This window comes from Dermacentor albipictus, chromosome 5, assembly GCF_038994185.2.
Source record: "Dermacentor albipictus isolate Rhodes 1998 colony chromosome 5, USDA_Dalb.pri_finalv2, whole genome shotgun sequence".
Classification (NCBI taxonomy): Eukaryota; Metazoa; Arthropoda; class Arachnida; order Ixodida; family Ixodidae; genus Dermacentor; species Dermacentor albipictus.
This window is the reverse complement of record NC_091825.1, coordinates 98,437,633-98,509,721: the sequence shown is the minus strand read 5'-3', so window position 1 is coordinate 98,509,721 and position 72,089 is coordinate 98,437,633. Positions and strand designations below refer to the sequence as shown.

At 44.4% G+C, this 72,089-nt stretch overlaps 1 long non-coding RNA gene across 2 annotated transcripts; it reads left to right on the top strand.

Annotated features, from left to right (window-relative positions):
• The first annotated feature begins 23,362 nt into the window (after positions 1-23,362).
• Positions 23,363-57,449, top strand: LOC135917258 (uncharacterized). 2 transcript variants are annotated; one of them, XR_010569239.1, is made up of 5 exons: positions 23,363-23,557; positions 29,473-29,539; positions 30,321-30,373; positions 32,193-32,436; positions 57,305-57,449. It is a non-coding gene; the product is annotated as an uncharacterized lncRNA (long non-coding RNA). The 2 variants fall into 2 exon arrangements; XR_010569238.1 differs by lacking the exon at positions 32,193-32,436.
• The last annotated feature ends 14,640 nt before the right edge of the window (positions 57,450-72,089 follow it).

Sequence of the window (72,089 nt, the reverse complement as noted above, 5' to 3'; positions counted from 1 at the left end):
ATTGGGATGGAATCGAAATTTCTTTCAAGCCGTACTGAGAATTGATAATGGGAACTATTGCTAGGTACCGCATCAAACAAACTGGGAAGTTCAGCCACGCTGCCGCCGTTAATATGTAATAACGCTGACAGCGAAATTCTCGTTATACAAATTTGTGCTACTTTCTCTTGAGTGAAACCAGAGTTCAAATTGCTGAAGTACTCATCTTTTCTTAAAAACAAATAATAGGGATATAATCAGCAACCAGACACTCAAAAACGGTGTGTGCCCAGGGCAACTGAAAAATCGAATGATATGGGCTCATTTAACGCATGGTGGACAAGTAAGAGTAGAAAAAATATGTCATGAAGCGTGACAAGACAACCTGTCTGTCGGTTCCTAATTTTCTTTATTAGTTATCCATGACAATTTATCGTATTTTCCTTGGAGGATTTTCGTTGCGACACCAAAACTGAATAAAATGTGGCAGTTACACCAATGCACTTCTTAGGGGCTACGTTAAGCGAACGTCCTTGAATCGTTTCATTTAACGGTTTTGCAAAAAACAGTCATGTGCACATCCTTTCAAACTTGTGCAGGTGTCTATAGCTACAGCTTAAATGCAAATCCATGTTCACAAGGCGTCATTGCATGCGGAATGAGTGCCTCCCCCTTTCTTTTACTATTGAAATCAAAATAAAATAGAAAGAAATATATCCACCCTAAAATAGTCACAGTTACTGCACTTCGCATAGCAAAAACATCAATATAAAGAATATATGTAGCCTGATAAGGAAAAGAAACAACGTGACGGGGTCACATATCCGCAGCACACCGTCGTTTAAGCACACCAAACACATAGATATAAAAGGCATTACTTTTTTAATTGTTCATTTGTCAGAAGGTGGGACTGTAGAAAAAAGCTGTCCTTCAACGGCTTGACGTGTCCTCCAAGCTAATGCGACATTTTCCGAGCAGTGAAGCGAAGTATTGTTACTCCTACTTTCCGGTGATATAGAAACTAACCCCGGTCCGGATAATGCAGCTATCCTCGCAGAGCTAAAGAAGATATCTACTGGCCAGTCCAAGCTTATTTCTGAAGTTCAAGATCTGAAATCTCAGTTATTAGCGACAGACAGAAATGTATCTGACCTCGGCAAACGAATGGCCATACTTGAGAGCCATTACGAAAGCCTTAAAACACTTAAAACAGACACAGAAGTTCTCCGCGCCGACGCAACTAAAGCTACTCGCTTAATTTCAAAACTAGAGGCACGTTTTGATGATGCGGAAAACCGAACGCGACGGAACAACTTGGTATTTTACGGTATCCCTGAAAATACACCTGAATCGTACGCACAATCAGAACAACTTATCATTAAACATTGCCGCGAGCATTTAGATATACACATCGGCACAAAAGAGATAGAGCGCGCCCATCGTCTCGGACGTCATTCGAACGACAAACCCCGTCCAATAATAACAAAATTCACATTTTTCAAAACAAAAGAAACTGTCCTGTCGAGCGCCCGGAAACTAAAAGGTACCAATTATAGTATTGGCGAAGATTTTTCTCGTGCAGTTCGAATTGCTCGCAGCCAGCTCGTTGCATTTGCCAGAAAGCAATCTGCCCCATTTAATCTGCGCTACAAAACATTGCACATCGGACCGAAGCGCTACGTGTTTGATAGCGTATCTGAATCTGTAAGAGAAGTGCTATAGCAATCGTCCACCCGGAAAAATGTGATTACCCGCCCCCAAACCATGCCAAGGAATAACCTTTCATTGTCTGTCATATTCACAAATATTCGCAGTTTCCTACCTAAGCGTGAACTCGTGTCTAACATCATGATTTCTTCAAACAGCAGCATACTTATACTAACCGAAACGTGGCTTACCCCTGATGTCACTGATACAGAAGTACTTGCCGACTTGGCAGGTTTCCAAGTTTTCAGAAATGACCGCAGATGCACTCGAGGGGGCGGTGTCTTGATTGCTGTGGGCCCCAATTTATCGTGCACACCATTAGACATCGTCTCTGATCTAGAAATGTTATGGTTAATTTTCCGCTCATCAGCGCAATCCGTTTTGCTTGGTGTTTGCTACAGGGCTCCGCATACTTCACCTAACTTTGCAAGTGAGCTGAACAATATTCTGAGTGATCTCGGTACTGCTCATCCAAATTCACATATATTGCTGTTCGGAGATTTCAATTATCCCGGTATCGACTGGCAGAAACTAGTTCGCTCAGGTGCGAACCACAGAGAATTAAAGGATTTTATAGAAGTATGTTTGAATGCCAATCTCACTCAGTTAGTAGGGGAACCAACACGTGTTGCTGGCGTCAGTGCTAATATCTTGGACCTTATACTAACTACGAATCCAGAGAGCTTATCACATATAACTTACCTGCAAGAAATTAGTGATCACAAAGTTATCCACGCCGAGTTTTCGTTCTGCCTTGAACAGCATGAAAAACGTAAGAAAACAATCCTTCTATATGAAAAAGGTAACTATGACGCAATTAACAACGAGCTTAGAAATTTTTTCCCTTCATTTGAAGCCCAATTTTACAGCATGCCTATCCAGGAGAGCTGGGAGGTATTCAAATACAAAATGCAGGACTTGACCAACAAATTCATTCCTAAAATTACTTTCCGTGAAAATCGCCAAAAGCCATGGTACACCAAGACACTTAAAACATTAGAAGGCAGAAAAAAGCGCTTCTTTCGTGCTGCTAAGGTAAGAGCATCGGCTAATGCGTGGCAGCGGTACTATACTGCCGAGAATGCCTACCTGATCGCTGTGAGAAATGCTAAGTTCAAATTTTTCAACAACGATTTGACAAAATTGCTAAATGATAACCCGAGAAAATTTTGGAAGGTCATCAACCCTATCGAATCGCGCGCTATCACTCTGACCAACGAATTGGGTGAAACCATCGGGGACCTCGAATGCGCTAACACCTTCAACATTGCTTTTAGCACAGTTTTCACAAAAGAACCCAGCACACCTCTGCTTACGACACCAGCTAAAACTCTGTCTACTATGCCTGCTATAACAATAACTCATGACGGAATTTTATCCTTGTTAGATAACATTAAGCTTTCTTCATCGACAGGTGTCGATGAAATCAATTCCAAGCTGTTAAAGAACACCAGACATACCATTACTGCGTATCTGTGCATTTTGTTTTCTCATTCACTCTCTGTAGGTCACTTGCCAAATGATTGGAAAGTGGGGAAGGTTGTTCCTTTCTACAAATCTGGTAAAAAAGATTCGCCACTAAATTACCGCCCCATATCATTAACGAGCGTCCCGTGCAAAATCATGGAGCATGTCATTTATTCTAATATCATGGCATTTCTCGATAAAAATAACTTTTTTCATCCATCTCAGCATGGCTTTCGAAAGGGCTTTTCATGCGAGACCCAACTGGCCATTTTCATTCATGACTTGCATGTTAACCTCGACACCAACATACTAACTGATGCCATTTTCTTAGATTACGCAAAAGCGTTTGATAAAGTGCCGCATCAACGATTACTTTTTAAACTAAACCAGTTAAACCTGGACCACAACATTCTGATTTGGATCAAAGAATTCTTGTCTAACCGGTCCCAACACGTACTTGTTAATAATCATACCTCCGACCCTGTTCCTGTAACATCTGGTGTACCCCAAGGTTCTGTTCTCGGTCCTCTCCTATTTCTAATATATATTAACGACTTGCCTCAACACTTGTCTTGCCAAATCCGAATGTTCGCTGACGACTGTGTAATTTACCGATCAATTTCTAATCATTGCGACGCAGCAAAACTTCAGCATGATCTAGACCTTGTCCAGGAATGGTGCGACCGCTGGCTAATGACCCTTAATCCGACTAAATGTAAACTTCTTTCCATTACTCGCCAAAAGCACCCCGTTACATTCCCGTACATAATTGCTAACGAACCTATACAAGCAATAACATCGTTCAAATACTTAGGCGTTACTTTGTCCAATGATCTCTCATGGCATGCACATACTACAAACATCATATCATCGGCAAATAGAACTCTCGGTTTTCTGAAACGTCACCTTCGCAACGCTCCCCAACACGTTAAATTACTAGCCTATAAGTCACTTATCCGTTCAAAACTAGAGTATGCGTCACCCATATGGTCCCCACATCAAGCATGCCTCGTAGATGACCTTGAAGCGGTACAAAATCGTGCCGCCAGATTCATTCACTCATCTTATTCTCACAAAATCAGTGTTACCGCCCTCAAAGCGGAATCTGGGCTGCAAGCTTTATCCCTCCGCCGACGCATAGCAACACTTTGTCTATTTTATAAGCTTTACCATTCATCACTTAACAGTGCCCCTTACATAACACCACCCGCATACATATCTCCTCGCACTGGTCACCAACTGCAAGTTTCCCGTACACGTACAAGAACTGTTAATTTTTCAGCATCTTTTTTTCCTCGTGCAGCCAAAGACTGGAACAGCCTTCCTCGCAATATCGTCGTTCTCACCTGTCCATCATCTTTTTCTACCAATGTGACTGAGTACCTGTTGTCACAAATTTGAGTGTTATATTTTTATGTACACCCACCCCTTATGTAATACCCCCTAGTGGGGTCTTTAAGGTAAATAAATGAAATGAAATGAAATGAAACGTATCCGGTGAAGCATAGTGATGCATGTTGAACGCTTGAACCCCTTTGACCAAACACGGAATGGATCAACCACTCCCACCACGCGACCCATGCCACCGCGGAGACCTCTCACTAAATCTGTGCAGCGTGAAGTCATTTGTGAGAAGTAAACGTAATTTGTCCTGGAGATTTTATTCGTGCTTGCCCTCTCCGCCCCAAGGCTGTGTGGGAGAACCCCCGGTAAATTTCCGTGGCGTGACATTCATGCCAAACCCGGAGGAAAAGGCACAGAAGATATAAGTTGACATGTCACACCTGGGCGACTGTAATGCGACAGAATTATCAGGATTATCAGGATTGCGGTGCCTACAGGATCGGCTGGCGTTACAAACCCCATCAAAATCACGAAACATATCATGCACTAGCGTAAGGATCGGTACAGGATCACCTATTTCTTGGTTACACCATCCCTAGAACCGGTCCACTTGGCAGGAAATCAACAAATGGATAGACAGAAATCCAGTAGTAGACCGGGGAGACAATATGATCGTCAAAGAAAGTCGCGATTTAATAAAAAGAAGAGAGGCCTTCTGTGTTTGAGGAACTGGTCAGCTTTCCTGGTACGTTGTAACAATACTACGCCATTTTATGGGTCCTAGTGCCAATTTAATCGTTATAGACAAATATTTAACATTTAAGTCTAAAGGTTTCCTCTATCACGTGCAACATGCAAGATCAATGATGGAACCTTCGCAATGCCAGTCATTGTTCTGTGGAAAACAAGTCACTTTCCTGGTTTTAGTTATTGCTTCACTTGTTGCCAGGACGGCTCATTAGCCAAATATGGAAGAGAATGGCAGGAGCATAAAAAAAATAATTGTGTGCAACTGTCTTGATTTCTTAAGAAATGTGCGCAGATGCTTATGTAAAATTTCCATCCTTCCCTTCTTTATGTATACGAGTGTGTCTACAGTTTTCAAAAAAACTGGTTTTGTGAGGGCAAGCCAGCCATTCTAACACACTGACATAAGTGATTTGTCGTTGCTACACTTCTACCTACGCTTCGCGTGCGATAAAATCTGCCACAAAAAGCACATTGCATCCCTTACGAGCACTGTATTAGTATTCACCTGTCTGCTTGTCTACATCAATCAATTGACCTTGGATGCAGGTATTTGTAATGCGGCTATGGCTTCGATGCCAGGAGTACCACAATGCCACACTGAATGACGGTCACTCAGGACCAAAATTCACATACTCGAATATATTTATAGCATGGCAAGTCTGGGAGTTTCTTCCGACAATGGCAGTTCTTTAACACGAATTAATAAACGTGATTCACGCAAGTGTTAGCAATTAAAGTGCTGCGGAGGCTCAGGAGCCGCAAAAAGAAACAGCAGCGCTGTGTTCAATCAAACCACACAAAATATTCATTACAATCACCTATGTATTCCACTGTTACGCCTGCGTGAAGGTGTTGCAAACGGCATAATCACCGTTGTCGTTATTTTGGCTCTGTAGTTTATTTTTCTACATACCACGTGGGAGCGGCCCGCTTCGTGATGACTCATGATCTGTAGGACCTCAATAAAGTTTTACCGTACCATATCATACGATACCATACCATACGATTCAAAAGTGGAACGCACTGTTGATACTACTGCTTCCGCCCTTCGCGAAATGTTTGTGGCTGCGCTCTGGCAGCACTTGCGCCACATGCTCGAAATGATTTGTAGTTCTGTAAATTGAGTATTTGCATGCCGCTGTAATCGCATTATGCGTTTTATGTGTATTTTACTGCTCCCGCATGCCCCATTCTCGTTGCCATCGCACGCGTTATTCTGGCTGCATTTTTTTACCGCCTCGTGCGTTGCTCATGGCTTTTTTTAAAAATTATGGGGTTTTACGTGCCAAAACCACTTTCTGATTATGAGGCACGCCGTAGTGGGGGCTCCGGAAATTTCGACCACCTGGGGTTCTTTAACGTGCCTGGCTTTTTTTTAAGATGTTGCTTCGTTTTGTGCTCTTTCCTGTCTAACACCCTCGTACAAGAATGTCTCACGGATAATGTAGGAATGTAAATAAATAAAGCATAATGAAAGAATATTTCTAAAGGGTTGTAGTTCTGCCCTCTGTCTCCAGGCGTCATCACCCTCACTGTTACTGTCAAAATGACTTCAAGCTAGGCAGACGCTTCATTTCAGGCAGATGCTTCAGCCAATTGATTTTAGAATTCTGGAGAACTTAAGTATGATCTACCTGTATAGGGATAAACGGGGGCGAATTGTATGGGAAGGCCCGAAATGCAACAAGTTGCGGAAATTCACTGGCGGCTGAAACAAGAATATCCTGTGTCTCCACAATATTCACGCGTTATGTTAAGACGACTAGAAAACAGCTAATTAGGTTTCGATTGATCTATCATCCGTAGTGGACCAAGGGTACAAGAGAGGGTCCCTGGGCTGATGTAGAGCCTATTCATTTTAAAATTCGGGAGAACTTAAATATGATCTCTCCGTATAGGGACAGCCAAATTGTATGGGAAGGCCCCAAATGCAATGAAGTTGCCTAAATCCTCGGTCTTCACAATATCCACGCTTTATGGTAAGACGACTGGAAAACAGCTAATTAGGATTGAATTTATCTTACATCGATAATAGACCGAGGGGCAACATGGGGTCCCTGGGCTGATGTAGGCGGACGAAATAGCACTACCAGGGTAGCAAACCGGAATTGAGCCGAAAATTAAAAACCAGAAAAAAAACGTTATTTTTCTCAAGCCGGTAGTGAACCAGAACGTTGCCATTTGTTTCCCTTCGAAGCGAAACCTAAAGGAAAAAAAACGGTTCTAGATTCAGGTTGGCCACTTCTGGCTATTTTCACCCCTGCCTTGCCTGCACTTGTGTGACTCGGCGATGGTGCCTCAGTTGTAAATGCGCACCATCTTCGCGTGATTTTATAAGTAGAAAGAGTGTTAGTACGGTTTTCAGCGTATTGCCTCAAGGGCAGACTAGGCGTTGGGTTAACACGACAATATTCAAATCACATCCGACGCACGGATTCACCAGACTGTGATACGTGCAAAGCGCCAGAGCCCTCTCGGTAAGACCGAATGGCAGGCATTGATCTTTCCGTTAGAGTTGATTGTCAAAGGATGCTGAGTTAAAAAGTGTTACAGGAGAATTTACCGGACATATCAAATGAGCGAGACATCAAGGTGCTCTTAGAATATTTAGTTAACACAAGCCTAGATTCAAGGCTGGTAACAGACCCTTCGAACTCGACTGTGTATAGAATGGCTTCCTGCTGCCAGTCTTAATTAATCTGAAGCTTTCCTTGCCTCTTCCTTCGACTGTTCCACTGCTGCTGCAACTGCTGGTGCTGCTGTGGCTGTCGTTATCTTGCACACCGCATCGGGAGGGGATTCAGAGTGTGAATATGCATGGCAGGTGCATTAGAGAAAAAAAGGCCACGCGAGAACCTCGTTTGGACCTTTCCATCGCGTCGCATGTACACAGCGCCTTCTGAAGCTTCATGGGCGCCATCACAATGGCCTCTTGAGAGCTGTAATTATACGCGAACCCCGCAAAAGCATTGCCGAAACTGCAGTGCTTAGCTTTCGACTAACGTGCAACAGTCCAGAGGGGATGCAAGGTAGGGAGAGGAAGCAGAGAATCGTTCAGCGGACGCAGTCAGTAAACGAGTGAATGACCGCCTTGCCCCTCTTCGCTCGCATATCCCACGCATGGTGGGAGGGTGGGAGAGAGAAACGGGCTGCTAGACACAACAGCGGTTGTGGAAAAACCGGATAAATTTTATTTCAAAGTACGGTACGCTACGTTACAGCTATTTCTGAAAAATAAACATCATACAAGTCTGTAAAGCGGACAACAGACGCACGGCGTGCTGATGCAAAGCCGCATTATAGCACCGTGGCATCTAGGGGACACTACGGAAGCGGTCGCACGTCAACACTTCTGTGCCCGCCGCGGTAGCTTTGCGGTTATGACGTTGTTCGAGGTTCTGGCTTCGATCCTTACCACGGCAGCGGCGGTTTGATGGGGAGAAATACCAAAACACTCGTGTACTTAGATTTAAGTGCATGTTAAGGAACCCCAGGGATCAAAATTATTCTGGACTCTGCCAATACGGCGTGCTTCATAGTCCAATTGTGGTTTTGGCACGTACAGCCCCATAATTCAAGTAAAGTTTACCACTTCTGCCGCGGCGCGATGTGCCGTGTGAGGCCGTGACAGTGCTAACCTTTCTCAGAGGTTATGAACAATGGCACACAACAACGCCTCATGCAAACGTGTCTCCCTGCCTGTTCTGTGGACTACGGAGACGAACAGTAGTGGTGCACGCAAGGTAACGTTTAACATTAACTCACCACTAAAGTATTAAACTAAACGCGGAAGAAATTAAACATCCGTTGTCAACATAACCGCTAATTATCGTCAATCAACGCAAACAGCGCAGAAAACTTCGCTTGCATCGATTCTCACAGCGCGTGGCATCCGCATAACTTTATTACTCCTCAGTGCCCTACTTTTCTTCTCTAACCCGAATTATTAAAAATGCTAATTTCTTCATTAAGATCCTCAAAAGTAACGAATACGTGGCGACATTTAAATACACTTAAGCTTCCACTATTTGTGTGTTTATTTCTTGAAAACTGGGCAATGTTTTCTTTCTTTTTTACATTTTTTGGAAATACCAACATTTCCGTTTGTAGTCCTATGAAGGAATAAGTTATTCGTAGTGTAAAAGCAAAAAAAAAGACATGTGGAAAACAGAAAGACTGCCACAGCTTTTTCAGGAGTTAGCGCACATTTTACATCGATTCAAGTTATGCGGCGTGTCCAGACGACGCCGAAAGGCGAAATGTGAGCATTTGAGCCTAGGCGAGGAGTATATACGAAAACAATCGACTTTTTCCTTACAAGCTACGTGCCTTATGGCGTGAGCTTTTTCTTTCGAAGGTGTTCGAAGAAATAATGTGTAAGAGCCACATCTGGCTAGGTCCACCTGTAGGAAGTCGCTGTTGCGAAGTGTTAACAATAGAAAAGACGGTGACGAAGGCGCCAACTGCAAGAAACGCACCGAAAAACAAAAAGCGGACCGTACGAAAGTATGAGCCTAAAGTAGAGAAAGAAAAATAAAAACTCAGGCAAATCATTGTGACCTTAGGCAGTAAAGTCACGCAGCCGAGGAACGGGCTCCGAAGAAAAGTGGATTGTATTGTAATTTCAGGAAGGAAAACTTCAGCATCCGGTGGTCGCACACGAATGTGTTTTGTGAACGCACTGGCAACATTAATCCACCGTTCCATGCCGCGATGAGGCGCTGTACGACTGGACGGCCAGCGTTCATGGTGTAACCTTATTGCAAGGACAACAAACAGATGCACTAAACAAAATTTCAGTGGGTATTCACTGAACAAACCTAATTAGTTCTGCAGGCAAGTTTGTTTTGCCAGGCGTTCGTTCTTCGGGGCATGTTTCCTGAGCCGCCTAATTCTTTTCCGAATATTGGATAATCATTTCAAATGCCAACACACAATATTTACCAAGATGGAATGAAGTTCGACATTCAAAGAGAAGCGGTGGAAGGTGGATAACTAATTACACTACTGTTTATGCCCTGAGAAACCCTGCTGCTTTAGAAACACTTCGACATTGTTTCAGTCAGTCTGAAAAAAGGCGACCCAGGAAGCACACTGATGGCCAAGTGAGGCGAGGCGACATCGAGGCTAGGAGGCAGAAAAAGGCAGCCCTGTAACACAGAGACTCAAAAAAATGCATTATGGGGTTTTACGTTGCAGAACCAGTATCTGATTATGAGGCACGCCATAGTGGAGGACTCCGGAAATTTCGACCCCCTTGGAGTTCTTTAACACGCACCTAAATCTAAGTACACTGGACCCCATCGAAATGTGGGCGCCGTGGCCGGGATTCAATCTCGCTACCTCATGCTCAGCAGCTCAACACCATAGCCACTATGCAATCACGGAGGGTCACAGAGAGCCAAGAAACGCACAGGCACAGTAATGTGCAGATGCGCCTTGTTTTAATGCGAAGCATTTTTTCCGAACTTAAGGCGTTCTTAATCTATCTATCTATCTATCTATCTATCTATCTATCTATCTATCTATCTATCTATCTATCTATCTATCTATCTATCTATCTATCTATCTATCTATCTATCTATCTATCTATCTATCTATCTATCTATCTATCTATCTATCTATCTATCTATCTATCTGTCTGTCTGTCTGTCTGTCTGTCTGTCTGTCTGTCTGTCTGTTTGTCTATCTATCTATCTATCTATCTATCCTCCCATGTCATGATGCCATCGTGATCCTTAATTCAACGGATATGGTGGTGGTGGTGGTGGTGGTGCTCACACCATTCCATGTTATTCTTGTCGTGTCATGCACGCATGCCTCGTCACACATCCTGATAGATTTCCAGTTAAAGCAACCACCGCGCCGCCATCACCTTATGTCATTCATGACAACACGCCATAGAATGCATGTCCTGCCATTCATGTGGTGCATGTCATGCCATTCCGTCAATGTCATGAATATCCTGATATATTAACTTGTTAAAAAACAGAACCGACAAGAATGACAATCATGTCATGACATGACTGACACGCATAACATACATGAGAGGACTAAAATGCACTGAATGACATAACATGCATACTTAAACTGGATAATATTCTAGATATGCGCGTCATGGCATGGATGAGGGACATTTTTACCATTACATGCCATGTGCGTCGTAAAATTATTGGCATGGATGTGATGGTCTGTACGTCAAGCCATGATACGATTCCAATGAATATCGCGACTACTTAGATTTAGGTGCACGTTACCCGCCGTGGTTGCTCAGTGGCTATGTTGTTAGGCTGCTGAGCACGAGGTCGCGGGATCGAATCCCGGCCCCGGCGGCCGCATTTCGATGTGGGCGAAATGCGAAAACACTCGTGTACTTAGATTTAGGTGCACGTTAAAGAACCCCAGGTGGTCCAAATTTCCTGAGTCCCCCACTACGGCGTGCTTCATAATCAGAAAGTGGTTTTGGCACGTAAAACCCCATAATTATTTTTTTTTTAATGTGACACACATGAGAATAATTAGGTAACTTTATGACATGAATGCATGCACGACAAGACATTACCATGGAAAGAAATTACGCAAACCCAGTGGCACAAGTTGTTCACTAACTTGGGTCAATCCCTACAAACGTATATGCTCGTGTTCATGGTGCCGTCATGGTTATTGCACCGTGATTCCAGCTTCGCAATCCGACGCTCGCCTCACATTCTCGCGTGCAAGGTGCCACGCGTGAAAAAGTCTCGGCAGCACAACACCGCGTGGTGGTTGAATCTGTTCAAACAGCGATTGTAACCGTAGCTTCCCGCAAGTGTTGATTTCCGAGCGCCGGACAGCAACGCACCGCCTCCTCGTTCCTCCCAAAGCTTGTGCCGGACTTTCTCGGCCCTTCTTGTGGTTACCAGGCCGCTTAACCAAACATCGAGGCGCGCTCTTTCCTGGTGCAAATAGCATCCAAGTACGACTACGCTGCATCGAATTCTACTGTGGCAGCACCGTCACGGCTCGGCCAAGGCGACAACCTGCACCACGTCACTAGCCTGCATGACTATAAACGGTCACAGGCTCCACGTTGTGCTGCAGTATCACCATCAAGTCACCCGTTTGTGTACTCTAAGTGATATCACGTGGTGCCGTCAGCAAGCATTTAGTTTATGTGTTTCTTACGCATCTCGCACCTACATGCCATCCGTCCTCATTAATGTCATCATTCGTAGAAATCATGGAATCGTCGTTACCACCGTCGTCATCTTGGGGCCCTATAACGCAAAACTATTCCAATCTGTTGTTATTCCAATCTTCTGACGTCAAATTTACATAACCACCGACGCAAGCATCAGGCGGTAACTCGCAGCGTTGCTTGAGAAGCCCAGTCAAACGCGCTCCTCGTTAAAAGGAGTTTTTTTTTCTATTTTGCTTTGAAAGCATTGCCTACATTGAGCAGATTTCCTTGTCGAATTAGCTGACAACAGGCGCGGAGCACATTCAATTGGAGAGAGATTCGATGGGATGAGCCAGAACAGTGAAAGCAGCTAAGCGGCTGAAGAGGGTGGTGCCGGCGTCCGTGATTGATTCGCTTCCCTTTTCTTAGCCTGCGATGGATGGTCGAAAATTGCAGTGGCATGCAACGGAACGTTAAAAAGTGCCGCCAGAACGGATCCTCAACAAAAAATAGTTCGCAGAGTGATGTCGCATACGTACCGAAAGGGCTGCATAACGTTATAATGCCACGGAAAAATGTTTATTATAGGCAACTAAAACAATTCTACGCGGTCGCTCCCAGCCAAAGCAATCGGTGGGCAGCCATCTTCTATTCATTTCGGAACGAGGCAACCTCCGGCTATTCAGAAAAAAAAATGGCTGTGGCTTAGGTAAGGTTAAGCCCAGGATGCGAAGCATACTAGCCTTTATTTTAGTTGTTGAACCACTGTTTAGCCTGGTGAACTGCTGTTGCTTGGCTATATTTGGTTCGGCTAGACGAAGAAACAACTCATGCATTACTTCTTCGCCTTCAAGAGTGGAACGCGACAGCGTTCCCGTCGACCCGCCAAGGGGTGTAAGACAATGGGCTACAGGGCAGCGACTACGCGCCCCGCATTGGACGCGGTGAGCGTCGAGCAAAGCAGCGTTCGGCGCGGCAACGAAATGTGCGCCTGAGCAAGAGACGCACGCCTTAGAAACAGCGCGTTTCTAAGGCAACACCGCATTCACTAGAGGCGCTTTTGTACCGCTTTGAAGCGTTGTACTCGTGGCTCAGTGGTAGCGTCTCCGTCCCACACTCCGGAGACCCTGGTTCGATTCCCACCCAGCCCGTCTTGCAAGAGTTGAGCCAAAGCCACTTCTCCTCTGTCGTGACGTCACGGTGTCACGTGATTTTATGGTCACCGCCGCGCCTGAGGAGCTGGGTTGAGCCCTCGTAATATGCTTCGCATAAAAAAAATCAGTTTTGTTCGGCATATTAATGTATCTTTAACGTGTATACGTCACTTTGACGCTGAGTTTTCCCGGTTTTGTGACGTTGCGTGGCAGACAGGCGAAGTGGGAGCAGCCCAAAAACATTTGGTCAGTGGCAGAGTATTAAGGCGAAAAAGGCGTCGAATCAGAAGTAATTCTTTTTCTTTCGTTCGGCCTAAGCATGCATAATCAGTGTGCACAGATCATATCAGATGGGGCGTTTCCGCAGTTTTCGTGACTTCGCGTGAGAGACAGGCGAAGTGGGGTTGGCTCAAAAATTCTTTGACCAATCATACACGGCTCATTGCAGAAATGGAATAGAAAAGTTTCGAATAGCTTTAAGCTATAGCGTCCTTGCTCCTGTCGTCACAAGCGCGTACTCGCGTTAATTCTACTTCACTGCACTCGTATCACACACAAAAACACTCGATTTACGCTAACACATTGGCCAACGTGGTAACGCTTTACGCAACCCTAAACAATGCTACACATCCAGCTACTTGCGAAATGCCTCGCATAACGTCGGTTCCCACAGAGTCTGCGACCTGCTCATTCTTCTTTTTTCTTTTCTTCTATGGAATTCGGCTCGCTCTGCCAACTAAAAATCGCGAGCAAGTCCACTTTGCTCAGCAAACTGCTCACTAAGCGAGGAGTTCGTTCTGCGAGGCACTACTGTATACTAGTAGTATTTTCTTATAGCAGAATGCTTCCCTCTGAGAGCATAAAATTAAATGGTAAAACTCCACCTAAAGCCTAACCTAACGGCACGCGACGCTGTTATAATGTACTTAATTGCCGTATAGGTTCTTTTTTGTATTCGTGTTATTTACATGCTGAGACAAAATACAAAGGCAAGAACGCTTAATTTTTAGTTTGTTATATTTACTCTATTTATTACGGCCAGCAGCCTCATGCCAGCCATGGCCGGAGTAGTATACATAGGTCGAATTCTACCTGGCCAAACGAGTACACAACAGACGACATACCATGCGTGTTGAAGACAGCATTACAGCAAAACAAGCAGAAAGGTATCCGTCTCCACATCGCTTTCAACAGAGCGTTACAAGCAACAACAACAAAAACGTCATTCACATCTGGTGTTGGATTTATATGAGTTTTAATGTCCGATGCTATGTGCTAATAAAATAATTCAGTCAAGACGAAAGCTTTAACCGCCCAAACAATCTGTCTTGTTTGTCTGTAGTCTCTATTTAGAGGATAATGGTTGGCATGCTTAAAAGCCCTTTTTTTTGTGCGCATGAACTTGTCAGAACAGCAGAACAGTCTATGGCACAGCAACCACGCTCTACTGTGGCTGAGGGTACGATCATGTTTGCTTGAGTCGCTATTTACGACAATGGCAGCCAAGCTTCGATGCAAGTGCAAAGTTCAAAAGCCCTTGTGCTTATATTAAGAAGCGTGTTAGAGTATTCCATGGAGTCCAACTTTACCCCAACACCACAAGGAATACACCTCCTATTGGTCGGATGTATCTCTGGGAGGTTGAACTTAGTTGCCAAATGCTGACTATTCCTCTACGGTGAACACTGAAAAAAATCTAAATGGATGTGTTTTGTTCCACACGACCGAGAAAAGCTTACCGTAAACAAGAAATATTTGCGAACGCCAAGGTGATTTGATGTCTTTCATTGCAGTTGCAACGAATACATGCTGCACGTTCAAGCCCTCTCCCTCCATCTTCTTTGAGCCAAAGAATAATTTACAAATGTTACCTCCCGGCTCACATGAAAATAAAGTTACAGTAGTCACATAAAAAAAGAAAAATTTATTAGTACCAAGGTGGGAAGAAATGGAGAACGCACATGGCAAACAACGAGCAATAAATGTCGAAAATGAATAAGTTATGGGCATAAACAGCATACTTCGGTATGTATTCTGACTAAAAAGTCAAACTTGCAACTCCCACTGCAAATTCGTGCAAGAATTTCCAGTACCGAAGACATCCAGCATTCTACGTGGAAGCAGAGGTATCAGCCATTTGTATGTAATGCTGGATAATAAATATGGTTGGTTAGCTTGAAACTGATACGGACTGGCAGAAAACAAACAGTGATCCCCGCTGAATAATTTCCCATCATCAATTTTTAATATAGTGAGTATCATCGAAACAAAAACACTTCGCTACTCTAGGTTTTGCTAGTTGCCCGTTTCAAACACTTTTTTTTTCAGTTTTCCGTACTGTTGCTTTGTAGTAGTTTATATGATCGTTGGATAGCTGTTTTCCTAAGAACGTCAAATTCAGAGCATTGTGAAGAGAAAACCACGGATTCTGCAACATTCCTTGACGTAGGTATAAACAATTACTATATATTTTATTTCATACGCTTACTCAATTCCACAAATTGACACTTCAACCCTACTTGTTTTTTCGGAAAAACTTGCTCAGAAAGCGAACATTGAACATGTCAGCTTATATTCACAATCAACATGATTCTAGAGCATCAAACATCAATGAGCGGTGTGTTCTCCGTAACCAAAGATGCTGAAGGCTGTTTTTAATAGTAAGATGCTTCAATAACTTCCTACCACTGCAGAGGTGGAACTTCGCGTACTTGTTTTCGTCTGTACGTATCCTTTATGTAAATTCAAGGTAACAGCGCTAAAACGTGGCCAAGACAAGACCAGGTAAACACGGCTCCAACAATTAATTTTATTGCGTGCTGACGTAAATATATCCTAAAGTACAATCAGCATCAGGGCAAAAAAAGCAAACAAGAACATGCGACCTCCTCGACAACAGTGCGGTGCCACGTGTTGGATAAGTTTATGACTTGATTACAATATAGCGGTAGCAAAAGCATGCTGGCTTTATTTTCACCACTTTGAACGACGGCGACGGCTTCACAAATTTCACGTTCGCATTGCTCATGGTATCTACTTAAGATTGCGAAGCATGGGTTCGCAGTTACACTTGTGTTTCATTTCTTTTTATTTTAATTATCGTGTTGGTCCACTTTTCGGCGTCGTTACCTTCACATTCCGAAATTTACCAACCATACCAATTTAACATACTATTGCGTATCGTTTCTTTTTTCTGGCCTTAGTATTCAAGCTCTGACTTTTTCATACTAGAATATTGCTGAATCCCCAAAGAGACCACTTGATGGCACGCCATAAATTCTCTCGTTTTCTCAATAGCAAAAATACAAAGTATTTGGTTTCGCAGTCAAACTATGTCGCCATAGAACATGCGATCGCTGAGGGCTATTGGAATAGTGAAATAAGTAACAAATAAAAGTCCCCAATAAATTTGCAAGTGTAATGGCATTGAAATGTGGATCCCCTATGGAAACAGTAGAATTCGAGAGCATCGGCCAAAAGGCAAAGAAAGAAAGTCACAGACCTGCGTGGCACAAGCAGCATAGCAACGAACATAGCATTTAACCGGGTATGCTGCCGCTGCATCTACTTATCGCTATCATGGACCACTGCGAGGGAAGCTCATCGCTGGCGTAAAGCACACAGCCAACGCCTGCGTCACTGCCCTGTCGCCTTTTAAGCGGCAGCGCGCGCTGCTAGATGCTACGTTCGTTTGTACGCGGACAGTTTGGGAGCCCTGCAATCACGGCGCGCAAGCGGGTATACGTCACGTGGTATATTTTCGATTTCGCGGGCATCCGCAGTAAGCTGAAAAACTTTAATACTTAATAGATGGAAACTTAGAAACTGTCTAATCGGACGTTTTGCAATCCGCTCTACAACTTTCTGTTTCGATTTTTTTGCCTAACTTCGTTGCTTCAGAAGTTGTTCAATTAATATTGACTAATTATCAATTTAAGCAAATAAAAATAAGTAGCATGACACACTGCATACAAAAGTGAGCAACATGCACTTGGTCGCGTCATCTTAGAGTGCATCGGCATATTTTAAAACTCTTGCTAAAGTGAGCTTAAGCAGCCGGTATATACAAATCCTTGGCACGCAAGCCATGGGAAATTTTTGTCCAGTTCATACCTAACAAAAAAAATAACAAAAAAGCGGCACACTAGCCTAATTAGTGGCTACATAGTAGATATGGCGTTATGTTGCCAAACTCGAGCTCACGGGTTCAAACCAGGTCACGGAGTTCGATGGGAACGAAATGGAGAAACACTCGTCTACTTCCGTTCAGGTGCACGTTAAAGAACACCAGGCTGTGAGAACTGAACAGGGTGCCTCATAATCATATCACCAGGCTTAAATATGCCAGAATTTGTTTAAGTAAAAAAGAAGGTAGTTGCGTTCTTCAACTTTTTCCTAGGGGTGTAAAGGAAAGAAATTATTCTCGAGTCTGATTTCTGAGAAAAACATGTTACGCTTTTATTTGATACCTAAATGCAATGCCGTTCCCAACTGTACGTCTGCTAACTAAGCAGCTTCTGTATCACAAACGGCTGGTTGCAATTATACGCTGCACTATCATAAGGATAATAACGAAGCAATTAAAGGCACAGGATGTCTGATATACACGTAGAGATATTGGCAGATCTGTTCTATTCGCTGAAAACGATAAGTGTGGTACGACATTGGGCACCCAGTGGTAATGGATTGCAGACATGGTGAGACTGTCAAAAAACGTCTTCCTTACCTGAACCAAGTTAGAAGACCTACAGGCTGCCCGAAAACGGGTCGTTTATATTGAATGACAGCTAGGAACCTGTTCAGCAGAAACAATTAGCACGCGTACGTTAATTCTCTCATGAACTGGTGCGCCTCTGCGCAACAGCCACGGCTCTCCAGCAGCAAAATCATTCGGAATAAAAGTCTTCACTTGCATCGGCCCATCACCTTCGAGACATCAAAAGTGCTGTTATGCGTTATATTCGAACAGAAGGGACAGTTTGATAATATTTATTAGTTAATTGTGAAGTCGAATATGATCTTAATAGCAAATACCATTCGATTAGACCATACGTTTCTGCTCATGTCGTCTGCTGGCACGTTGAAGGAGATCGCCAGACAAGCCACGCAGATTACATTGGTAAAGACTTCCAGGTCTCCCTGATTCAGTCTGAGTACATAGGCAATACATATTCCCTAACACTGTTGTTCATAGTAGCGTCTAATAAATGTCTTGATTCCTTTTCTCGAAAAGTCGATTGCTTCACCTGGGGCTGGTGCGGCTTTTAAAGGAAACACGCTTATACCGGCAAGGAGGTTTCGCTTTTTCAAACAGCCCATTTAGAAAATTCGATCTTTCTCTTACATGTGTCGTGGACAGATATGTCTATGCACTCTCAGAGTTGCCAGAAGTACATTGGTCATCTGCATCTCTTCGCATCACACAGTTAATAAACCTGGTTTATTTCACTATAATACCATTTTATTTGATCATTTTCAGTGAACAATATTCCACCAACAAGAAGCGCGCGTAAAATGACACGATATCAATAACATTTTCTCACGTAGCTTCATTTTGCAGACAGGCGGCTTCTGTGGCAAAAATAGGTGCTACTTTTAGAAAACAATGGTAAATCGTGCAGTTCACTTGGCTCAAACTACAATCGGTACCAGTCGACAAGAGTCGCGGGCATGGAAAAACAAGTAACATCACTAGAAGTTTTACTGCACAAATATGCATACGTAGCAAAAAGGTGTCAATATAAACTTGCAGTTGAAATGAAGCATCATTATAAGAGCGTACGCGCGCAATCGGTCTCAGCACCCGCAGCGAAATTACGTTGAATCTGCCGCGAAGCGCGTCTATGCCCCAATCCAGTTCGCTCGCAGCGCCCTCGCACAATTTTTCCACACGCGGCGCCTCAGCGGGATAACGCCGTTCGGTCCGTAGAGTTTCATACAATAATTATTGTATGAAACTCTACGGTGCAGTCCACTTTACCATTTTCTATAGTCGGATCCAACTTATGTCTGCAATGAAGGCCTCATAAACGCCAGCCACTGTTCCTCCGCGAGGCTGCAAATAGTTAAGCACTTCAAACTTTTCCTGTTACTTAAATAAGGCGGTAACCACAAAAATAAAGTTATAAACGGATAAGTTTATACGTTTTGACTCGTCTATTATTGTGAAATGGTGAGAGCCTCATTCTTTATTGAACTCAGATAAAACGTTCGCTTCGCTGCAACTATTGGCTGTCAAGTTTCACATCAGTTGGCAGTAAAGTTTCACGAGTAAAACGGGCTCAGCAATTAAATAAACTGTACCGAGGACTATTGAAGACTGATATGCTCAGACACTATAAACTTTGTCCATGTCTGTTGCACACTCATCGCTTCCACCTATGAAAAGACTCCTCAAGAAGAGCAGACGCTCCGGAGGCACCAAGTGCGACGCCATTTTGAAAACGTCACATGACGACGACTTTATTTGCTTCAGTGATTGGCTAGCGGAGTAACACAACGCCGCGCTGCTTCAGTTATGTCCGTGTGCCTTGGTTGCCAACTGCTGTTTTTTTTTACGTTGTATCCTACTACAGTACACTCTAATGGAAACAAAGCGCTGCATGAGCGGAGGTCTGTCTGCGGCGGCTTCTGTGAATCGCGCCCACGCGTCATCCACGCGCTGCTTCTCGCGATGGCCAGTTTAGCCCAGCAGACGCGTCACACTACTCTCCCTTCTCTCCCTCTGCAACGTGCCGCACGAGACAGATTGCCCGTGCCATCCAATACATCAAGAAATAAAAACACGTATGGCGCTGCGCTCAAATTTCACATTAGGGAGTATCGCGATCGTCGGTGACTTATTTTTCATTCTAGCATTCTTGTGTGCATCTCCTTAATTTTCTTTTCCTTCCTTAATACAATCCAACCATTCCTTGGCCAATATTCCATAATGGGTAGGAGCCACATACTTGATAGGATACACGAACTCACAGAGTTTCTCACTACATTACCTAGAGGGAAATCTGGCGCTGCTGCGCTGTGGTATGCATGGGAATGCCGGTATATTGTGACTTCGGATTGGCATCGTTCTCGTAGAGACAGGACACCTTGAAGACGCGCTTGGCAAGTACCGTTCCGTCTGTCACAATGATTCATTTTCTACTAAAACAGCACGTGAAAAGCTGTTTTAGTTTTTTTATTGCGCGAGAACATGTTTTTTTTTTTTAACTATGAGAACTTGTTATTGTGTGTACGACTACATGTTACGTAAAAGGTATCAGCGGGCCGCTAAAGTTGGAGGACAGACGACAAGGTTCGCGCTCGCTTTGAAACAGTTGGTCGTCTGTTCTTGCTTTTCTTTGCTCGGTCATGCATTGTGGGTGAGTAAATGAATATGCGTGAATGGAATCATTTTATGAAGATTTTACTTTGAGAACGCGTTATTTGCGTAGCCATATCCACGTTTTAGACGAAGCCTCTTACAACACCAGCCAACACGAGCCTCGCAGACACATATACCGTCATTCCCATGACGGCACGGTGCCCCCTTACGAAACTCCCATAGACGGTGGCGCCAGATTACCTTCTAGGTGTTATAGTAACTCTATGCACGAACTACCTTGTACGGCTACCTATGCAAGTGATACATGGCGTGCCACCTGGTGTAATAATATGCAACTGCAAGGTAAAGTACGCACGTATCGACGCTACGCAGGGCGCCTCAAATCGCATGAAAAGTGGCACAATACGATGCTAATTATTATTATTATTATTATTATTATTATTATTATTATTATTATTATTATTATTATTATTATTATTATTATTATTATTATTATTATTATTATTATTATTTATTGGCATACCCAGTATGCCCTGCATGTTTTCCATTCCAGCACTTTTTATACATCTACCTATCTCTTTCTTTTTTAATGCCTCCAGATAATCCGTCCATTTCTTGGCCAATCCCCCATTGTGGGTCTGGCGATAGCTGTAACGGACACCGGCGACGGCGGCGGCAGCGGACAACATCGCCAACCGAAACGGCTATTGAAATGAGTCCATAACAGTTTACGCTGCAGAACATTTAGCAGTGGATATACACAGTTGTGGACCAGAGAACCTAAACCTTCAGATGATATTAAGATCCGACCGCTGATGCGTCTATTGGCCTCGGGCGTGACCAATGGTGGCACTGCGAACGGCTCACCTATGGCGTCTGCCGGGAAGACTAGCCTTTATCATCCACTAAGCTATAGCTAAAATGCATTTTCATTCACTAGCTGCCACTCTCACTAAATTAAATTATGGGGTTTTACGTGTCAAAACCACGATTTGATTATGAGGCACGCCGTAGTGGCGGACTCCGGAAATATTGACCTACTGAGGTTCTTTAGTGTGCGCCTAAATCTAAGTGCATGGGTGTTTTCGCATTTTGCCCCCATCGAAATGTGGCCGCCGTGACCAGGATTCGATCGCGAGCCCTCGTGCTTAGCAGCTCAACACCATAGTCACTAAGCAACCCCTCTCACTGCGTGTTCGTGTAGCATGACGCTCTCTAATTAGTGTCTACATTTTCTCGAGTGTAAGTTTATAAGTGTTGGAGCTAATAGGCACATTATATATTTTAATTATCTTCGATAAGATGGTCAATCTGGCTAGTTTGTTGATTTGCATTTTGTAAACTTTTGAAGCGCTTCGTGTACTGTCTTCAGTTGCGTTCAAAATCATTCCATAAAAACAGCTGTCATGTTCAGTAACACAATCTCGTAATTAAGCCGCAAAACATCGTGCGAAATGAAATCGAATCTGCACAGCATTGAAGCCGAAGCACAACTGCAATCGGTGGAAGCCACAGCATAGGTCAACTCATTTAGTGGTGCATAAATAAAGCTATAGTTGACATAAACAACTCTCAATTTCACTTACAAGCAGTTATTCATGCATAATAGTTACACAACCTTTTATCACGTTTTTCGATGGTAAAATATGGTCAACATTATCTTCCTGGATGAGAATATTATGATCAATTTCAAATCACACATTCAATGGCAATGTTGATTAGCACGATAAAGCTATTTGTTCAATGCACCTTCAGAAAACATGAGACAGGTCCAAAATCAGAATTTTCTTAGCGTAAATATAAAACAAAAACATTCTACTGATCAAAACCCTTGTCCTCAGGTGCTGAGCTCTTTCGTTACACAATTCATCAAGCGTTAACGAGCTGAAAATTTCTAACGTTATAACTTCTATATACATATGACGCACTTAAAAGAAAGTAATTTAGATCCAACGCCCATGTTGGAATCCATATGAAGCCCATAATAAGTATAGTACAAAGTGCAATGCGTTCAACTGCAACTGATGTAATTATTATGATTATTTATTTAGTAATACTGCCAATGTCACCTGAGATAAAAGCAGGAAAGTTGCTACACCAAGTACATCTCAAGAATAAACCACAAAATATGTTAACAATGTACGTTACACAGAATACTGGTTTGAACAATGATATGTGGATTCTAGAAATGACAGTAGAAACGAAAGGTTATGTGGCGATACATTAAGAGAGGAACAACAGTAAATAGGACAATCGCAGTATATGTAAAAAAAAAGTTAAGATCAGCTGGTTTACATAAGTACAATGCAGGGGTTACAATATACAGGGTATGCTACACATGACAATACAACGAACTAAATAAATGGAACAACATAAAGAATCGTTTAGTTGTAGTTACAGCTTCAGAAATTTTGCCAAGGTGACTGAGTCATGCAGTGTAAGTAAATCTTCCTCGACTATCGCTGTGAACTGGTTTAGCGAACATGAGTTAGCAGTTAATGAGTCACGCTTATTTCAATACCTTATTGCTGTAGGAAAGTACGAATATTTCGGGCAGTTAGAATGATGCGTGTATTCATAGAGTTTCAAAGAGTGTTTGATGCGTGTAGGCCTTGCTGACGTTATAGATTTGTATCTATTAGTGTCAATATTCACCTGGTTGGGAAGAAGCTGGTACGTGAATTTTAGGTGTCCTACTTTCACTCTCTTTTCAAAGCTTAAGAAGGCCAGCCCACTTTAGTAATTGGGTGGGTGAGTACGGAAGTTGCTATTTGATAAATTGAACCTAACCGCTTTTTTATACGCCTTCTAGTTTATTCACGTTATGTTTCGTGTGTCGCAACCATGTTAGCATAGTCGATAGCTATTCTAACGAATGTCTTGAAGGTTACAGTTCGGTTTCAGCTGGCGCAAGAATGCATCTTCTGAGAAAGAAGAGGTTGCTTTAGGGTGATTTATGTGATGCTGTTAAGGTGAGAGTTCCATCTAAGTTTGCAGGATAGTAGTAAACGAATGTATTGATGCTCTAAAACTCGAGTTAGTTGGGCGTTATCGGTAGTGTACGAAAACCCAGACCTGTGTTGTTGTTTTTTTCTTGGTAATTGTTGCGACCACGGATTTATTAACGTTAAGGGTCATCAAACAATCGGTGCACCATTCCTCAGGTGAGTTAATTTCTTAGTATAGTATACAATCGTCGGCGAACCTAACTTTATGCGTATGTTAGATGGTAATTCGGTAATAAAAAACAAAAATAACAGGAGCCAAACTCTGAGGCCCATCAAATGTGACAGCAGATAATGTCAAGGCCCCACGGTGAATTTCTTATAATTGTAATCGTCTAGTGAGGTACTCTTTAATGTATGTAATGACACGACTGCTCCCTCATGTTGATTCGAGTTTACTCATGATTTTTCTTTGCGATGAGACACGGCCAAAAGCTTTCGAAATATCTAGTAAAATTAGGTCTATTTATTTTTATTTATTGATGCTCAATGACAAATACTGAATTAATTCCATCAGCTGAGTCACAGTTTACAGCGTTTTATGAAAACCGTGTTGACAAAGTGACGAAATGCTTTCTTCTTCCAGGTAAGTGGTCATATATTTCAGGACTGTGTGTTCTAAAAGCTCACGGGCGGTGCTGGTAAAGGAAATCGGTCTGCAGTTGGAGGTCTCCGCTTTGTTTCCTGATTTGTCTACTCGGCAAATATTCTCGATTTTCGAGTCATGTGGTGATATGCATGTTATTACTGATTTATTTAGGATTGAGCACACGAACACACGTATCTTCCTAACCACTTTTATTACCTTTTAAGAAACATATATTAGGTATCTTATCCGACATGGCTCCCTTTTAGTGTCAATATTTAGTAAAAGGTTAATTAGGCCACGGTCAGTTACTATAGCTGTTTCTAAATGTCACAAGATGCAAGAGTTAACGTGTGGAACGTTTCTGTGGTCAACAGCAAAAACTGGTTGAAAATATGTGTTAAATAGATTTGCCCTGCAGAAGTTGCCTTCTGGGAGAACTGGGTGGTGCTTTGTTTAAGTTTAAGGTAGTCCCAGAAGTTTAGTAGGGGGTTGGGAAGGGGGAGCTTTTCACCTTTTCACCTTCTCTTCAGCCGCCATACACCCCTTTGACACACTGCTACCTTCCTCGATGAGCACTCCCACTCACTCATGTTCAAGACGTCTTCGCCCACGCTCTCACGGCACGCCAGATTTCTGGTTCTCGGCTCACTGATTCTCAGGTAGCACCGAAGATCCGGTACGACAGCCGATATCGGGACTTTCTATTTCCTCCTTGCTCCGCTGTCCTCCTAACACCATGTCACCGCGTCAGCTTATCTGAAAAGCTGCTGCCAGCTGTACACGATAGTGCATCAGCTTGGCGATGTGAACTACGACATCGTTACACCGGGCTCGCGTGTCCCCACGGACTTCGCGTAATTGTCCCGGCTGAAGCGTTACTTTGCCACGAGGTCACCTCACTTTATAGTTAGTGCCGAGACGGAGCCTTTACATGCGGGGGTTATATTGCGGCGCCACCGAGAGTGGCGCCAGTCAGGAAAGGACGATTTGACGTGTGTAGGTGGAATCAGTCTCGACAGCCATCGTGTTTATGCATGGTTGTCTCCCTTGCAAATATTTTAAATACATCGTCATACGGGACTTTTGCAACACGTAGCAATATTCCCAAGAAGAAAACGACGGTAGATGTGCGCGCGACCTTGGAGATTTATAAGGCAACTTCCAGCGAAGCTGTTTCTTTCCGGCATATACAATTTAGGAGTTTCAGTTTCCTGTAGTTATAGCGCATCCTTTAATATGATTTCCGTGTATGCCTCCTCTCTTTGAAATCTTGCTCAGATGTGACGCTTTCGAGTACTTGTAGTTAAGAATTTCGAAAAGCCAGTAATTCATCAACACACACTTCACGTTCCCAGCGTTCCACACAATTTCGCTAAACTTGATCTCCGTGGCATTTGTAGTTGTGCCAGGGCAGGAGGCTTAATTCAGCCCCTCTATACAGACGCACTCAAACCGCTCTAGAATGCTTGCATACCTAATTTACTGCCAAGGCCTCAATTACACACTGATTTTTAACTTTCCTACACGTACCGCCAACTACCTCGTCTTTACTCACACCAAGCATAAAGATTCTTCCTAGTTTAGTGCGCGGAAGAAGCGAGGCGACCTAAATATATCACGCATAAAAAGCAATAAAGCGAGTGTTGAATAATCATTTGCAAGGCATCTAAATAAACGAGAAACCTTGAAACTTCGCGGCTTATTTAGTTTAATATTCACCCAATTTCTTCAAGTATAATGTTTCTAAAGGGCAGAGTTCTCTTCGGAATGCAGGAAACCTAGCTGATAACGGGAACGAGACCCATTCTAGCACTTGTATAATATTAAACAAATTTCGCAAGAGGTGTATTTGTTTAACACACATTTAATATCGCACACAAAGTTGGCATAGCGTTCCCCCTATGTTCGCTAAATTTGACCTTGGTTGTCGTAATACTACCAAGCAATGGTCTAAGTTTTACACCGCTCGTAAAAAACACTAATAACGCTTTATTCCACCTCCACACGTAATCGATTGCAAAAAACAAGCACATTCAACCCACCCATTTAGAACGTTGACTACAAATTACCCATACAGCTCTCCTAATTTTTCCTAAATATTCTTACGAAGAGGAAGCCCTGTGCAAAAACGTATATGCGATTGTTTACACGGGAAAATATTTGTGGTAAGCGCGCAGGCTCACAGCTCAAAGGTCACAGCTCCAGTTCCTAGGATAGGATAGGATAGGATAGGATAGGATAGGATAGGATAGGATAGGATAGGATAGGATAGGATAGGATAGGATAGGATAGGATAGGATATCTTTCTATGATGGCATTTGCCCACTGCGGGGGATTGGCCAAGATCTGGATGCTATTGCAGTGTCAGGTGGAAATGGATAAGAATAATGTTCGAAGAATTTGGGAGAATCGCCTTGAAACAAATGTGAATTCGTACACGACCGAACAAACGTTCCTGTGGTAGTTTCCAATAGAGGAGGCTCCTAGATAAAGAATAATTAGAATGGAAAAATTTATACCAAGTTGCCTGAACGTTAGTTCTAAAATGCTTTTCCTAAAGGAGAAAAACGGCGGCAGAAGAAGAAAAAAATGATCTATGATCTCACCTTCAGCATCGATTAGGCACATGGGGGAGGGTGCCAGACCAGCCCTGTGACGATAAAAGTTTAATACTGGTGTTCTACAGCGTAATCGAGCAAAAATTACTTCAGTTCTTGCAGTGTGACGGAAAGTTTTGCGCCAGAGGAATAGGAGTTGTCGACATTCTGAAACATGTGCTACAACTGTGTTAAAAAAGTCTTGTTCAAATACATATCTCCTGAATCTACCAGTAGTCAGGTAAGCTGATGTAGGAAGTATTTCATGTGTAATCCTTTATGACCAGGCACCCAAAGTAATCTAATTAAATTTATGTGGGCATGCACTAGAAGATGAAGTGTACGTAAGAGGTTAGTACCACTACATGTATTTGCTGTGAGTGATGTACATAAAGATAAATAATCCGCTATTATGACTACCGTCGATATTGATGAATTTAGTTCGCGTAAGGCTATCGCTAATGCTAGAAATTCAGCCAGAAATACGGATAAGTAGTCTGGAATTTATTGATTGATGATTGAAGTTTATTGGAACAAGGGCATCTAAGGCCAAAGAGCACCAGAACATGTGTTCTTATTTAGCAAAATTGTGAGTTTATTCTATGATATAACATAAAGGCTGTATAGAGGCCTACATGTAAGACAGATATACAGATATTAGTGCATCAATTCTAAAATAATTCCTAAAATAAATATAAGGCCTTAAATGCATTGGCTACAGGCACACATATTAAGTTATTCTGGATTGTCCGAATCCCTTGTTGTACCATTCTTGCTTACGCAAGAAGTGCGAGAACTCAGACATACTTTTGTGCATCAGATTGTACATCACCTGTGAGGCACAATCTGATGGTTATGATGGAATGAGATGTGCGAGATGATGAATGAGATGATGGTTATGATGGAGTTAACTTGTGCAAGATAATTAAGCACTCTTTTAAACTTAAGAAGTGCATCCTCTGATAAGAACATCGAGGGATGGGGTGGTATATGGTGCAAATAGAGATCCCAAAATGAGCCACTCGCACTCAGTGAAGTTCAGGACATTTTATGAGAACATGTAGGACGGTTGGGTCCTCACCGCAGCCTGTGCACGTCGGTAGGTCAGTTGCAGTCAAGAGGTATTTGCGTGTGCCATAAGCGTGTCCTATTCTGAGTCATGCCAAGGTGACTTCGGTGTGCCTATCAAGCTTCAGTGGGAGAGATTTGGTTAACTGCGGTTTAAGCAGGTGCAGCTTACTTTAAATTCCCTGTCCCATTTAGCTTGTCAATGAATACGCAGCACCTGTTGTACCGCAGGTTTTATGTCTGCACCAGGTACGCAGCTTACATTTATTGTATCACGATGAGCCGCTTGTCCAGTATATTTGTCCGCCATTTCATTGCCCGTGATCCCAGAGTGGCCTGGCACCCAGCATAGAACAGGAGCAAGTTTTTGTTTATACGCTACGTGAATGTGTTTAAGCAGCTGATTTAATACAGGGTTTCGGATTGCTCTGCCACAGGACAGGGCTGTCACAATGGTAAATAATCTGTGCATATTTTAGACTTTTGTATCTTGTGCTGTAATATGTACTCAACAGTGATCAGAATACCGTACGCTGCAGCTGTAAGGATGCTGCTATGGTTATGCAAGGTTTTAGAGTTGGAGAAGTTTGGGCCATGGGCTGAACATGATACCGAAGCTGTAGGCTTTGAAGCATCAGTGAGAAATACCATAGGTCTATACTTTTCTTCAAGGGCCAAGAAATGTTGCTGGATGAGGACACTTGGACAACTCTTTTTGTTAAGCTCTGTAAAGGACAAGTCACAGGTGACTGGACATTGCTTCCAAGATGGGATGGGTTCAGCACTGTCGCTTTCCTGCAGATCTGAAAACTACTGCGACTTTTACCGCAACTGATTTTACTGCTAACGGGAACGGCGGGGCGTGTGAAGGCCTGTTTAAATATGACTGATTTGTGGATTGATCATTTATGTGTGCTTTGCATAGATGTTGTTTTGCGACATGATTCTTATTGCATAGGTGACTCCGAGATATGTACGCTGATAATCCAGTGGCCACTGATCTGACTCTGCATAGAGACTTTGGACAGGGCTTATTCGAAAGGCACCAAGTGCTAGGTGGATACCTAAGTGAGAGACAGGATTGACTAGCTTAAATGTTATCTGTGAAACTGACTGGTAAACAATGCATCCATAGTCTATGCGTGACAATACAAGACTTTTAAAGAGATAGGAGGCAATACCTACCTGTTCCGCACGACTGGTGAGATAAAATCTTTAAAAGGTAATAGTTTTAAGACCTTTCAGCTTCAACTGTTTTATATGCTGCATGAAGGTTAGCATAGTATCAAAGATTACACCCAAACATTTTTATATTTTTCTAATTACCAGGCTTCTCCCCTTCATGGTAATGCAAGGGTCAGGACATACCCCTCTTCCTCTGGAAAACAGCACACAGGTAGTCTTTTCTGCACTGAATCTAAACCCATTTTTGTCAGCCCATTTGGCGAGCCGATTAACTCTTAACTGTATCAGGCGTTCACATGTGAACAGGTTGCAAGATTTAAAGCTGATTTGGATGTCGTTCACATCGACAGAATAAGACACCGTGGATGGTATAACAAAGCGGAGAGAGTTCATTTTAATTATAAAAAGTGTGCAACTTAGCACTCCTCCCTGTGGTGCACCGTTTTCTTGAACAAAAGTGCGCAATAGTACATTGACAATTCTTACGCGGAACTTCCTTTCAGATAGGTAATTTTGCAAAATACTCAGTACACTACCACAAATTCCATAGGACGACAGGTCTTGCAGAATACCGTATCGCCAGGCAGTATCATATGCCTTCTCAAGATCAAAGAATACAGATAGACAGTATTGGCTGTGTACAAATGCGTCACGTATATACGACTCAAGGTAAACAAGGTTATCGGTTGTAGACCTCGCTCTTCGGAAGCCTGATTTGTGAGGGTCCAATACACCATTCTATTCGAGAAAGTAAACGAGGCGATGGGTAATCAGTTTTTCAAATACCTTAAGTAAACAGCTAGTGAGTGCAATTCGTCTGTAACTGTTAACTAAGGAAGGGTCCTTGCCCTGTTTCAGTACAGTCAGGACTATTGCCTCCTTCCAAGGAGAAAGTATATGACCAGTTACAAAAATCTTAGTGTAAAGACCTAAGATGCAATTTAAGGTCTCACAAGGCACACTCTTGATTATTTCATATGTTATTGTTTCAGAGCCTGGAGCCGAGTTGCCACAAGAGCCTAGGGCAAGCTTGAGTTCATGGAATGTTAGTGGTTGGTTGTATCTTTCTGGTGACTTGTTTGGACGCAGAGAAGTATTTTCAGCTATTCTTTTATGGTGTAAAACCGTTTTGGAATAATTTTCCGAACTTGATACTCTCTCAATGTGCTCACCAAGAGTGTTTGCTTGATCTTCTATTGTATCACCAGAGCCAGTGATGAGAGGAAAATAATTTGGACGTTGTCCTTTTACTTTACGTACCCTGTTATATACTTTCCTAACATCCGTGTATGAGGTTATGGGTGATTTGTAGCGTGTCCAGCTTTCTCTTTTTGCATATTTGCCGGATACGGCGGCCATTTGCTTTGCACCGCTTAAAATTTATTCGATTTTCTGTTGTTGGGTAGCGTGAAAATCTGCTCCATGCTGTGATCTACCGTTTCTTAGCAATTTCACAGTCTTTGTTCCACCATGGTTTTGGATTGACTTTATCTGTACAGGACTGAGGTATGTAGTTTCGAGCAGAAAAGAGGATATGTTCAGTGATTTAGCTGGCCAGTTCCTCTACACCTAGGTGGTCCACATCTTCCAGGCACAGTGTACATGTTTCTAAATTTCAAACAGTCTGCACTATGAAGTCTCCATTTTTGGGGTAAGCTGGCCCATTGTGCCACTTTCTTGTTTCTATGAGCGTTGGGAAGTAATCACTCCCATGTGGATTACTAATAACTCTCCATTGCAGGTATGGAAGAGGTGATACTGACCCTGTGGCTAAATTTATGCATGAATACATGTTGTGGGTAGAACTGTAAAAACTTGGCTCTGTCTTGTTAAATAGACAGGCTCCAGATGAAAGAATGAATTTTTCTATTGCCCGTTCTCTCGCATCCCCTCTTGAGTCACCCCAGAATGTGATGTGAGCATTAAAATCTCCAATTACTATATGAGGTTCACGAAGCTGGTCAATCAGCTTTTCAAGTTTTGCAGTGTCAAACCATTCATCAGGCAATATATATATTGAGCAAATAGTTACAATTTGATTGAACAATATAGCCCGAACAGCCACTGATTCAAATGAACTGTGGAGTGATACATTCTGGCATGATACTGACTTTTGGGCTATGATTGCCGCACCACCTGAAGGAGAATTACCATTATTTAGATCTTTACGGAAAACTATGTACTGTTTCACGAAGTTCTTGTGTGTCGACTTTAAATGTGTTTTTGAACACAGAACAGTTGTGCCTGATATTCCTCTAGTGTATCTTTGACATCATCTAGATTGCGAAATAGGCACCTGGTATTCCACTAAGTTATTTGTGTAGCCATATCAAGGAAGATTTTTGCTGTCTATGTTCGAGAGCACATGGTAAAGATAGATGGATGTGTATACAAGGGCAGTAACCGTTTAGGTTACCGGTCCCTTTCTCAGAGCAGTTACAGGAATTTTATCCCTCCTAGCGCGCTCCTGAGAGCGCTGATCTTTCGGCGTCGATGACGCAGGGGTTCTTTCATCGACCTCCATGACCTTCTCTGAGGTTGTGGAGGACCGTGAACTAGTCGCTGAAGTTTTCGTGCCAGGCCGTGGAGTTTTTGGGACCTGCAGAACCGAGGTCTGCAGGGCCACACCTTCGATGATGATGGAGCAGCACTTGCTGCTGCCACCAGGGGGCAGGCGGAGTGATTACCGGACCACTGTCAGTGACCACGGTAGACTCCCGAGGCATTTGTGACGCTGCCCCCCATCGCGCCACCTCGGAAAAGCTTGTGTGATCTAAGTACGAAAGACATTTCCTTGCTTCGTGAAATGTTATATTTTCTTTGACTTTTGGTGCAATGATTTCTTTTTCTTTCTTCCATTTAAGGCACGTCCTGGAGTAGGCTGGATGGCTTCCATCACATTTCACACAATGTGGAGATGAGTCGAAAGTGTCTGATGGATGATCATTCGAGCTACGTTTTGCGCAAGTCTGCCTTCCTCGGCATGTCTGGGATCCATACCCATACCTCTGGCACTTAAAGCATCGTCGAGGAATTGGGATGTATGGCCTAACACGTACTTTAATATAGCCTGCATCCAATGTACTAGGCAGCACACTAGGGCTAAAGGTTGGTACAATGTGCTTTGTTCGAAGTTGTTCGTTATTCCTGCGCATTATAATTCTTTCTACCTTAATGACATCTTTGTCCTGAAAACCTTCAAGCAGCTATTCGTTACTAATGTCCAAAAAGTTGTCTTCATAGATTACTCCACGACTCGTATTCATGGTTCGATGTGCCGACACAGTGACTGCTACATCGCCAATGCATTTCAAGTCAGTCATTTTATTATATTGAGCTTTATCCTTCAATTCAAGCAGAAGGTTTCCATTGGTCATCTTTGTGGTCTGTAGCCAGGTCCTATCGTGTTTGCGAGGCATTTGACCACCATGAAGGGGGAAAATTTACGTACGCTCATGTCGCCATCACTCTGGATTCCATAGAACTTGGGGAATTTTTCTTCATTGTTTTTAAAAAAGAGTTGAAACGTTGCATCGGTGCGCCCTCTTTTTAGTGGGAGATCATGAGAAAATGGTTTACTATAAATCATAATAAAGTGGTCTTAAGTTCGGGAGCAGCGCCACCCACCCACCACCAAGCCCAACATGGGGACGGAGCAAATCTTACGAGTAAGACAAGCCCTCGCCAGTTCTATGGTGATGCTATAACCCAATCTGGAGTACCCAAGGTTGGTCCCCCACAGGAGGTTCACCCTCGCTGCCAGGAAAGTCGGAAGTAAATAGAAGAGATGAGAAGACAGGAAACATTGAAAGGTAGAGAGAAAGACGCAGAATGTAGAAGGGGACAGGAAAAGGCAACCACTGATTTCCCCTGGGTGGGTCAGTCCGGGGGTGCCGTCTACGTGAAGCCGAGGCCAAAGAGGTGTGTTGCCTCCACCTAGAGGCCGTAAACGTCCAAGCACCCGGCATCGGCTCAACCCCCAGCCTCCCCTTTTCCCCAGACACGGGTAAAACGAGGCTAAGCAGCACACGGTTAGACGCGGGAGGGTCCAACCCTCGTGTGATCGGGTACGTGGTGTCGCAGCACACCAGACGCCTGCTGACGCAGAAGTAGTCTAGAATCCTGAGTGAGAATGACCAGTCTGGATCAGGAGTGAAAGTGCCAATTCCAGATTTTTCTCCACACTATGAGACATCTGTTCCGATGACGGTATCTATAGCTAAACTCAATAAATGGTCTTGTCCACTTGATACATTATGAGAGAGAAGTTTTGCATTGTTTGGGCAGATGTCATCATAGAATATTTGAAGGCTCTCTCACAGATCACAAATAGGGGACACCTCCCAAATACGTACATTTAAGGGATTAATCAATGTTTGTACAAAGACCACCTGTGGTGTATGAAACCGGAGCCAGCTGCTGTCTACCGCTTCCTCTTTGTCTCTCTCTCGCCCACATGGTCCTGTGAAAATGCACCATGACACAACCCCCGGAAGCTGAAGCGCCGTCCCGGGGTTTTTTAAAATGACAGTGAAACAGATTGACAGCGTGGTTTTAAACGGGACACGCGCGCGACGTCAGTTTGCAGCTGGGATAAGGACAGCGGGTCTTCAACAGCGAAGGTCTCGTAATTTAAGCCAATGGTCGCAATATGAATCGTCGCGATAAGAATTTATCTTTCTCTCTCAAATGCAACAAACTTCATTAAAATCGGTCCAGAGATTATCTCACAAGAACGTTTTTGCGTTTTACATGTATTTATATAGGCCGCATCGGAGTTGGGCCTGAGCTAAAGCTCCCTCTTGATAGGAAGCTTTAGGTCGGATGCTCGAATCTAAATACATGTGAAAAGAGGATTAGCTTTTGTCAGTTACCAATGCACTAAATTTGATGAGGTTGGTCGCATTTAAAAGAAAAACTGAAAATCTCATGATTGTTGGTTGTGAATTTTTGATTTAGGCCGCCAGTTTTTTACTAAAAAGGGCAAAATTTGCAAATTTTCAGAAACGAAACTGTCAAGTTTACAACTCTAGCTCAAGAGTGAAAAATATCACAATTCTGTGAACTGCATCTAATAGTACGTCTAAAGGAGACAAAATTGACATCACACACGAATCTAAAAAAAAATTAGTAATATGAGAATACAGCTATTGCAGACGCCTCTTACACAACATAAAAAATTCACGTAAGCTACAAACTGACAAATATAATTCGTTCGCTTTGAAAGATCTAAGAGACACCGTTTACAGGACGGCGATATCTGTTCTTCATGCACAGCTATTTATTTGTAAATTTCGTGCTTTTATATTTCGAACTTCCAAAATTTCGAAAATCTTTATAAAGGTATTCAGGCCCTAAGTACAAATTCCCCTTCAGCAGTCACTAAAACTTAGCTTTCTCTCAAATGCAAAAAATTTCATTAAGATCGGTCCAGGGGTTATCTCAGAAAAACGTTTTGCGTTTTATCTGTATTTGAATAGGTCGCGTCGCTGTTGTGCCGACTTAAATTGCCGAATTAAATTCAAAATACAAAACCCGCAGTCACTAGATTTTAAGTTCTTCTTTTAAATGCAACAAACCTCGCCAAATTTGTGCAGTGGTATCCGAGAAAAACGAATCCCCCTTTTACATGTATTTAGATAGGAGCGACCCGAGCTAAAGCTTCCTCTTAATATGACGATACAAGGAGTTCCCGAATCCTGAGAAGAGGACCTTCTCTGTAAAACTAGTCAAATTGCAAGGAAACTAAGCTTACCGCAGCCTGAAAAACAGGGATTGTTAAATATTGTTAAAGAAAAAATTTCATGCTGGAATTTTACGTTTAAAACCGCGACATTGTTATGCGGCATGTCGTAGTGGGGTACTCCAGGTTAATTTCGAGCACCTGGGGTGGTTTACGTGTACCTAATTCACGGGCTTGCATTTCTCCCCCATGGAAAGCGGCCACCGCGGCCGGGATTCGATCCCGCAACCTCGGGCTTAGCAGCACTACACCGAAGCCATTATGCCACCGCGGTGGGTTGGAACCATAGTTCAGTTTGCAAACCAACACTTACGTGATACGTGGTTGAAAGAAAGGAAAATCTTGCGACAGACCGCGCATAACATTTTTATTTGTGAGATTATGATTGGACTCTCCAGAACACTATTTGCCGCTGCTAAAGCATCGGTCAGGGAAAATAGATGCCAATTTGCTTGGCACTCAAATTGTAAAGTATTGGTGCGCTAAATAAATGAGTATCTGGCGGTTGTCACCAAATGTGAGGAGGACCTTCTCACTCAAGCAAAGTAATTTTCTTTGCTGTGTCTTGGACTCATGTGTGTTTACTTTGTAAAACGGCACATTTGTGTAGTATATTTCACTGCAAAAATTACCCAATCACTTTGAAGTTAAGAGGAGGTATCGACGTTCTCTTCATATAAATTCTCAATCTCCACAAAACAATAGAGAAAGCTCAACTTGATTGTTGAACAGTTTAAGAATATGCTTTACTGTGATTGTGCTTACCGAAACATAACAAACAAATGACTTCGAGGTTTTCAAGCTCCCTGATATGAACAAGTGCGATGTGAACAGATACAAACGAAAAGGTGACGGTGTGAGTCTGCTCGCACATAGCTCTTTGTATGATAACTCCCGGAATTTTCTTCTGCAAGTAGTAGTTATGAAATAGTGTGCATTCTTGCAGAGAATACTCTGACAAGTGCCTGTTATCGGGCTCGAGGTGGTACCATGCCACAATTTTTTTCCACAATTTGTTATATGTAAATGAAAATCGGTATGACTTAATCAATGGTTGCGACTTTAACATCGCTATTTGCTGGGATATAAAGAAGCCGTGGTGGCTTAGCGGCTATGGCTTTGTACTGCTAAGCACACGATCGCGGGATCGAATATCGGCCACGGCGGCCGCATGTCGCTGGGGCCAAATGCAAGATCCCCCGTGTATTACGCACTGAGTGCACGTTAAAGAACACCAGGTGGTATAAGTTAACCTGGAGCCCCCTATTACGGCGTTCCTGATAATCAGATTGTGGTTTGAGCACGTACAACCCCAAAATTCAATTTTAATTCTCGGAACATTACCACCAAAGTAGAATTTCAGAACGTGCTTTGAAGCAATGGTTGCTTGAACTTTATTATCTCACCTGCTCGTGTGACGCCTACTTCAGGAACTGCTAAAGGCTTGCTTTTGACTAGTGTGGAAATCGGTTCTCTTACTACGGCTAACACAGTGCGTAACGGACCACATGCTAATATGCTGTAAAATAGAGACTAATCGTACAAAGTCGGTGCAATGTGACAACGCTGTCCATTAGCTAATCAGACACATAAGCTTAGATTGTTTCCGCATGGATATAGAACAAGCACATTGTGAACATTTTTATTATCAGGGATGTAAATATGGCTTACAACGCTTTGATGTTTTTTTCCTCTTATCCAGTCACAAAAAAAACTTCAACTGCAAGAAACTTCGTAAAAACAAAAATTATAAGAAACTATGCATGACGTGTGAGCTTCACAAGCTAATTCAATATAGGGGTTCTCTATTCAAGAAATGCATGTGCACTCGCGATCGAACAGGTCTACTCACATTTAAAAACTTCGTAACAAATTAAATAAACAGATGAGAAAATGCAGACATGCATATCATTTTCCAGCTCTTTCTTCGTGTTCAGGGTGAACTAGTGATTTGTGGGAAAAAATTGAATGTTCTAACTGGCCGCGAGGTCAGAGCAGAAGAACTGTAAATGAAGGTAATCAAGGGGCAAGAACATTAATAGGGGAAGTTATCGTTAGTGCTCTTTTTGGATACTTTGTACTGATTTTAATATAGTTCCGAACGCACAGAAGACTATTCTTGGTCCATCGAACAGTGACGCCTTATGCAGCGAAGCATCGGACGTCACCGAAGTTTCTTCAGTTAACAACATGAAAACGTCATACAGCTGGGATGCCGATGGTGTAGAAATCCGGCCATTGACGTATTTTACCGACACTATAAGCACTGTGTTGACTCTTGTCTTTAACCCGTCCTTTTGTAAGTGTAAGGCAAGGATACGAAGTCTGTACACCTTGGGGATTTCTCTAGGACCTATTCGCACGTGGATAGTTGGTACCTGCGTTGTTAGTCCTCACGAGCGCTTCACTATTATGAGGAGCTCCGACTTCTCCAGGCGCATTGCGGACTGCATGTCTCAGCGTATTTTGCTACGACGTCCACTGCCTCCTGCAGTGACTCTTGTTGTTCTCCTATGGACCATCCGACCATCCATATCGTGATGTCGTCTGCATGCAAGGCATGTCTGATCCCTGGTATTTTCTCGAGTTGGCTAGGAGTTTCATCATGGCTAAGTTCAAAAGTGTCGGCGCCAGCACGGCTCCTTGCGGCGTTCCTCTATTATGCTTGTCTATTCACTGTGACCTCTCAGTTTCCAGCCCTATTATGGTTATACGATCTGTCAGGGAAGCCATCATATGGTTGTGAGTTTGTCGACCGCAATACGTGTCACAGAGATTTGCTAGTATGGCTTCGTGCCCCACGTTGTCAAAGGCGCCCTTTAGGTCTAATGCAAGAATTGCTTTCGGGCACTTCCTCTTTGAGCTTCAGAAGCGCGTCTTGCCTTGGCAAGTTGGGCCGAACACCAGACATTGTGTTCGAAATCAGCTGATGTTCTTCGATATGCGCCATCTTTTCAGCGGACTGTGGCGCGCTTCCCACATCTGTAATAGGCGCGGGTCCACTGCCGGGTTGTCCGTGGTGAGTGCAATCTCCTTGGAGTGTTTGGCCGCTGATTCCTGCACTTCTTTAACCTAGCCCTCTAGATCCCTTATCGCTTGGGCTTCTTCCGTTTCTCTTTCACTCCTGTACTTTGTACAGTCTATGGAGCGTATCTTTCTTCTTAGGAAGTTTCCCGCGTGTACTGCGACGCCGAGATTGAAGTTGTCGCTTCCCAACGTCCCATTAGTGTTTTCCCACTCGACGTTCCGAAGCCTGAACACGAGCGCAAGATCGGAACACGTGTCGCGTGTCTTGCTGCTGCCTGCTCTTGTCGGATATGTCGGGTCCATCACTATCGTAAGTCGGTGATATTATGTGACGTCGTACACGTTTGTTCCCTTTCTGGTGTGTTTAACGTACCTCCACTCCTCTTACGCCGCGTTAAAGTCGCCTAACATTAGGAGGCCGTTTCGTCCAGCGAGCTGCCTCGCTTCCTGCACCAAGTTGTCTTGGGGTCCCAGTGTTTCCTTCGGCGCACTGTATATATTAAGTACAAAAGGACTCGTGTTTCCCCGGCTCTGCGGTACTGTTTCTGTGAACACATGATCGACTCCCGTGTCCGCATAAGTATGGTCTATTGTGCTGAGGTGTTTGCTCGTGAGTGCGGTCAAACGTGCTACTGCTGCTGCATGAGTGTGATACCCGGTGATTTTCGGTGATTTTCCTCTTTCTTGTAAGGCTATTACGTCCGGTGGTGCGTCTTGTTTGGCAATGTACTGCAGCAGCGTCGCCCTCTTGCGAGTGAAACCATGACAATTCCACTGCCAAAGGGTGATCCCTTCACTTTGATCATTTGGTTCACTGGTTCATTTTATTACTCTTGTAGCATTTGCTGAAGGGCTGCCTCTCTGTGTGGATAGATTCGCGGCTCCTTAAGGCATTGATCGTCTACCAGAGAGGTGAAAACATTGCGTAATTCCGTTATCATGTGCGGGAGCTCGTCGAAACACTTCTGCATTTGCAGATATGTAGTCTTGGATGGCTTTCCTGTTTTCCTGAATATCTCTTTCGTAAGTCGCTACTCTCACTTCCAAGTCTGGACGCGCTGTCGGATCCGGCTCGGGCAGCGCCTCGGTGCTCATTTCCTCGACCTCCTCTTCCACTACCGAGGGAGTAGACGCGCACTGCGGCGACGGTGGCGGCGTTCAGGGTTCGGGCAAACTTTCTTGTGCTGGTAGCTTGTTCGGCTTCGTTCCTCCTTTAGTTGCCCGAGCAATTCGGCCATCTCTAAGTACAGTTCCTGCGCTAGCGCCGCAAGCACCTGTACAGTGTTGTTAGTGTTTGTGTCTGCGTCTCGTGGTGGTTGTATGTGTTGCTCGGTTTTGTCATTTTGTCTTTGTGACTTCGGGAGGCAGCGTTCTGCCCAGCTCACCTGTTGTTCCTTGTAGCCCACATGACTCAGGGTGTCAGTCCTACTACCGGACCTGGTTCTCCTCTTGGACCTGGATTTACTGCCGCCTCGTTGTTGCAACGCCACTCTGGGTCTGGACTTGGAACTCGTCCGAGACCAGGATCGCTGTCTGCGACCCTTGTTCGGTTGTTCCATCGCGGTGTTTTCTTTGTGTGTATGTTCCCTGCGCGGCCTGTACGACGAGCGTGACGCGGCTAGCAGTCTCTTGCGGCATTCCTTCGACGCCGTCGCATGGCCACCATCCCACAACGAACATTTCAGTTTGCACTCGTGTACATCCCTAGGCTTTGTTGCACCGCAGCTTTTGCAGGTGGGTTTGTCCGGCTGCGAGCAAACGTCGGTTAAATACCGCATTTGATGGAATGCGTTGCATAACTTAACCGTGTGTTCTTAGGGTAGGCAGCGTGGCGAACTGCACCTCCGCCAAGGCTCGGCCCCGCATTGAACTGTCTTCGGGATCGGCCCTCGTATGGGGCGTGCTTAACGACTGCTTTACCTCCGCAGCGGGCCGGTCCGGCATTGCGCTATCTTCGGGATCGGCCCACGTACGGGGCCGTACGGGGCCCACGAATGCCTGCTTCGGCTCCGCCGTGGGTCGGCCCGGCATTGCACTATCTTCGGGATCGGCCCACGTATGGGGAGTGCTTAACGCCTGCTTCAGCTCCGCCGCCGATCGACTCGGCATTGCACTATCTTCGGGATCGGCGTACGGATGGGAAGTCCATAACACCTGCTTGACCTCCGCCGCGGGTCGGCCCGGCATTGCACTATTTTCGGGATCGGCCCACGTATGGGGAGTTTTTTGCTTACCACAACGACACGAACATTTATTGGACGGTAGATGCATACAGCTTCGCTGTAAAAAGAAGCCGGACCAAGGATTTCCTCAAGCCGTGAAGTAGCCGTTTTTCTCCTTAGCCCCTTTCTCACTATTTCGTAGTTGTGAAGAATAGACAAAATGAATGAATTAATTAATTAATTAATTAATGCCGAGAACGCAGCGCTATGTCGACACTCTCTGGACAGAGATTCAATTGTTCTGGTAATTGATCCTCTAATGACTGCACAGCGTAAGGCATGCAGTAGGTCTGATAATATTACATCATCCCGACACCACCACTCAACCTTAGGTTAAATATAGCAATGTCATTTTGGGTTTTCAAATACGATTAGGCGGTGCGAAAAATTTGGTCATGATGCAAGAAGCACAAGCTGAAATGTGTTATGGCGGGAACTGCACGTACGGCGCCTCCCGTGCGTCGCGGCGAGGCACGAAAGTTAATCCTTGTTGCCCAAGCAGGGGAAACGTTATAACGAAAAGCAATACCTTCGTTGGCAATATAACCAGGAAGAAACTTTGCTTCAGCTGTTGTTGGCCCGCTTTGAAAAGTAAAGGGGGGGGGGGGGGGGGAGGTACTGCATTCCCGGGCCCTCTTATAAATACGCTTATGATTTTGTGTTTTTATCGAGCAGCCATGGTTGGGCCATGTCAGGTGATGACACGAACATTTGTGGGAGACCTCGAGAACAAGCGCTCCTGCGGTAAAAACAAACATGTTTTGGCCTTTTTACCACTTCTGGCGTTAGCAATTAGCATCATTGTGAATGGAGCGGAAGATAATTCAAGTTGGCAGAGGGCCTGCGACGTCGCGGAGAGTCACCACCTCCCTGTCCCGTCGTGGGGGGAGCCACCGACTTGACTGGGGAGCGTTAGGTTCACCCCAATCAAGTTCCTCAGGACACCCTAATAAAATTCTTGTCACTGTTACTGATAGAAGTTTTTTTCGCATTGTAAACAATAGAGTGTGCCTAGGCAGTATATTACAAGGTAGTTTTTTAGGGTTGGCATATTATTGATTTTCGCAATACCATGATAGGACAAGCACCATTAATCTGTACACCATCACATTTGATTTTTAATGCATTCACACGCTGTTTCGTTGTCGTAAAAAATGCTACAGGGTGGAACTAAATCCTGCTCACTATTAAGTGTACTATTAGCCTTGGTCTGACGTGACTTCTACTCTGACGAACTTTCACATTTCATACAGAACCCATGTTGAGTAACTAACTTCAGTCATTCACACAACATCCATTTCGTACTTTCATTTTTGGTCCCCATAATACAACAATTGGCATTCAACGTCCTTAGGCAAATCATGTGCTTTTGAACCACATAAGTACAAAAGAAGACAGGAAAATAGTTCCCCTACAGCCCACACGGCTTGATTACAATCCCTTTTCGCTGCCTCTCGGTTGGAGAAACACTGGACGTTTTTACACATAAATATATAATGTTGATGCGTAAGATTGCAATAAAAATCTTAGCAAGAAATCTTGAAGAGTGCTTTCTTCGACCCGCACCTCCCCTTAAGACAATTCTCGTTCTTAATAAGGAGACATTACCAGTACCTGACCGTTATCATAAACGACGAAGAAGGACGCCTGAAGCATGTCTCAAATGCTGCGAGATGCAAGCCAGAGAAAGAAGCGATAAAAACGAGCTTGTTTGTTTCTTTTATGCTTGTTTCACAATATGCGACATTTCTTATGCATTCCAGTACGCTCGGATCCTACCAGTTCACCTGAAAAAAGCATAAGATTCGCCCATTGTCCATGTGCGCGGATATGCTGTGCCCATGTCGTGGAAACATTTACGAAAGAAACATTTTTTGCGTTTATAACAGATTAGTCAATGACAAACGGAGTAGAGGAAGTATTGTATCTTTTGCAGTTATGATGAGCCTGAAGAGCATGACAGTAGTTACAGCAGTGAGCGATGAGCTGCACTGAATGGTGCATTGGTGCCCTGCTCTCAGCAGAGTTCGCGCCTCAATTCTTACACGCGGCAATTCATCGTTGCATTTTATATCTTGAAATTTATTTTAGCGTTCTACGTCCAGCATTAAAAACATGTTTTTGAAACGCGATCTCTGGTACACTCGATCGGTCACTATACCAGAAAATATGTTCTACATTTCGTACGCACCACTCAGATTAATAATTCATTCCTGAGACTGGCCGCCGTTGGAACCAGCTGCCTTGGTTGCACTATTGAGTATGTTGACATTACATTGCAGTTAACCATTATACCGTATTTTGATGGGGATCGAATCCCGGCCACGGCGGCCGCATTTCGATGGGGGCAAAATGCGAAAACACCCATGTGCTTAGATTCAGGTGCACGTTAAAGAACCCCAGGTGGTCAAAATTTCCGGAGTCCTCCACTACGGCGTGCCTCATAATCAGGAAGTGGTTTTGGCACGTAAAACCCCAAATATTATTATTATTTTGATAGCCTTTGTTTCTTTTATTTGTGCTTCATGAAAATAATGACTTTGCAAAAGTGATTTAACATAATACGTGAAAGCGCCATCGTTAAAATTCGGCCCGATTGGGCCGAATTTTAACGATGACGTTTTCAAGCAAATACAGTAAAGAATTCGGCGCCATTTAACTAACGGGATAAATAAATCAAACGAGTGGAGACATTGTGAAACGCATCTTTAGCCTTTTCTGCTAGGGCACCATGTTAAAACGGGCAAGTTTCCTTTTATTATAGCGGAGCTTTCTTTGCCTCTTCGTGCGACTTTTCCCCTGTTGCTGTTGCTGTCTGACACACCGAGTCGGGAGGTGGCTCAGAGCGTGCGTGTAGATGTCAGGAGCGAAGCAGAGAGGTAAGGCATCGCGAGAAGCTTGTCTGGACATTTGCACTGCGTCGCATGTGCACAATGCCCTCAGGAGCTCCCTTGGCGTTGCCACACTACCTTCTTGACGGCTGTAATTATCCGGAACTCCCTGCAAAAGCAATGTAGGAACTGCAGCGCTTACCATTCCACAGCGTGGAACCATCCAGAGGGGAGGTGCATAGAATGGCAGAGAGGAGGTAGGATAGAGCAGGCGGAGAATGATTAGAACTGACGGCAGCCACTGAACGAGGGAATGACAACTTTGCCGCTCTTCGTTCGCACATCCCCTACATTTGGGGATGGCGGGAGCAGGAAAAGGCGACGTACAGTACTGCTATTCGTGAATGATAAACACCACGGAAATTTGTCAAACGGGCAACTGACGCTCTGCGTGCCGACACAAAGCCGCATAAAGTCACCGTAGTGTCTAGGCTACATCGTAGCACTGTAGCAGGTAGGCGTCGCACGTCCTTTCAACAGTTGCAAGCTCACAGTGGTAGCTTTGCGATTACGTCATCGCTCGAGGTCGCGAGTCCGATCCCAACTGCGGCAGCCATATTCGGACGGGGCAAAATACAAAAACGCTCGTGTACTCAGATTTAGGTGCTCGTTCAACAACCCAGGGGGCCAAATTTAATTCGTAGTCAGCCACAACAGCGTGCCTCCTGATCCTATTCTGGTTTCGGCACGTAAAAACCCATAATTCAATTAAATGTTAACATTTCTGCCACTATGTAATGTGCGGTGTGATAGAATGTCATTACTAACCATCTAGGAGGTTATGGACGATGTCGTACAACAACGCTTCAAGCAAACACATCTGGCTGTGTGTTCTGCGTGTTAAGCAGACAAACAGCAGGATTGCAAGCAAGGTAACATTTACCATCAACTCACCATTGTCGTATTGCACTAAACGCTGAAGAAATTAAACATTTGCCGTGAACATCACCCCTAGTTATCGTCAATCAAAGCAAACAGCACATAGAGCTTCGCTTACATCAATTCCCATAGTACATGTGATCCGCATTTTATTTACACCCTCCCATTTAGAGCATGCGTTTCATACAGCAGCGATAAACTGACCACTCTTGTTTTCTTCGTAACCGATATCGCCACCTCATGTGTTCTATGATTATACGTAAGCACTGAAGAACAATGCTGCTTTTGTCACTGTCCAGTTGCAACTATTTTTATATATCGCCGACAGAAGACATCGCAAGTGAAGGCGACGGAGGGACTACTTCGGTTCTTGAAAGAGACGGACTTGGACAAGCAGCTGTGACAGTGATATCACGTACCGCGCAAGAGTGACGGACTGTAACTGACGATGTGTGTGCTTTGTTATCTGGTCTCTCTCTGCTCCCCATCTTTCATCCCCCCCCATCCAGCTCCCATGTGTAGGGTAGCAAACCGGTTAAGCTAAACTGGTTAACCTCCCTGCCTTTCTTTTTCCACTTTTTCCTTCCTTCCTTCCTTGTCATTGTCCGGGACCTCTCACTGACGCATTAATTCAAGCAAAGAAATGTACCGGTACATAGTTGGCTACCTTTGTGACTTCGTCATATGAATACGTTCGCAGCAAAAGGACAACGTGCGCAAGAGCACACCGACACTCGCGACTCGCTGTGTCACCCATTCCTTACAGAAGAAAGGAAACCCTGGATAGACAACGTGTATTGAAGCTTCGTTGATTTCCTGCTTTTTGTTTCCTTCGTCAGCAACATTCTAAAGGAAAGGCAGGGACTTAAAGGGCAGCTGAACACTTTTTTAAAAAAAGTGAACTTTCACTGAATTATTACAATTTTTCACCCCCTGAATACGAAAATCATTGTTTAACAGGCCAGAAATTACCGCTACTCGCTTTATTTAGCAAAAACAAGCCGCAGCGTCTGTGGGAGACGCTGCGCGTCTCTTGATGGGCTCTGATGGCGAAGACGATCGGGAAGTCATCATAGGTATCGACGGGATGCGTGATTCGAATAAAGCGCTCACGTGACCCCTGTATTGACGTCATCCTCGCGCCCCGTCTGTTGCCGCTGCGCTTGGCGCGCGAGGGAGGGGGTCGGGGGGGGGGGGGGGGGGGGACTTCACCGGAAATTGAAACGACGATTGCAGCGCTGCTACGTGTACAATCGAGGAAATAACTTCAGGAGTTGAATTATACTGTGTCAGCCTTCGAAACCATGGTAACTCTTTCAGTTCTAAAAACTCTTCAGCTTCCCTTTGAGCAGTCGCACAGCGACGAAACCCAGTACATCATAGGCGAACATAAATAAATGTTCCTTTACAGTTTGATTCCAAGGGCAAGATAGTTTCTGATCACATGACGGCTGACTATTTATTTCACACAAAAAATAAGCGCCAAGTTTAAATAAATTCTAGCGTTTTTACGTGCCAAAAACGGCGATTCGATTATGAGGCATGCCGTAGTGAGGGACTCCGATTTAATTTTGGCCACCTTGTGTTCTCTAACGTGGACCCATGCAAGGTACGCGGGCGTTTCCTCTTTTATTTTTGCGTTTCACACGTATTGCAATGCGACCCCGCAGCTCAATATCAAGCGTTTTATTACGTCGTCTACCACCACGTAGTGGTCATCCCACCGAATAGATGAAGCATGCGCATGCATCCGCAATAATAGCTTACCTTTTGTAAGCATTGCTCCTTAAAAATCACTGAAGTCGCCTTATTGCACTAGTGTAGTCCTCGCCGAAACATCACCGCCATGCATTTTCTAGACTGCACTGTTCACTGCTGGCGGTCGCCTAAAGGTGCTTTGGGTGCGGCTGATGAGGTGTCATTTTAGGCCGTCAAACGGCGATTAGGTGTAGTTTGAAAACCATAAACACAACTCACAATGGCGTTTGGCGCATACCGCGGTGCATCTACTACGTCACTATTCCAAGTGCAAAGCCCAAAAACACAAGGTGTACCTCAGATTTTTTTTACGCACCAGTATTACACAGTCATAATCAGTCTAGCAAGGCCTGCTGAGAAGCTTGTCAAAACAGCTAAGGCCGCAAGGACACAGCCCTCCGACATACACATTAAAAGCCACACATAATAGTTATTCGTGCGTCTGTGTGAAACCTATAGGCACACATCGGCGGACTTTCAACTTTTCCTTAAAACCTTACGTACAACATTACGTCGCTGCATATTTTGCTGTTTAATTTCAGTATCGTCAAAATTCTTTTTTTTTATCATGTCTGTCACCAAGTGAAAACAAGTAGCCATCAGCACCCTGCAACCAGTTCTATGTTTGTTTATGTCCTTAAATATACACGTAAGTGACCCGGTGACCACTAATCAGACAGGTTGTGCGACAAGGACTGATCATTCACGCTGGCGAAAGCTCTAGGTTTATTCATGCTTGCTATTACGCTGTGTGTGCAGCTAAAATTAACCGCAATGATTAATTGAAATCCATATTACACTGCTCATAAGCATACGAGCTACTTTCGGTTACGCTTTGTTTGTCTAATTGTTGTGTAATCCACAATGAAAATCAATAAGCACTAATTCGAAGAAAAAGACTGAAGGAGCAATGAGTTAACAGGAGGCTCACTTCAAGCTGCTCTATTTCAAGATATTTGCGCCTCCTTTGATACACGATTCGACAGCAAACAAAAGCAGCATTCAGCTAAGGCTGTCAAATATATCCGTTTTATATCCTCGTGTAGAAGGCCTTATGCAGACCGCCGGGGGTGGGGTGGAGGCATAAAAATATAAAGCACTGCTACATGTGGACCGGCGTTTCTATATACCAAAATATACAAAAACCAACACTTTTGTTGCCGCTTTTTTCCTAGCGATGTCGACGAAAGTCTGGTTGATATAGAGTTACTCTATGTGGATCTTACAGAGAGTAACTGAGATTACAGAGAGTTAGTTGAGATTCACAGGTAAAGGAGTACGTCCTCCGTCAGAGAAAAATGAGAGTGTCGGAGCCTCGATTTGAGCTTCATCCAAAGACTACCAGTGAATTTTATCTCTAGCAATTGTTGTTTGTGTAGTGGGTGGTGGGTTCTTTCCATAACTAATTATTCAAGCATTCAAACAAACACACGCGGTGCCACCCCTTCCTCATCGCTGCTCGTCGTCATCCCTGCGAGGCGTACGCCGTGCATGAGTCTCCTCCGAAAAGGCTGATTAGTACAGCTGCGCGCCACCGGTGGAGCCACTTGTTCTGTTAGAAGCTGCAGAGCGCGGTCTCCGCGCATTCCTTATAACTCTCTCGAGCACCCGCGATGCGCACGAACCGTTTGCGAAACTCAAGCACCTGCCGCCCTACGACCTGACGTCATGCCGCTCGCATTACGTCATGCCGCTCGCATGACGTCAAGGCAAGGACTCGCGCCTGTCGTCTGCTACAGTTCGGGCGGTGTCCAGGCGCTTTCCGCAGTGTTTCCGTTTGTTCGATCACGTCACTTATGACGGTCTCCTAAAATATATTTTTACGATGCCTTCCTTCGTCACAATTTATTGAAATAGCATATTTCCTAAAGAAAACATTTCTCAAACGCAACGTTAATGCGTCGTCCGACGGAGCTGAGTCCAGAGCGGTGTGGGTTTTTGGTGGGACGCTCTACGGTCTGCAGCGCTAGCTCACGTGAATAATAAAAACATATAACCGCGAGAACACAGGATAGAACATTGCAGTTAAGAGACAATACTTTTATCGTATACAACAAGCACGTAACAAACGCTGGCTATATTGATTTTACTACATTTACCTTTATTTGAACCCCCTAAAACTCGTTTTCTAATGAGGAGTAGTTCATTGCAAAAAATCTAACTTTCGCATTTACTCGCAGGAACGTTCGGCAGTAGCACGAGGAATAAACAAGACTGCACTCCAGAATTTGCCGGTGTCATTTGCGTTTTGAACTGCTGCTCAAACTTAAGCCGTTTTTCAGGAGTAATCTTAAGCGGTGGTAACTTGAAGTAAAGCTAATTGAGGATTTAAGCCATTTGCCACACAGTCTGCTCAGTTTTTAAATTTACCGGCGCTTGTTGCCTGGGGAACCGTTATGAGGGACTGCTTGGCAAAACGGTCACCTATGTGCCGTTCCGACCGTATGGCTCAGCCAGCAAGAAGCCTAAGCTTCATTCATTAGTAGTATGGGACACGTTAAAGATATCGATGTGTCAGATACCAACCTCCCGGCCTTGTCAACTCGCCGCACGATAGCACAACTGTGTCTTTTTCACAATCGGTGCTACAATTTTGCCCAGCTGCGTAATACACTTATTTGCCCCCCTCAGCGCACTTCCTGTCAACTTTTCAACAGCGTAAGCAAACAGCGTCTTCATGGAACTACCACCGCATTTCATAAATCTTTCCTGCCCATCACACTAGAGCACTGGAACGAGCTCCAACAATCGATAGTTAATGAACGCGATGTCCCAAAATTTAGCCACTTACTGACTGCCCATTTTCAAACCTAACCACGTTACTCACACTTGCGCCAGGTTTTATTTCTTACTTTTTTTTATATTTTCGTTTATTTATCTTATTTTTTTTCCTTTAACGTCCATATCCCTTTTGTTATCATGACTACACTCTGTATTTTTCTGCCCCCCTCCCTACGTAATACCCTAAAAGCGGTCTTTAAGGTTTAATAAATGATGATATCAGCATTCACCGAAAGAGATAAAATATCAAGTGAATTCATATGAGGCTCGCATATAGTGTCTTCTTTATGATGCGGGTGTGCGAGCCAGTCCTTTATGTACCGACAAAGCGAATAGTTCTCAGTTCGTAAAATTAAACACCAGTGTAGTTCGAGACATAGTAACGCAGATGGTAGTTATATGTTCCTCCTCCTGGAAGCCTAAGTGGCACTCTAGTGCCTCGATTATACTATATGTATTGTATTTGGCGCTGTAAAGAACTGCTTCATGGTTTCAATTCGAAGTTGTAGTGAACTAATAAGTTTCGCCAACAATGCTTGCCTCGCCGTAACGCTATAACGACAGTTCAATGCTTCGATTGCGGAAGGTGTCTGCCATACATTCGATAAAGGCCGCTGCAGGTCGCTATGAAACATTCCATCACTTCTACTGGCTTGGCTATTTTCTTGATATACCATACACTGATATACCGTACATGACGCGCAGTCGTGCTAACCGTCAAGAACATTGCTTTCTTTGGGTGGCTCTTTTGGAGAACGCTGAGAGTAGTAGCAATCTTGTTCTGTTTTTTTTTTCGTACAAATTATGCGCCTAGCTCTTTCTTTTACGCATCAATACAGTGTCCACACTAGAGTCTAACAACTCACTAGAGCAATAAGAAGTTTAAGGAAAGCTTTGCAGGCAGTATCTTATTCTAACATACTGATTTAATATAGGGTTGATACCAAATACCAAGATTTCTATTCTGTTTAAAACTAAATGTATGTCATTACTAAATACTAAATGAATGTTATGTTAGGAGAGAATCATCATGCAAAATTTCCCATGCCGAATTTGAAGACGTTCTCTTTACGCAAAATTTATCGGCCGACATCGTGCACCTCTGCATTGCAAAAGCAGTTGATCCCGGCAACTCTACATAGCTTAGAATATCCTCGCAGCAAATTTTCGCGATTCACGCTGTTTCGAAAAAGAAGCTCAGGTTTAAGCGTGACAGCAGAAAACAGCCAACCTATCCTTGGGGAAGTGAGACTGGTGGGCCCTATACTCCAAGCATCTACGAAGCGAAAGAGCGCGCGCGGCAGCCTAGCGAGCCCGAGCGAGCGGTGTCCTGGCCGTGACGTCATTCACGAGAGGGTGCCACAATTTCTCGCCGCTAATATAGCAGTTGATCAGTAAAATATTATGAAGTAAGCGGCAATTCAAATGTCCCTTTTATAAGAAAAGTTGAAAGACATCTTTATTTCTCTTTCTCTAATAATAAATCTCAATAATTCAGTCTTAATGAGCTGATTTGTATGTCATTTAAATAGGTATATCGCTTAGAGAGTTTTCATGTTAACTCTCTAGCTTTTAGAGCTGGGTTTAGTAACCTACTCTTCGACTTGTTGGGGCACTTAGTTCGACGTTACACGAGCGACCTAACGGACACAAGTTCCGAGCAGAAAGTTACGAAGTGGTTCAACATTAGACTAGAGAAAACCCTTAATGATGCGTGAAACCTGATTCCCCAAGTATATGGTAACAACACTTCATAGAGAAACCGTCACTTTAAATGGCACCAAAAATTTCTAAAGCGCCGAGGTTCGCAAGATGATTTGGTGCTGGACACACTGCAAATGTGGAACATGTGAGGCAGTTAGTACTCCGTTCAGATGTCCGTGTTTGTGTGCGCATAATATAAGACCTGAAATAAAATGGAAATGTCTGTCACCAGATTTCTCGAAAATATTTGCGGAAACGGAAACAAATTGCCAAAAATGGCCCTACACGCACGGACAGACGAGTAGTGAAGCCAGGTGAACATTTGCCGCCGAATATTAGAAATAGTTCTGAAGTTTCTGAAGTGATCTCGCGTTTGACCACATCATAACTGCCGTAGATAAACCGGGTTCTATTAGCAGGACTCCAAACGAGGCAACAAAGTGCCGAATGGTGAAAGCATGGTTCCTGTCCCTCTAAGATATATAGCCACGATACCATCGAAGAGTTGATCACTTTTTTTTATCCTAGAAGCTTGGTGGTAAAAGGTTAACGCGGAATAATTGAGAAGGGACTTGAGCAACTGAGCAAGCTTGGTGCATCATAAATATCAGCCTGAAGGATATATAAAGCAACACTTTGAAATCTACATTCTAAAATCTTTCAACCAAGCGATTCAACGGGTCTGTCTGGATATGTAGACATCTGAACAATGGTTCCTGGTGTACGACAACGCGAGGCCCTACATTCCATATCAGTTAAGTATTATCTGACCAAACAATAAATCGCTCATCTACCACATCCCCCATATTAACCCAATGTGTCACTGTGTTACTTTTTTTATTTCTCCACGTTAAATTGACACTAACAGAGACGCATCCTGAAGATGTGGGAGCGATCCAATCTGTTGTGACTAATGTGCTGATGAGTATGCCGGATGACGATTTCGATGCTTTCTTTTACTACCTCCAGAAAGGGTGACTCACATGTACATATACCGAAGGGGTAATTTGACAGGTCCTAGTGTCATTAATTCGTAAGTTGAATTAATTTCTTTTTCAACTTCGGTCCTGGGAATTTTCTGACAAAGATTGTACAACGCTTGAAGATTTAATCCCTTAAAAGGGGCCCTGAAACGCTTTTTTTAAACAGAGAATAAAGCATTGGAATGAATTGGGTGAACTTCAAAGAATGTGTTGCGGAATAAGTTTTTGAAAACAACCTGACACGAACGAATTTGATGTGCTTGCGATATTTACTTTCCCCGCTCCTCCTGAGCGCATTAATTCCTCTCAGCTATAGCTACGCCGATAGTATACCATCGCCCAGCACATTGCTTTCTTTTTCTTTCTTTTCTTTATTTCTGTTAGGAGCCTATAGTAAAATTTCAGAGTTAGCGTCGTGTAAACATGCCAGCGAACAACAAAGAATCCGGGACACGAAGGGCGCATATGTCTGGACCAACAACCGCTACTTTCCCGTCTCCCAGAGAGTGAGAGAGAGACAGAAGAGAAGGGGGAAAGGCAATGAGGTTAACCGGATGGGTAGATCCGGTTTGCTACCCTACGCTGGGGAGAGAGGGGAGGGGGAGGTAACGTGATAGCAAAGATAGAAAAACTTAAAGGTTGTATATGGACCACCCCACCCTGTGCAATGCTAGTGCCGCCATTGCATAGCCCCGAAAAAAAAAGCGGTGTTTCGAATGCTGGAGGAGATAGCAAGCGATCTATTATGAGATGATGTATAGGTTCCCAGCTGCGTGCAGTGGAATAGCATGCAGCTTGCACGTTCACAGCAGCATTGTCCACATATCGGGAACGCTTCCGGACCATGTTCAAAATATATTTCAGTGCCCTTTCAATATCAACGGTTCAAAACGGCCAGTACAAACGATAGGTTCGTAAACAGCACGGTGGAACGCTACGGAATAGTACCTATTGTGAAAGCGTCCCCAGGTGCTTATGAGCGATGACCCTTAATAAAACAGATTTTAGGGCTAGCTGGTGTATATTTGTATGAGCAAATGAGGCTACCAAAAATGATGAAGAAGATCTAGAATACATGCCTGGACTCCGGCTCGTATGATTATCAGTTTTTTTACTGTACTTGACCCTCGAGCCATATGAATTTCATCCGACGTTAAGAAACGGAAGACGCGACACCATGATTACGTACCAATTTTTCCCTCACATTTGAGTCGGCACTGCCTCGTTCTGATCAATACAAAGGCTTTAAGTGTTGCCCGTGAGAACTTCAGAGCAGTAGGCGAAGTTTGATCTCAAAAATTGCAACAGCCGTTTCCGTGACGCAGATAAGCTCCCTTGTCAAAACGTTAACTCCTGCAAATTGCATTCTGTGTTGACTCCCTCTACATAAGTTATGCTTCGTTGCGCTGTCACTCTGTCTTTTCAGAGATCACCAGCGATACTCTTATTCAATTCATAAAATTTTAAAAGAATGCAGCGGCAGTGAGTGACAGCGTATTCTTTTTCTATAAACGCCACTGGCATAACCAAATCAGTCCCTCGCAATATAATTTTGAGCCTTGTTAGCAGCACCTACATCTAATCCCATTCGACAATTTGAATGTCTCGCAGAAGTTATTCAGCAGCGCTTTACATTCAGCAATATAAAGTGAGTTTATGGATGCTTTCTGATGCTTGCCCAACCCTATTGCAAAAACCAGCGTCTCCCAGCGTCTTCCAGCGTGAAACCAGCGCGCTTTTTGGCGCTGGGTCGCACTGGGTACGCTGGCACTCGCTGGGACTCACTGGGACACCAGTGAGAACGCTGGATAACAGCTGGGTCACACTGGAAGAGACGCTGGTTCCACTGCCATGACGCTGGGGCGCACTGGTTTGTGCTGTACAGGCGCTGGTTCTCGCTGCAGTTCGCTGGTTCGCACTGGAAACTGCGCTGGTTGTGTTTGTGCCGCGCTGGTTCCATACGCATGGACGAGCTTTGCTGAATATTTAATACTTAATTTATACAATTTTATCGCTTGATACTAATCTCTTGTCCTAAATAACGCTATATCTTGGGGTTATAAAACCCTATTTCGTGTCCCAGCTTGGAATAAAGGTGCGTGAGCTGCCCATGTTTATTCATGCGCACTTGAAACTGAAAATCACTTTCGCTTTTTTTATTTTCCCTTTGGACTTGGCGGATAGCAAAATTCTTGAAAGAAACCACGTGAACGCAGAGGACGCCGCGTTTTTAAGTAGTTCGCACGTAACGTATGACTGGGAATTGTCGCAGTGTTGTGGAGTGGACATGAAATGCAGAAGTCGTTCAGACGCGCGACGGACCCCGAGTTCGAAGCTTATCGCTGAATGATATTATCGCACCGATAACAAAGCTGAAGTGATTCGTGCGCTTCCACTTTCCCTATTGTACTGAAAGTTTTGAGGCTAAAATACGCACTTCTTAGCTTTCGCCACTACCCAGGCCGAGATCGGTCCCCACCGAAGCTTAGGCCTAGCGTATCAGCCGAGTCCGTCCTCACGCTATCGGCGCGTGTAGGCTCAAGTATCAAGAAATATAACAAAGTAAATCACTCTATATTTAAGCTTTCGCATCGGTGTTCTTAAATAAACAATTTTTTCATGTGTACAGTGTCAGCACAAGAAGCGATGGCCGCTGATGTGACGCGTCATAAACACAGGTATATGCGCTATCGCCGAAGGCTCCCAGCACTACCCTGCGCTTCTCTGACGAAGATATATGACTAGACAGGCGTGTTGACTGAAAGGCATCACTGAACTAAGGAAACGTTGCACATCCTTTGCGTGAAGAACAAGAAACGGCTATCGAAATCGGCAGAAACAGCCCATACACCGTCCCGGGTCGGCGGTTCATTTAGGACTTTTTTCGAAGTTAAAATAGCGATCGCAAGTGAAAATCGATGTTCTGGCACTTCCAAGCATACTGCTGAATACGGACAGCAACCTTTTCTTTCTGGTACAGGCGTGAGTTTTAGTTGCCGGGCGATAGCGCATCAACCATGCCTGTACAAGACGTAGCTTTGCGAAACAAGCTGCTTCTCGGCTTTGACATGGTAAATTACGCTGGTGTTTCCGTCTGCTGGCGTGGCGTAGTAACTTTAAACAGAAAGGTTCTAAATAAAGTGCAAAGAGCAAGGCCGAGGTCGGACAGCCTTGCTTTATGCTAGACATTACTGCAATCCGCCTGCTCAGTTTGTTGTTAATAATTAAGTTTGTGGTACAACCATCATACATCATTTTTACCTCGTCCAAAATGACTGATCCGACATTAACATAATCAAGAAGTATAAACAGGATTTCGTGGGACACCCTGTCAAAAGCTTTGGCCAAATCTAGTTGTAGCATAGCTACATGATCTCCCATCGCATCGCAACATTCAAGTATGCTTCGCGCTATATGTATATAGTTACTACATAACCATAATATTCGCGGGTACACATTCCTTGGTAGAGAAATAAAAGTTTTAGCTTATGCCGACGACATATCAGTGTTCTGACGCGATAAACAGAGCATTGCAGAAGCTGTGAGGGAAGCCCAAGCTTTTTGCAAGGCTTCCGGTAGTGCCATAAGTTGGTCAAAATGTTTAGGGCTTTGGCACGGGAATTGGCCAGATGCACCAGAGGTCTTTTGCAAAATGCAATGGAGTGTATTACCCGGTACTTATCTTGGGGTTCCACTCAGTGCCTACCGTGAGCCAATCGAATACTGGACGAGCGAGAGAAATGGAATGAAAGAGCAAACTAACAAATGGGGAGGCCACAACTTTTCGATGTTTGCTAGGGCCAAAGTATGTAATATCTTTTTAGTAGCTAAGGTGTTCTACGTCCTGCAGGTGCTATGCATGAGCCGATCTTCAATTCAAAAAATACACAGAGTGTTTGCAGAGTTTATTTGGGGTTCGGTGTGGGAACGCACGAGCAGAAGTAATTTGTTTCACACATTGCGCAATGGGGGACTTGGTTTAACGCATTTGTTTTTCAAGCAACTTGTATCGAGATTTGTTTTCTTCCGCGACCAAAGCGATGGGTTTCTGCGGACGGTAATCCAAGTGAGATTGCGCGACGCTTTGCCCGATTTTGTTGTATCGTCGCACGCAATCAAACCGATGGCACTAAAGGGCTATCTGCGTGAAGTTTCCATGGCGATACGTCTTCTAAACGCTCGTTTTTCGAAAGACTACTTGTTTGCAGTGTCACGAAAACAATTGTATAAGGATCTTGTTGAAGTATTTATACCTACACCAGTGTATCGTTCTATGTATTACTTAGGGCCTGAACGAGATGTTTTCAAGCGAGTCAATAATATGCCTGTACGAGCTAACACAAAATCATTCTTTTTCAAACTGCATACCGGCACACTGCCTGTTAAGCCATGGCTAAGAAGCAAGGGCTTCTTTGTCCCATGGTCAGACAACTGTCTTATATGTAACAAGGAAGAAACTGTCGAACATATTTTTCTTGACTGCCACGATGCCCGCTTTCTTTGGGACATCCTGCAAAGAACTTTAAAAAAGGAGCTTCCTATTACTGCGTTCGGAATAAGGTTTTTGCCATGTGCTGAACCTGACGGTGTGCCGGTGGACATGTTGATGCTATTGTGTATGCAAAGTGTGTGGCGAACTCGTATGGCTGTACGCAATGCTGATGTTGATGCAAGGCCAGCAATGTATTATTTTACCGAGAATGTTAATTATACAAGCGAAGTGTTGAAACTGCTAAGTGATCCGCCAAATTGGCTTTCAGTGTTGGACAGTTTGGCTTCGATGAAGCCATTTTAACATGACACGTCAGTCTTAGTAACGACTAGACGTTTTAACATTCGGTTTTATTTGACAATATTTGTATGTACTTGCCAAGCCGGTAATAAAGAAAAAAAAAGCTGGCGTGGCGTAGTGGTAAGGTGTCGGGTTCGGATCTGTAGGTGGGACGTTCGAATTCTGGTCGTAGCAGTTTTATTTTTGCATTTTTTTTTCTTTTTTTATTGCACTAAAACGCTCCTTGTTGCTTTCTATATTCAAAAACATATATACGGCGTCCAGGCATCGCATATTTAACGCGCTAGAGCTGTTTTTCGCGCGAGTAGCCAGTGCCTCCCAGCACACTGCGCGATCCCAGCGCCCCAGCATCCAGCGCGCTGCACTGGGCCCATAATCAGGCGCACTGGGTCCCAGTGGCACTGGGTTTTGCAATAGGGAATGGCCGTTTATATATTGAATGATAACAATTCACGAACTACGACAGTTCGCAGCAAACCAAAAAAACATGAAGACTCCGTATAGGTGTTTCCGCACAGCACTGGAGCCTCTCCTTCGATTCTCGGTGTCAGTGAATGCCCTCGCGTGCATTCGGTCTATCAGCGAAGCTGTTAGTATAATTTTAAAACGTTGTATGCCTGTTTTCCAGATGCACAGAGCTTAAGCACGGAAGGAATGGAGGGAATGTTAGGGGTGATGTGCCAGCAACTGTTCAAATGTGTGGCTTTATTAGGGCTGAAATGAAAACCGCTGAACGCTCGCTTCCTGAAGACGCAACCATGTTCACATAAAAATTGTTACAGCGCAAGAACATGCAACCACAAAGTATCAAGGACGAGACACAAGCGCTGCACGGGGTTTTCGAGAGACGGCGACAATCGGCGGCGATGAGGGACTGGTTTTTCCGTGGCAGAAGGCGGTCCGTCAGCGTCGCTTGTCGCGTCACCGGTTTTTGGTCAGCCAGAAAGCTTTGCCTGTCGCCGTGAGGTCTGCAATGCGGTTTCGGCCGATTACCCCGTGATTGCGCAACAACATGGTAGCAACCAGTCCGCCCGCTTCTATCTGAATTCGCTCATGTTAATGTCTCGCTGCCATGATACTAAGATATAAACAGTCAGCCATTGCTTTGATTTAGCTCTCGCTGAGCACAAATTATCGATTATGTTTTGTGGCTATTGTTGAAGCTAGTTCTTTTCTAACTTTTTTCTTTCTGTTAGGTCTGGGACGCCACGGAGAGCCGCGGAGCTCTTGTGACTTTTGCCTAGTAGATGGCGCCACAGCATTTCAAACTGCCGACCTGGAATGCATTTTCATTGGGGATTATGGCATGTTGAGATCTAATAAATATTGCTTGAAACATTGTCCTCGTAGAACGGTTGCAATTATTTTTCCGCCCATACGATTGTATTTATTTGGACAATGAAAATCTGCCCCTACGTTCTTTCGCGACGTCGCGTCCGTATAATTGCCTCACGCCACGATGCGACAGCGTGACGGGGTCTGCCTGTCGCATCGCTTGTTGCTGTCGTTTGAATATCGCGTGCGTGTAATATGTAAGATACTCTTTGAGAGCTTTGTTTCGAGGCTGAAAAATAAATGCTGCGAAATATGAAGAATAGCACACGATTACGCACTCATTTGCCGCAGGAAGCAACACCGACAAAGAGAATCACTGGGTGGTGGTGACAATAGCACCTTCCCCTCAACCCCCCCTCGCACAAAAAAAAAAAACTTGTTCAGAAAGCACAGACGATGGTCGTCAATGCAAGTGAATAGCCGAAGGCTTAAAGAAAGTTAGTCGCTTTGGTAAAACAACGGTGAGCATGACGGCGTATATTTTCGCACAGACGATATTTGAAGTATTTCAACGCGCAATTTCGTAGAGAGGAAAGCCGGTAACCAGCATACCTGTAGCATTCGCGCGCTCCGCAACTCGCTCGTGCGAGCGCACGTAGCCAATTGCGTGAACGCCTTTGTACCGTCGGCGGCGAAAGTCCGAGCACCGATCGTGAAAACGGGCAAAACGGTCAGAAAGCTATTCGCTTCAAGAATTGGCAGTTTCTCGCGAATGGCGAACCAGTGACAGCAATACCAATTTTTAATTGTACGCACTGGCTGGTTGGTTTTGTGTTCCGACGACACGCGGGGCGACACGTTGGCGCGGCGCAGCGCACGATCTAGATGCTTCTGCGAAGCAGTAAGAGTTATGGTACGTCCACACTAGCGACAAAAACGCGCGCGACACGCCGCACGCGGCAAGCGCCCGCGCGGCAGACGCGTGCGGGCAAGTCCACAGTCGCGTTTTGCGGCACGCGGCAGCGGCCCGTGGAGTCCCGCGTTGTCTCGTTCCATTCGATACTTCTCGCGACAACGCGCTCTCCGTTCTGCCCATTTCGTCTTCCATCGGAAGTGTGTGTTTTTTTGCGCCGCTGCCGGCCACGCTCAGGCATGTCGGATACGGACGAGGAGCTACTGGTGACTGTGAACACTATAATACTTGTTGGTTCTTTACTTGTGCGACGCCGACGTGCCAGACAGCGGACAAGAAAGTTTTGAGTGCGGTACAGGGACACTGAGGGCCAGGCGCACACTCTGCTTCCCCACCTTCACCAATTACTCACCTGTCATGCCAAACTGCTGTCCATAATGTGCCAGCGGTTGGCGCGCAGCTCCTTGTCCGACGCTCGATTTATCATAGAGGTACGCATATCCGCGAACGGTTTCCAAAAACACCTCCATTGCGAGGCGAATTCTTCGTCGACGCCTCAGTGGCGGTGTGGTAAGGCTTAACAAAAACAGCCCCCTTGACTGGAAATGGCCTCTGAGATTTTACGGCGCGCGTGTCACTGTTCAGTCTCGGAGCCCATAGATTATGATTCTTTGCTTATGCGACAGGTGGCGCCACAACAGCGCGGCTCGTAAAGCGGCTCGCTTCTGATTGGTGGACGTTTCGCGTCTGCCGCGAAAAATGGGTCTCGCACCCATTCGCGCGTTTGCCGCGCGTTGCTGCCGCTTTTCGTGAACCTTGCCGCGCGCGACAGCACCGCTCGCCGCGCGCGTTGTGTCGCGCGCGTTTTTGTCGCTAGTGTGGACGTACCATAAGAGCGAAGAGCAACAAAAAAAGTAAGGCAGCTACCAGCAGTCTGACAACACTGGCATGACAGGGGGCGCCGCGAGCAACGCTGGAGTAGCGGTGGAGGTGGGACGCATGGTCGGGGCCCGAGATGCGCCCCGTGTTAGATCTTCTGGCGTTAGTACCTTCAAATTTAGTGCCCGCCCGGAACACTGTACGCCCCACGGCCCACATGGCTGCAAAGCAGAAACGCTAGTCTTCGTGCGCACAACGCCCGTGGCCAGCCGCGCCGGGCAGAACGCTGCCCTGTAGTGTTTACAACGCACACGGTGGATCTCTCGCATCACTGAAGACTTAATCGCCCAGGAGAGGGCGACACGTGTACCGTCGACCGTGACCGCATGACGACGGCGGCAACGCCGACGGCGGCCTCGAAGTCTTCCTGTAACTGAGATCGCGATAAAAATGCGTTGCCGCGCGTAAGGCCGTTGTGCGCATCAATGTTCTGGTAACGTTGGTGTGCGATATCTCTTCACGACGCCCGAACAGCTATCGGCGCTCGTTCCGTAGCAAAACCAAGGCGACGTGCCCTCTAGGTTGTATCCCAGTGGTCTGGAGCATTGTAGTGAATTAGATGAAAGCTTGTCGTATGCGCGCTTCATTACACATCTTCTTCTTGGGCGTGCACTTACATTACTAATATTAATAACGTGTGTGAATTGTAATTTAGGCAATGTGAGTTGTTTCTCGAGCTCTTTGAAAAACAGATTGAATGTGTCGCTTTCGCGTATACTGAACAAAAATAAATAAAGTTGTAACCAAACTGAGCGTCGAACACAAATTTTTCACAACCTTGACTTCAAGGTATTCTTTACACCAACTCATAGATTCGTTCTCACAGATTCAACTTAGTAAGTAGAACATTTTTGCATATATGTACTACTTAGTGGGACCCATTTGGAAAAGAAACAGTGTAGTCTAAATATATTTCTTGGTATTCAGTGTTCTCAGGGTTAGTTACACGTAAATACTAGCAACAGCTTAAGACTCTATTCCACAAACAAATCTACAAGCCTAAAATAACTAGTACATCTGTAAAACCATATTTGAGGATTATCCAGGTGGGAAGGCATTAATTCTGCTTGTTTCCGCATTCTTCAAATTTGTAGAACATATTCTACATGTAAAATGTCACGCGCTTTCCTACATAATTTTTCTGCGCAAATGTGCATCAGGAATGTATTCCTGATACACACATGGAGATAATTCTATTTTAAAAACAAAATAGATGCATGATAAGTGGAGCAATAATTGCTCGCGTGAATTTTTTTTTCCTTTTTAAAATTTTGTCTAATAAACATAGCCTATTTTCGTCAACTACACCGACTATCTTCTGGTTGAATAACTACTTTTGCTTGCGTCATGTCTGCGCACCATTGTGCAAATAGAAAAATAGGAAAAAGCAGCACATTTTTATGCTATTTCTGCACCTCCATCACACCTGGTTTTCTGCGGGAACAATACTTAAGATGCAACAGGCCCATGGGCGAGTGACGTTCATAGAAATAGAAATAAGGGGTGCCATAACGTAAAGCTATTCCAACCCTTTCTATTCCAATCCTGCAATCAGCCTTGCGTGATTGGTCAATAACTTTTTTGGGCCACCCCAACTTCGCCTTTCAGTCACGTGTCGTCACGAAAGCCGCGATACCTCCCCATCTGATATGACGTGTACACACTGGTTATGCATAACTGCACTGAACAAAAGAATAATAGTTATTTCTGATTCGACCCCTTTTGGCCATTAGCCATATGCTTTTGGTCCAAAGTTTTCAGTCTGCACCTACTTCACCTGCCTGTCACGCGACGTCATAAAACCGCGAAAACTGACCGCGTTGAAGTGACGTGTACGCGTTAAAGATGTATTGCTATGCCGAACAAAACTGAATTTCTTTCTGAATAGCAGCAGGCTGCCCCGTATCGAAGGGAATAAAAGATGGCTGCCTCCGATCGATCAGGCGCTGGCTACTCGCACCTGCCGGAGAACTTGGGTTTATTTGCGTGTATTAAACTTTTTCCGTGGTCGTGTAATGTGTTTCAGCACTTTCGGCGCGTTTACGACCTCGCTCTGCCAACTCTTCTTTGCTGAAGATTCGTTTTAGCGGCTTTCTTGACCTTCCATTGCACACCGCAGCGATTTTCGACCAGCCACCCCATGCTCAATATGGGAAAGCGGACCAATCGCAGGCGCCGATACCATCCTTTTCATCCGGTTATCGATTTCCAGTGCGCTGGCTCGGCTCCATTGAAACCCTCTCTATTTCAACGTGCTCCTGGCCAACTGGCAGCCAATTACAAACGAAGCACCACTCAATGTAGGCAATATTATTCATTTTCAAAGCAAAGAAAAGTGACTTCCTGTAATATAAGAGAGCGTTTAATTGGGCTGTTCAGACAAAGCGGCGGGTCACCGCCCGATGCTTGCTCCGGCGGTTACGCAAATTTCACGTGAGGAAATTGGAATAAAAACTTATAGGACTAGTTTTACGTTATAGGGCTCCAGGTGTTCTTCAATGCGAACAAGATTCATTTGCATTTTTCTAGCTACAAGGCCCTTTGTGAACCATAAAATTGTAAACATGTAGATTTAGATTATCCTAAAACCGGTAAGTTGCCATCTGTACGTTTGTTTTATTGTTGTTGTTTTCTTTCTTTTTCTGATTTTCTTGTTGTTTTTTTAGGAGAGGGTGAGGGCATGCACTCCTCCTCGTTTCGTACCCATAATCTTACGCCGATTGATCTTGCGTGGCCTTGTTCTATACGTGAACGTTAAAGTATATTGTCAGGTTGTACAGCACGGTACATACGTATACAGCACGGAACAAGGACACAAGTGAGATAGTACATGTGGAATTGCAGAAAAAAAAAGAAAGCAGGAGAAACGTTTTCAGTTCTCCTAGAAGAAATACGCATGCAACATTGCAATTTTTGCATACTGCAGAAACGTGGGGGGTAGGAGCTTTTAGCGCAGCACAATGCAGCATTGTGAAGAAGCCTAGAACACGTTTTGGCAATGCGCTTTCTTCTTTTTTCAGTGCTGGTGCGATACCTCAGCACTCGGTACATTTAACGTCAGTGGCACTGTGACCCAACGAACAACAATTAAAGCGTGGATTATTCTGCGCTTCAAGACGTCAGCATTGTCGGTACAAGAGCATTTCTTCGGGCCAAGCTCAGCATCTCCAGGAATCGAAGCGTTCTCTCGAAGTACGGAAACAATTGAAGCGTAAACACGACCCGAGCTCCATTGTCTTTTTTTTTTTTTTTTTGCTTTCGCGAACAGCGGCTTCACATTTCACGGAAGCGAAGCGTAACTACAGAATTTCCTCGTATGTTAAAAAGTGATGCTCTTACGCGCCGTTTAAGCGCTTTGTCCTAAAGAACCTTTCTTATTTTAATTGCAACAAACAGACGATTTTTCACCAAATGGCTCATGGCGGGTGACACAGCCGCAGCAATCCATCTGAAATTCTCGAAGAGGTGGACGTTATTTTTCGACAAATATCACACTGTGCAAGTGCATGGGTCACAATTTTTCATTGCCTTTTACAATAATTTTTTACAGTTAGTACAAGGATGCAGTTATAGCGAGCCAGCACTTATATATTTTAGATTTATCATCACGTTCGTGGTATCCTACCTCGAAAAATTGCATTAACATGCAGTTGCGCTCTAGGCATTGTCTTCCCTTGGATAATTACTAGGGGGCTCCAGCGCAAAGTAAATTAAAACGATGAGGGAATCATAAAGCGTTGACAAATTGTTGCATTATTTTTTACGTGTCATACTGGCATATTTATAGCTTCAAAGAGAAGTTTTGGGGCCGTGGTATGCTCATCAATTCGCTCTGCCGCAATTTGTTCTTAAACTGAATCAATGACGAACTATGGCGAAATAAAAGTGTTATATTTCGCTCATTTTATTTCTTTGTATTCTTGCTTTATTTTGTACACAATACAAAAATCATATAAATCGATCAAGTAAACTAGGTTAACTAAAATTCGTGAACGAAACACATGAGTATAAGTATCAGTATTGTAAATGACGCTCTAATCAGATAGAATGATCCAAAACAAAAAAATGAAGTAAAATAAATCACGCTGTGGGGTCTTACGTGCCAAAACCACGATCTGATCATGAGGCATGCCGTAGTGGAGGACTCCGGAATCATTTGGACCACCTGCGGTTTTTTTAACATGCAGCTAACCTAAGTACGAGGCTGTTTGCGCATTTCACCCCCATCGAAAGGCTGCCGCCGTGATCGGGATTCGATCCCGTGACCTCGTGCTTAGCAGCCCAACACCATTGCCACTAAGCAACGCGGCGGGTCAAGTGAAAGAAGGCTACTCGTAGCATATATATTAAGTTCAGCGTTTCCGGTTCTTAGTTTTCTAATGTTCCACGTATTTTTTCTTTTCTTTTTTTATGTGCAGTATAAATTGTGCACTTATTCTTTTGTCTGATTCCAGATGGTCTGGTTTTCGGCATTTTAAGATGAACTTTCACCAAATCTTTTAAGTGGCTAACTTTCCGCATCCAGCTGGCTGGGTTTCTTTTTTCCTTTTTTCTGAATTGTTCGTTTTCGTTTCTATTTTACTGGTGATTCTCTGATTCACTAACTTCATTCAAACTCAAACACCGTTGTTCATTCTTTGCCAAGTGTCCAAGACCTCGGCCACGTCAGATTTTCTTGTAAAAGACCATTGGTTTTGCTACCGTGTTCACAGTCATTTCCCAATACACTTTTGTTTTAAAAAAAATTCTTTTCGTGAAATCTGCTTGCAAAGATTGCTTAGTACGTGGAACATGGTTACGAAAAATTATATAAATGTTATTTTAATATGTCACGCTGCACAAAGTCGCGGCCAGAAGCTAAAATGGCCTGTTTTCAATTATTAGTGGTGCTTATTGGCAACTTCGGTTGGAAAAGGTGTTTTAAGAGCCCCAAATTATGAAGAAAATTGGGAAATTCACCACATCACTGGCCAAATAAATGTATTTATTATTATAATTCTTTCACTGCACGGTCGTACAAGTGTATTTTACTGTAAAAATGTTATTGTATCAATACGTCGCCCACATTTCTGTGAAAAAGAAACATGAGAAACAATGTGAAATCTAGGTTTTGGTTCACTTTCAGCCTGATTTTCGTATTGAGGTGCTTCATGTAAAAAATACAACATAAAGCGCATGATATTAGTCTTTTGCTTCCGTCATTACCTCATTTTTATTTTTATATTAAGGGGTATATAATGCTTTAAGTTTGGCCTCTGAAGCACGCTCGGCATAGTTGCCTACCACCACTTCAACCCCAGAGCCCAACGGCTGTTGGGCTTCAGGGACTTGGCACCCGCCGCAACGGAGTGTAACGCGAATTCGTTCAGCGCCTGAGGGCACATTCTATTTGCCTCGTCTTCCTATCGTACCTCCCAAAGCATGGGAGAAGCCAAGTGTTTGGGCTAGCGCGCCAGGAGTTCGCATATTTTTATATAGCACCCCATCATTTCTGCCATTGCATTACGATTTACGCGCCTCTCTGCAAAGCTTTGGAGTACACACCTACGTGCGCATGTCAGGGATGCCTGGTACATGGTCAGTGCTTATCCACGATAAAGGTGCAGAAAGCTTCGAAGCAGTGCCGGCGTTTGCGTACGTGGCTGCCATAAATACAGAACGAAGATTTGGCACTTAGACGCACGGCTGTCACGAGGCAAGGTAACCCTAATGTCACATTCAAGACCACCAAACAATCATCGTTATCATCATCATTGTTAGTTTATTGTTTATCATTGTTAGAAAAAGCGTCTCTCCTTCTGTTCTCGAAAATATCGCGCCGTGTGCTGAACTAACCCAATGTACAACCGCAAGTCTCCTAATTAAACTTGATCCGAACTTCAAAAGTTTAATTTCAGTTCTCAAAATTTTCTGATGGAGACATCTTTGGCGGAGCAACTTCTTTAATTCGGCACTTCAGGTCGGTGCTTTTCTGAGAACAATGTCAGCCCAGCAAAGCCAGTTCGCCAAAGGCGACGTCAGTTTCGAGTTATGACGTTTCGTTGTTCCCTTAGTTGTAGGGGTGCATGCAACAATCAACCTGCGTGCAAGCACGATGGCACTTCTCGTTTCTTGAGCTGCGACGTTCGGTACCCGCAGCATCGTGACATTTCTGGGAGTTGCCACAGGAATACAATGCAAAGACAACACTTATAATGGTCTTTGAGACTCAGTGACACAGTCGAGCCCTCAGGTGCTGCGTCGCGTCGCAGTCCCAGTCTTCGCGTCGCACTCCGCGTCGCAGTCCCACGCTGTGCGCGCCGACTGTCTGGAACACAATAATCATTGGGTTGTCCGGTGAAATGGTGGTACGGAATTATGCCGAGCGGTGATCAGGGCCCGATTAAAAGGTTCGTAGCTCACCTAAAACAATATCAAAGTACGAAAATAACGGTAATTGAACGCCAACGAATTGACCTATCTAATGCGCTTTGTGTCACAGCTTTACGAGGAGAGGTTTATCGCAAAAATTAGTGGGAAAAGTGGATCAAAACCTGTATTTTCGTACGTTTGTCATGTTTGTTTTTCTCAGAAAACTTGTTCAATTTATAGGCGCGAAAGAACATTTACTGTAAACTAAAGCTCCAAGATCGTCAAGTAAGTTAATTACAATGAACTAAATCATCACCTTGCCAGTAAAATTGCAAATTTCGCAAACATTTGTCAAAATTTCTGGGCTCTTAAAACATATTTACCCACCGACGTTGCCTAAACATCTGTTACATATTAAAAACAAACATTAGTAGGCTCAACAGGCGGAGTTGTGCTGCATTACCCATAAAAAACACTTACTTTTTCTTGCAGAATTACGTTCCACGTACTTGACTGAACTTCATCAAGCACGTCACGTCACGAACGTTTTCAACGAAGGCATCGGGGGAAATGACAATGAGCAAGGTAGCAAATAACCATGATTCCAACAAGAAAATCTGAGGAGGTCCAGCGACATGTCAGGAACACTTGGCTTGCAATTACTCCGCAGTGTGATCGCAGATTTTATTTTTAAGCACGCAGAATAAGAATATTTCGAGAAGCAACCTAGCAAGGGCACACTATCACATCGTGATGTGACTATGTTGGAACTAAGGCTGGATATATTGATGCTCGAACACATAAACAATTAGATTCAATGTATAAAATTATAAGACTACAATGATGCAGAGACTAATACAAAAAAATACTAGGTGGATACGACACCGCGTTACCATTCATTTCCCTTGCTCAGTTCCTCGGCAGTTGCCGCTGCACAAAGGCTGCAAGGTTCTGTGCCAGGTTTCCCAACTTTTCTGGGCGCCTCCCCCGCCTCACCTCCCTGCAGCTCATTTTCGTTGCAGCGGCAGGTAAAACGAATGCAAATGTGAGAAAGTTAAGAATGGTAGGGCTCCAGGGCTGTCGCGCGAGCTTGTATCTACTAGGCTTCTTACATCGGAGCACTAACAGCTGCGAACCGATATATATCTTAAAGCTTTGAAGGTGTGTCTTAACCACAAGCTACCATTCGAGTATCGGTCATGAACGGGCAGACCGCTAATTGCACATACAGAATAGCTAAATCCAATATAATCGAAGAATCTGTCCAATATAAACCACTATTCGTTTAAAGTGGTTTATGTCGGTGGGCTTTGGAAATATCTGTGAGTCTACATTATATGTTCAGGCTTTATGCAGGGATCATCATGTAAAATGGCTATGCTGGAGGATTGACAGAAAAAAGAGCCCGCACCCATTGGCACATACTGCATGGTTGAACAACTCAAAGTAAATCAGACATTTCATTCAATGTAGATTACCATTTTAGTAACAAGTCGATCTGCTTTACAGATGCCTGTGAGGCGACATGTGTTCAGGTTACATGCAGGAAGTCAATTTTTGTTATGAAGAAGGGACGTTCGCATACCTTATCAACTCCCCAAACAAGGGTTATATCAAACAGTTCGCAGGTGCTTCCATTGGGCACGCATATAACCTTCGTATATTTGTACCCACAAATATATCTGGTGAGAAAACGACCGATCCAACATAACCGAGCAACCAAGTAGCCACGCCAATCCTAGGAACGGAGGCAAAGAAAGCTCCACCTTGATATTACAAGACTTGCAGTTTATACATCTTCGTGCATGTGCATGCAATAATTTTTGATATTGAGTTATATAAACATCAAACCTTATTGTACAGAAGTAGCAAAAACAGCGTAAGGTCAAAAATGAAAAAGAAGCGAAGCTGGGAGTTTGTAAACATGCTTATTACTAACGCCCATGGTCAGCTAGCACGAAATTTGGACAGAACGCAGACCAGTCTTTCAAGAAGAAGCAGAAAACTTCGAAATTCTCTTTCTTCGTGGCGGTTACCATAAGAACTCATGCAAGCTTCCACCTCCAGCCAGCATTTCTTTGCTAAACTACAATGACGAGCTTAACCTTCAGCTGTCTGTGTTCCAGAGGATATTCTTATTCTTCTCTAGCCTCCTCTGGTCTCATTGCACATTAATGAGGGTGATTAAACACTGAATCGCAAGGAGGTGAAGCTCCAGTAAAACCTCTTCAAAGCATTTGTACGCTATTTTTAACTACACTATGGCTACAGCAGTAGACATATGCACAGCACTGACTGAAGTAAACCTTCTTTAGGGCACAGAAGCATAATCTTGCTGTTGATAGACTCAACCACGTTTTGAAATTTGTACTGACTACGGCAAAACAGATTCTCTCTTGTCAGACACTCACATATAGGAAGCACAGCCTTCGCCTGAGCACCTGAGAAAAGTGGAGAAAGAGGTGGTGCTGACACAGCCAGGGCTCATGCTCGCTTGTTGCTACAACTGAAAAGCCATCTGTGCAAAACCTCTGGTTGTGAGACTCATGAGTATAGATTATCACTGTAAAAGAAAGCCCCTACAGCTAGCATGCCTCAATTAGAATAATATTTTCAGTCTACTGGTTCGAAAAATGCTTTCACTTTTTAGGCATGCAAACAGTGTTGAGGCCTAATTTTGTAATAACAATGTAGCAAATGTGTTTGAAAAAATAAATGCTATTTTTTCGGCAGCATCTCCTCTTACTTAGTACTTATGGCTTAAAAACATTCCCTGCGGCAGACCCTGACAAATGTGCACTGCAACCATGAAAAATAGTGATGATAGGTACTCGTCACAGTCCGCTGCTTGGCTAATATCTCAGGTTAACCCAAACAAGGAAACGCAAAATTGCGAGGAAAGAAGAAAGGAGAAAATAAAACGAGTATAGCTGTGGTATACAGGACTACTGTGACAACGTTACCGAAGTGGGAATGCACAGTCGCAACACTACACACAGAGTAACCGAATGTTCACATCAAGGTTGAAAATGGTGCGAAATTACATTAAAATTCAATGAAATGAACAGTTGGAGCAACAAAAGCTGACCCCCGTATTCAGAAATGCATCTTAACTTGAAGGCCACTCTCGACTTGATTTAAGTGACCCCTGTCGTGTACGCATCAAACGAAACGCAATGAGCGTCTTGGGTGCGTTCGCACCAGGCGTTAATTATATCAAGAGAAGCATGGGCTTCAAGTTAAGATGCATTTCTGAAAACTGGGGTAACTTTCACAGGGGAGCATGAGGTGAAATTCATCAAACCTAAACGCCAAGTATAACCCTGAGTTTCTTATCTTTCAATGCCCCAGAAACTGTTTTCGGTGTGAAACATGCCCAAAAAGGTTTCTTTTTATTATCATCGCTTTTTTTTCTGTTGCCGAAACCTTGGAATGAGCTAGCAGAAAAAGGGATATGAGGATTAAGCCTGGGGATATTGACTTGTGATTGTCAGCCACGTGGCGCCAAGGTTCTTAGTTTTGCCTTCCTGATAGCCGCACTGCCTTAAAATCACACGAGTGCATTCATGAAGAAATAAAAAAAATCCCTATTGTTCACTCTTTCTGTATTTTTATTGTAAGATGAACAGACCATCTGTGCGCTTTTAGTGATGACGCAGTAAAGTGATGACGTTCTAAAGTCGGCAATGTCTAGTCTGATCATGCTTTTCGTTTTTTTTATGCCCGCTTTTCAATGGAATGACGTCGCAGTGCGAGTGCAAAGTGCACAGGCTGCAAGGACGCCTTAGAATAACGCTAACTGTCATCCGGTTTTTCTCACTGAAGTACCTCACGACAGATGGCGACTCAGGCTCCCCAGGAACAACGAGAAACAACCAACGCACGAAATAGACACAACTGTATCACGACCTGACGCAAACAATGGAACCGGCCACTGCGGAAACTTAGTCAAAAAGCAAGCCGTGCTCTCTGATCAAGCTGCAGCTGCGCAGCTGCAAAATGCAGCTACGCAGCTGCAGAACTGAAAGCGGCCATCCAGGAATATACCTTGGTTTAGGGTGTTGTCATGACTGAATTCCTCGAACACAGTTTAAGTAGAATTCGGAAATGCGTAAACATAGGGCACGTGGATTCATGTTAAGATGTAAGGTCACGACGGAACAAAGTCAATTCACAAAGCTTGCAACTTCCTTGAATTGAACCAGTCAGTAACGTCACCATTTTACGTGTATCGAACGTCATTACATTAAACGAGCACATATGAAAGTTCCTGGAAATTACTTCTACAAAAAATTACCAGCGAATCTATCTCAAAATCGAATAACCTACTGGTGCAATTACATTTTGGAGTCAGCAATCTTCTTTATTTCAGTGCTGAGCATGACTCCATAAATTTTAAGCAGAGCAGTGTTTGATTTCTGGGTAGTGTATACTGATCTCATAGGGACTCATTTGTCACTGGAGTGCAGCTAGAAAAAGCACATCAGTCATTGCCAACTGCAGTTTTTTCATAATCCCTCGAATAATGAGGTGCCCTTACCTTCTCATTGAATTTACCAGGGAATGAACGAGGTGCGTTACAAATAAAACAACGTCTAATTGGATTGTCAATGTCTGGCCGCAGTGTTTTGTACTCTTCCAGGCATAGGTCGGCAATATCAAGGAACTTGCTCAGAACTTGTTCTTGGGTTAGTTGATGTCTAAGGTTGCTCAGTCACTCAGAAATTTTTTTTACAGCGAAAGCTGTATGTGACTACCCTTCCATAGTTTATCGGCGTCCGTCAGCAGAAAAAATCATGTGGGCCGGTCCTAGTGACAATGCAGAAAGGATCCAAGCTCAATGGCACATACCCCTGTGGACTCGGGAACCTGCAACGTGCCCTTCGGCAGAAGTGCACGTTACAGGTGACAGAAGGGCACGTAGGCCCATCCCATACGTGGGATGGGCCCACGTATGGCGAGTGCTTACTGCCTGCTTCACCTCCGCCGCGGGTCGGCCCGGCATTGCACTACCTTCGGGATGGACCCACGTATGGGACGTGCTTAATACCTACATCACCTCCGCCGGGGGTGGGCCCGACATTGTACTACCGTCGGCATTGGCCAACGTAAGGGGGGTGCTTAATGACTGCTTAACTTCCGCCGGGGGTCGGCCCGGCATTGCAATATCTTCGGGATCGGCCCACGTATTGGGAGTGTTTGACGTCTGCTTCACCTTTGCTGTGGGTACGCCCGGCATGGCACTACCTTCGGGATGGACCCACGTAAGGGGGCCGCTTAACGCCTGCTTCGTCTCCACCGTGGGTCGGCACGGCATTGCACTACCATCGGGATCGACCCATGTATGGGGAGTGCTTAACGCCTGCTTCACCTCCGCCGTGTGCCGGCCCGGCATAGCACTATATTTGGGATCGGCTCACATATGGGGAGTGCTTAACGCCTGCTTCACCTCCGCCGCAGGTCGGCCCGGCATTATACTTTATTTGGGATGGAGTCACGTTTGGGAAGCGCTTTACGCCTGCTTTACCTACACTGGGTGTCAGCCCGGCATTGCACTAGCGTCGGGATCAGGCCACGTATGGGGAGTGCTTAACGCTAGCTTCACGTCCGCCGCGGGTCGGCCCGGCATTGCACAACCGTCTGGATTGGCCCACGTATGGGGGTGCTTAACGCCTGCTTAATCTTTGCTGCAGGTCAGCTCAGCAATGCACTACTTTCAGGATCGGCCCACGTGTTGGCGGTGCTTAACGCCTGCTTCACCTTTGCTCCGGGTCGGCCCGGCATCTCACTGCATTCGGGATCGGTCCACATATGGGGACTGCTTAACGCCTGCTTCACTTCCGCCGGGGGTCGGCCCGGCATTTCACTACCATCTGGATAGACCCACGTATGGGGAGCGCTTAACGCCTGCTTCACGTCCGCCGCGGGTCGGCCTGGCATTGCACTACCATCGGGATCGGCGCATGTATGGGGTGTGCTTAACGCCTGCTTCACGTCCGCCGCTGGTCGACACGGCATTGCACTATCTTTGGGATCGGCTCACGTATGGGGAGTGCTTGACGCCTGCGTCACCTCCGCCGTTGGTCGGCCCGGCATTGCACTACCTTTGGGATCGGCTCACTTACAAGGAGTGCTTAACGTCTGCTTCACCTCAGCCGAAAGCAGGAGTGCCTACGCTCAGTCCAGACGAAAGAGAGGAAGAGTCGAGCGAGGGCTGAGCGGTAACGACAACTGATCAGACGAAACACGACAAACTCAGAATGCGTCGATTTAGCTTGCTTCTCGCAACAGCGCAGCAACCGCAGCGCGCAGAGGCGTAGGGTCTAGCCAAGTCTCACTATGCTCACAAGGGTGAAAGGGAAACTTTCCATATACTACTCTTGTGGTAGTCGGATATTACGCACTCCGCAGCAAGGCTTCCCTCCCTTCTCTTTCAAACTTGCATCCAGCGCTCCACGTGGGCGCGAAGGGCAGGAAAACGAGAACCATGGGAGAAACAGAAA